Source organism: Pagrus major, chromosome 5 (genome assembly GCF_040436345.1).
Source record: "Pagrus major chromosome 5, Pma_NU_1.0".
Lineage (NCBI taxonomy): Eukaryota > Metazoa > Chordata > Actinopteri > Spariformes > Sparidae > Pagrus > Pagrus major.
In genome coordinates, this window is record NC_133219.1 from 15880526 (window position 1) to 15943079 (window position 62554).

Here is a 62554-nt window from a genome sequence, read left to right on the forward strand (position 1 = left end):
AATTAAATTAAGTGTTGTGAGACACATTACAAATGAAAAAGTTGCAATCAGCTCAGCCAATTAAGCATTTTAGGCTGCAGTTCCCTAATGGCCACTAGATGTTACTATTGAGAGTCTCTCATGTTGCTGAATGAGAATATCTCCAAGTTCTCTGTACAAATACAAAGTCAGAAGACATGACCGTCTAAAAAGCTAATTTTGAGACATAAAAATATATTTTCCCTCCCTGACTTCGTTACAAACAGTGACGAATGAGCAGAGGAAATAACAGTCATCACCGTGGATGAAGCAGCTAAGAGTTAGCAGATGCTCTAGCTGTTCCTCCAGGGAACAGTGAACAGGTTCATTACAGAAGTGTGGAAACAACCTAAAGTATGTGTTCTGTACATTAGGCAACAGGACAACAAGGACAACAAACTGTAAACAAGCTCAGGGTTCAAACGAACTGTCTTTAAGCCCTTTTTGATAAGCTCTTTACATCATTTTGTCTTAGCCTGATCTTGCTCCAGATCAGCACCATTGACACTCCAGGTTTGTTTTCAAGAATTCTTAAATTTGAAACATAATCAGCATCTCAAAGTCTTAACAATGAAGTCCACAGCCATGCTAGCCGCTCTCAGGCTCAGGCAAACTGGTACTTGAGCTGATTGCTAATGTCAAGATGTTAACATCCTCATAATCACAATGCTAACATGCTGTCCACCATCTTCCTTCAGCATGGCAGCATGCTAACATTTGATAGATGATTAGCACAAAACCCAAAGTAGGCTACAGCTGAGGCTGATGGGAATGCCATTAGTTCTGCAGGAACTGAATCATAAACTCTAACTAAAATGCTGACCTCAAAGGATCATCAAAGTCACCAGGGTTCATTCTCTTGGGACCACGAATGTCTCAACAAAAGTCATGGCAACTCAGTTTGTGAAGCACCCACTGATATTACCATCTATACAACCACTGTTGATGTTGCTCATTTTTTATCTGTAAGAAATCTAAAGGAGTAATTTAGAATTTCCTCTCATGTGCTATTTGTAAGAAAAGTTGATTTTTGAGTCTCACTCGCAATTCGTCAAATAATGGCGCTCTGGGATGGCTCCCCACCCGTCCTACGATCCCAAAGTGTCAGTTTTATGACGAGTTTTGAATGAGATTTGAAAATGAAATTTAAAAAAAAGTTTTAATTGCTGTAACTATTTTATAATGACATGTAATTTTTTTATGGTGTATATTGCATTTTGGTCAGTAAAAGACAATTTCTCCCCGGGTTGCCATTAGAGTAACATTATGTAGAAATTAGCATTTTGTGAGATGTGCCCCCCCCCCCCCCAAAACTCATTACGTCATGACAATGTTATGTGTTGACAACTTGTATCTTGCAGTTAAGTATGTAGCTCTGTGATCCTACCCTCTCACTGAAGTTACATAGTGATGCGGGTGGAGTGGCCGAGACAGAGACATCATTACCATCAAAATGATTTTGAAGCTGTTATGTTAAGGTGAAAAAAAGTTGCATAATGTTGCTTTGAAGGTAGATGTTATTATATTCTGTGTTGAAGAAATTGAAACAGTCCACTGATGAAGGTACCTGACTGGCACCATTTTATCTGAGGTTCTGTCAACTCCTTTGAATGAATGAAACTCATTTAAAGCGCCATATTGGCAAAACCCGTGTGAAGTAACTTTGAAATGGATCAGTTTAAAGGGAATGCATTGAAGCTGTGTTTGTGTGTGTGTGTGTGTGTGTGTGTGTGTGTGTGTGTGTGTGTGTGTGTGTGTGTGTGTGTGTGTGTGTGTGTGTGTGTGTGTGTGTGTGCGATGTGCAGCATGTGGGTGGCAGGTTCTGTGTTGTTTTATTTTTACAGTATTCTGAGAGGAGGAAACTTCCCAGTTGGTAAGTGCTTCAATTTCAGCGTTTTTAAAGCATCCTGAGTGCTCAGCGGGGAGAGGGGGCGTCAGTTCTTCAATAAAACTAATAAAAAGCATCTTGAATGGATTCTACAATACTCTCTGAACATGTACAGTAGCTGCAGAGGCCTACAGGTTATAATACCATAAACCTGACAAAACCTCATGAAACAGTAAAATAATTAAAGCCAATAAGAATAATTCATCACAAAGCAGTTAAAATAATGTTAAAAATGCACAAAAGGTCTTTTTTTAACCAGTGTGGACCCTGTCGATGTACTTTTGACTTACAGTTGAGTGTCCTCTGTACTCGGTGTGAAATCAGAGAAAAGCTCTGACCACAGAGATAATTAGCCTGAGACAGTTTTGAGGCCAAAGCATAATTACACGTCATTCTGTGGAGAGAAAACAATAGGTCAGAACTTTTTAAAGATTTTCAAAAGAAAAAAGCTGCCCAAGCTGCACACTTTTACTTTAAGGGACCAAATCACTGTACAGGGTATAAAGCTTTCTTCAAAAAGACAATCCATCACAATCAACACATTGAGTTTATTTTCAATGAAAGTTGCAACATCACTCTGCATTTGCAACACATTCTCACTCCCTTAATGACAACTGAAACGCCTAATGTCATCCTTTTTAAATCTAGGGATCACCTCACAGGACTCAAGTTTAAACTTTCCAAACAGTTGCCTCTTTGGATCAAAGTGGCTAAATGCAGCTGTGACAAGGTGTTCCCAGGCTGTTGCTGCCGTTTGGGTTTGGCTGAACTGTAATTTGTGAGGCTGAAAAATAAAAAATCTCCAGATGGGACAGAAATGATCCCTCTGATCCTAAATTTCATTTTGAGACTGAAAGGGTCAAGGTCACACCCAACTGCAGATTAAGTAACTCTCTCTCTCTCTCTCTCTCTCTCTCTCTCTCTCTCTCTCTGTCTGCCCCCCCCCCCCGTCTCTCTCTCTCTCTCTCTCTCTCTCTCTCTCTCTCCACAGTGGTATCTGCTGAGCTTCAATACTTCAGAGAACCTCTCCAGATCGGCGGCAGTGCGTGTGGGAGGAGGAAGAACTTAGTTTCTTTCTCGCAGATTATTTAAACGTAATAATTTATTTTTCTAATCATGAGGGAACTCTCCTTTGACGCCTTGTTGCTGTCTTTTGCACATTTATGTTTCCTGTGTGGTCTTTTGGAGCGGGCGCACACACAGGAGGCTGCAGGTGATGCGCTCCGGCGGGGGTTGACATGGCAACATAACGGGCAGGTTTTTAGCATCCTGAGCCGCGGCTCTCAATACCGGCCGTCCAGCAGGAGGCAAGCCGCGTCACCCGGCCGCAGTAACCCTGTGGTGGTCGTCAGCAGCGGTAACGACACGGCCCCCGCCGCGTCCCGGGGCTCCCCGCGGGTCCCCGCCGCCAGCAGCGCTGCGCAATTGCGCGCGATGACGCGCCAGCAGCAGCCGCCCGCCGGAGGCGACGGAGACTCTGCCCCGGTCCGACGGGATGACATGATGGTCGGAGACGATCCTTATGACCCATACAAGGCTTCTAACTATTATCCCTATTACAACTACTACAACTCGTACTACAGACCCAGACCCAGGACTCCACCCCGGCACGGATACGGCACCAGCTACCACCAGAACGGTACGAGACTAGCTTTTGCTCCTTTCTGTTGTTTTTGCTTCTTCTGTTTAATTCAATCAAACTTAAGTGTCTTCTATTCCACAACGTTTATAGTTTATCCTCCATTAAACTGTACAATGCCATAAAAGTCTGGTGTTTACATGTCAGTTTTTATAGGTTATTTTTCCTGTAGCTCAGTAATCTCTGTCATGTGGAAGACAGATGTTTTTACATGCCTGTCATTAAATTCAGGCTTCATCTTTTTTTAAAAATAATAATAATATTCATTCATTTTGATCGTTTTAAATGCTAAAGAAACCAACACCAAATAGCCTACACTGTTACAATCTACCGTGAGGTTTTTCCACTGAATTTAATCTTTCAGAAATAAAAACCTGTGCTCCCAGGGTGTCTTAACGAGCACTGAGTGAGCTTAAGTAAAACCAGGAGCCACATTTAAATGGACCACACCCATTCGCCTGTGATGTCATAAGGATGGACAGATGCATGGAGGGGGAAGGATTGTCTCCATTGTGTCACTAACCTCCCATATCTGCCTGCCTGTAGTACATGTAACTGTCGGTCAAGTCAATGTCACAAGCAGTGGATGGAAGACTTGTTTGCAAACATAGCAGATGTCCTAAAAAATGGTGAAACAACAAAACAGTTATAACCAGCACAGCAGTGGTAAACTCCTGCACTTAACTCCTTACTCAGGTAAAAGTAGATAATATCTGCTACAATTACTAATGGTATCAATAGCAAAAGTACTCATTGTGCAGTAAAATGTTCCCTCTCAGTGTTTTCCTATTATATCCGATGTTTTTAGATTAATATTACTGCTTCATCAAAGTGTACACTGCATTTTACTGCAGCTGATGTTTAAGGCTGAGCTCATTTAAACTATTCTATTAACTGTTGGATAGTTTAATCTACAGTAATGCATCATATTCTATTAGATCATCATATGCTCTGTTACTGTCTTGCTGATAATCACAAATCTCAATAAGTCAACTTTTCATGAGCTCAGAAAAACAGCCTGTTTCCAGCTTTGGGACGATAGATTTTCCAACTAACCCAAGATGGTTTTAAATTGTTTATTTGGCTTGAATGTCACACTGGAGCAGAGAAGGTGGCCCAAAATGCAGGAGATGGCAGGCAGGAAGATCAACGGATCACGACAGAAATAGGCAAAGACTGAACTAAAGACTGGACTTAAATAGAGACTAGACTAACGAGGGGATGAGGTGCAGGTGGAGTGAGGCGGAGAGACACAGGTGAGGGGAATGAACAGAAAAACACTAGAAACAGGCCTGGGAGACAAAGGAGATGCAGTGCAGGTGTGGAGGGAAAATCAGGCTGGTGAGGAGCACAAGAAAACAGGAGGGAAACAAACACAAATAAAATGAAACTGAAATGACACTGAGAAGTAGAGGAATTTTCTCAGCCCTTAAAGGAACACAGCAAAACTTGAGATACAGGCTGTGTCCCAATTCAGGGGCTGCATCCTTCGAAGGACGCATTTGAAGGCCAATTATGTCACAATGCCGCGCGAAGGCCGTCCCAATTCGAAGGCTCCTCCAAATGCTCCCCACAAATGCGGCCTTCTTTTCCTTCTTTTTGGAGGATGCACCACTAGTATCCTTCGTGGCCTCCCATATCCCAAGATTCTTTGCACGCCCGAAAACGAAGAAAGAAAGAAAGAAAATGGCGACATCAAGTGGTGTAGATCGTCACTTTCGCGGGCCTGGGTGGCAGAAATCGTGATGTAAGGGTAAGGGCGGGAACATCTGGTGACGCAACCAGGAAATGCTCCGAAAGCTAGACCGTCCCATTAAACAACGGTTGACGCGGCCTTCGAAGGTCTCTCCGAAGGACTCGCCTTCGAAGGCCGCAAAGACCGGGTCCTTCGAAGGATGCAGCCCCTGATTTGGGACACAGCTATGTTGTTGTCTGCTTGCTGCTTGAACAGCCAATCAGAGACCAGAGGTCTCTCTTCACTGATATGACCCTTAATTTCTGTGTATTCTTGTCCTGTGTGCAGGTCTTCCTGATCTGGTTCCTGATCCGTACTACATCCAGATCGCCACCTACATCCAGAGGATGCCCATGTACAACCTCCGCTGTGCTGCTGAGGAGAACTGCCTCGCCAGGTAAGATAACACTAACTTGCTTCGAGACCACTGAAAATGAGAAATCATTCTGATTATCAGGCAAAGATGACAAACACTGGACTACAGACTTTTATCAGAGGCACTTAGATTTTAGAGGGAGAACAGTGAAGAGTTTGCCAAGTGTATAGTACTAACTGTGAAAAAAATGTGGGTCGTCGTAGGTCTGACTTTGATGAAAGAGGCCTGAGTTTGATTCCCACCACAGAACTGCAATTAACATGAGCGTTTTGGCTGCCTAACTTTAACCATACCATAACCACTGCCTGTCCCTAACTCTAACCATACTGTAGCTGCGCAGGTATTGCAGAAGACAAGAATTAAAGAAACACATCTACAACTCTTTAATCTAGTTTTACCTAAAGGATAAACTTTAATATATTTATCAAATAGGCAGCATTAAACACTTAATTGATTTAAATAAGCATAAGCATGAAAAACTTAATCTGTATGGTATAATATAATGCATAAATGTTGATATATTCCTATAATAACTATTCCACCGGCAAATTGTCTCCTCTCCTCCTGCAGTACCTCCGCTTATACTCAGGATTATGACACCAGAGTCTTGTTGAGGTTTCCTCAGAGGGTGAAGAACCAGGGAACAGCTGACTTCCTGCCCAGTAAACCTCGATATGCCTGGGAGTGGCACAGCTGTCATAAGTAGGTATAACTAGTAGGAGCCAGCATTAGCACCTTAACACTTGTATGAGTGTCTTTGTTAAATGAACTTCTGTCTTTTTGTGGTGTTGTTCAGTCACTTCCACAGCATGGACGAGTTCAGCCTGTACGAGCTGCTGGACAGCCAGACTCAGAGGCAGGTGGCTGAGGGTCACAAGGCAAGCTTCTGTCTGGAGGACACTTCCTGTGACCCGGGATACTACCGCCGCTTCGCCTGCACCTCACACACTCAGGTACACGCACACACACTCACACACACTACTTATGTGGAATGAAAACATTTTATTTACCTGAATCATTTTCTGGAGGCTTATATTAACCTAATACTACGTTTTCAAATATCAAATAAATGTCATAAAAAAGCAAGGGAAAATGTAGATGCAGTATTTATATATTTGTGTGTGTGTGTGTGTGTGTGTGTGTGTGTGTGTGTGTGTGTGTGTGTGTGTGTACAGGGCTTGAGTCCAGGTTGTTATGACACCTACAACGCTGACATTGACTGTCAGTGGATCGACATCACTGACGTCTCTCCAGGAAGATACATCCTCAAGGTCAGGAAGCTACAAAAGTCTCCTGGCTTTGAGCAGCTTTGTATTTGTAGAGATAAGTTGTGTTTCCCATGAGTATAAGCTTGGTCTTATTCTATATATTCCTTATTAGTCGCTAGAAGAACTCACTAGAGCTATGTTGTGTATTCCTGGCAGGTGACAGTAAATCCCAGGCAGCAGGTTCCAGAGTCCAACTTTAACAACAACATTGTTCGTTGTGACGTCCAGTACACCGGCACCGCTGCTCACGTCTCTGGCTGCACCATGACAGGGTGAGACACACTTTCTTCTTCTCCAGTTATAAATTTGAGCTTTTACAGAGGGACCACTTTTCACATTTCCACACAACCCTTTCGCCTCAATCCTTCAAAGTAAAATGTAAAATTCGAGGAAGGTTTTTGACATGGCTCCTTCTGAAAGTTCGAGGGAGAGCTGCGTCTTTACTGGTATATAAAAGCAGTGGCTGTTCCACTGTCCACGAGGACCCTTCAAGGCAAACACAACAATTCTACAAGTCAGAAATCCATTTACTGTCTATTATATATTCCACTTATGTAACAACTTCAGGGGTCTGTTCCCTAGGAAACTGCTGTTTATGTATTCATTAATTATCTGGGTAAATAGAGACAGAAGAATATCTGCAACTTCTTCATACCTTCTTGTTCCCCTTCGATACAACATAGAGATTTTCAACCTGTAGACAAGACCTAGCAATATTTGTCATTCTTTAAATCAGTGGTTGATTTTGTTTGTTCTCTTCTTTCTTGCAGCTACTGAGATGAACTCTGCCATATGAGCTTGAAAAGAAGAAGACTGAAGATTAAAAAAAGAGATAGATAAAGATTGTGACTTAAATAATTTAGTTATAACCAGATCAAAACAGAAACGGATTATTGAAACTGTCATAAAACATCTAAACCAGGTTATTTCAAGTCAAAATAAAGCCTGATGCCAGTGGAAGGATATACTAATTAACTGAGCTGGTTCACTAATACATTTTTCAAATTACTGAGACAGGTGTTCGTGTTGGTAAGAATGCACCGGGAGCAAGTACATTTACTCCATTTCTGGTACTTCAGATTTTTGGGATTGGGTTGCAGAAGCTGTTTGTAAATCCATTAGGCCTACTTAGTTGTCCTTTTAGAGTTCTTAATAACTACGGACTAGTTTAAAATTAGTGATTCAGGCCATGAGGTTGCACTAATAAAACAAAGAAAATATCTAGTAACAACTTTGGTGATTTATTAATCACATTGTCTGAAATATCTGTAGCAGCGTCCAACTAGAAGTCATCAGTGCAAACCGCAACATTAGCAGCTGTAACTTAACTTCCAAAGACAACAGTTTTTGGGGACTAAACATATTACCTGCCAATCTGTTGTGAGTGCAGGTATATGTTTGTTTTATTTATATCTGTTTACATGTAGGAGTTTGTGATAGCAAGCTAACATTAGCTATGTCAGATAAGTTAGTTTGCAACACATTTACAGTACATCTGACAGCTGTAGGTTTAAATATATAGCAACAACTAAGTTAGAACTAGTAAGAACAACTAATCAGAGGCTTGTGCGGTGCAATACATGTTGAATTTATTTCCACTTTTTATAACACTTACTTCATAACTAAGCTAAGGCTAGGCAAAGTTTGAACTTACAAACAGGTTGCGCAACCAGATCCTGGTGCTTTACTTGAGTATTTCTTCATCTAGGCCTCGGGAGATTGCACTTTTCCTCCACTTCACTACAGAGAAATGTTCTGCTTTTTACTTTACATTTATCTGACAACTAGAGTTGCTGGTTACTCACTTTGTATTTACTTTGCAGATTTAATCTTTACATTTCATGTAAAATCTCGCTGAAGGAGGGTAATTTTGAGGGTTTTAAATCAGCAGTTTTGTCTTTTCATCAATTACACACATGACAAAAGGTCAGAGAGGGCAGGGATAAAGATGACATTGTTGGTTATAAAGGTTTTGGCCTTTATATTATAGTAGTTATATAGTTTTTTCCCTTTTTGCTACTTTTCTCGTGGTCAGGGGAGAGATTTTTTGTGATGTTGGCATACCAAGCTTGTTTTCTTGATAAAAAATACCTATTTTAAAGACGAAACCACTTTCTCATGATGACAAAATAATCATTTTGTGATCACCGTTATTCACATGCATGTTCTCCCTAGGCTTTTTTAGACTTCTTTTATACAATATGTGATATAACTGACATTTTTAATGTTTTTAATTTGAGATATTGCACAATAACATTTTCTGGGTATTTTCAGGGAAAATTGACCACAGCATTTTCTGCTTTACACTTCCTGTTGTTGGTGTTTTTATGTTCATTATTGGTGCTTTAGAGAAGATCTTAGATTTTTGGTGCTACAGGTGGTTTTCGCTTTGTGCCATTTTTATGTCCCCAAACTGAATTGAACCAAAAATACTCACCGGAGGGACACAGAATGAGCTGCTGGTGGAAATCCTGCTGGAGGTGATTCTGTTGGCGAACGCTGTATGGAGAGTGTATACAGAGTACGGTGTATGTACTTGGACTTGACAACCAGTAACCACGCATACCTGCAGAGCTGTATATAAGCGAGCTCACATCTCATGTTATCAACCTGCATTACTGCTTCTTATCACTTTAATAAATAAAGTTTGCTTGAATGTGAGTAGTCTTGGTCTGTGTTGACTCATTGCAAGCCACAGTGTATCCCAGGTTCAACACAAATATAAAGGATGTTCATCATGTGACTACAAAGACAAAACTTGTTATCTTCTCATGAGATTTATTGATAATAATAATAATAATAATAATAATAATAATAATAATAATACGATTTTTGAAGATGTTATTGTTGTCAAAGAAACCTGCAGACTTTGTGGAGTCCAACTGGATCTGTGTGGGTTGACAGACAGACAGGATGATGTTCAGGACAACCGGCCGCCTTTGATGCTAAAAATTAAAGACAGACATGAAGGAATAACAGTTCATAACTTCAGCAACACGGTGAACACATTGAGGAAGATAATGATGGAGGGTAAAACATTTCATAACTTTGGCAGTGAAATAGAAAATAGAAATACAATATATGTGCATTCATCGTTCTAAATTAAATGTTTGATGTTCCATTGTGTCTCCTTTCTTCTTGAGAGACAGACAGGATGGACTTTTACAGGAGGCCTGTTTGAAACTTGACGCATATTAGAACATGTTGAATGAAACACCACGCATGGCCTGTTCATGTCAAGACGGTATGTCTAGCTTCTTGTCTTGTCTTGTCTGGGTAGGTTTAAGTTATTCAAAACATGGTCAGGTCGGCGCAGTCTCTGATGTGTTTGGGGAGAGAGTTCCAGAGGGAGGGGGCAGCTATGGAGAAGACTTTATCAGGGCCAGTGCTTGGTCCTTAGTGGTGGAGACAAGAGGTTGGCATAAGAGGAGTGGCGGCTGCAGGATGAAGTGTGGAGGTGGAGCAGGGGTGCTGTGGTCACGGGAGCAGGAGACGGTGAAGAGGGGAGCAGCTGAGTTCTTGATGTAGTTGAGTTTATTTATGACGTTGGGTGATGCACCGTATAAGATACAGTAATCAATTCTGAATGTAATGAAGGCATGGATCAGAGTTTCAGCAGTAGAGGAGGAGAGTGATAGGTGGAGATGAGCTATGTTTTTGAGGTGGAAGAATTCTGGTGATTTGATTGACATGTTCGAAAGCAAGGTTGCTGTCGAAACTGACTCTGAGGCTGTGGATGTGTGGAGACGGAGACCAAGTTGAGTTATCGATGGTGAGGCAGAAGTTGTGAGTGGTCTTGGTGAGAGATTTGGGGCCAATGATGATCATGTCAGATTTGTCACAGTTCAGCTGGAGGAAGTTAGCATGCATCCATGATTTGATTTCAGTGAGGCAGCAGGTCAGTGTGGAGCAAGTTGCAGTGGTGATGGATTTGGTGGAGATGTAGATCTGGATGTCATCGGCGTAGCAGTGGAAACGGAGACCATGTCGGTGTTTGTGATGTTTCCAAGGGGGGCATGTAGATGATGAACAGGAGAGGACCAAGCACCAAACCCTGGGGGACACCTTGGGACAGAGGAGCTGTGGAGGAGGTGCAACTGTTGATAGGGATTGAACTGTAGTCTGTATATGAGATATAAGCTTAACCAGGAGAGGGCAGTGCTGGTGATGTTGATGGAGGATTCCCGGCGGGAGGAGAGGATGGTGTGGTTGATTACTACGAACATTTTATGACACTGTGGTGGCATCAACGCTCCTTTATGCAGTGGTCTGCCGGGGAGGTAGCATCAGAGTGAGGTGGTGAGGTGACCACAGTCAGGAAAGGAGGAGGCCGTTGGTGACTTTGAGGGGGGCAGGGGAGATTAGAATGATTAGCTGCAGCTGTAATTCCGTCTTAACTGATGTTAACACATGTACTATAGCAGAAATAAGAAGACACTGACAGCGTGAATCTAATACAAACAGAACCATTATCTGTAACTTGTAATCTGTAATTTCTCACTGCTTCTTATCAAACTTGATCAGTGTGATTCTGTGTTTCACAGAAATGCAGTTCAGAGAAATTAACTCCAGGCCACAGAGTGTCAATATCATCTTTAACTGTCAAAAAACTTCAAAGTGAAAAATGCTGAAAGACAGCATAATTTTTCTAACCCACCAGGAACAACAAACGGTCGGCTACTTCCCTTATCAGCTTTTGGAGGTGTGTCTAATTGAGATTATTATAAAGACTTTTTAAAACAGGCTGAGTGTGACTCAAAAGTAAGTTCATAAGCCTTTAGCACTGCAGATTTTATTTTAGCATAGCTAAAGCTATCTTCAAAGCTCAAAGATGAATATGCTTTTTGTGCTTTCCCCGAGAGGACAACCTGAAGCATAAGGGCACAGTCAGCATCAGGCCACTTTATGGCCTTAGCTAAGCTCTCAAACAACAACAAAAAATGGTATCTGGATCCTTTTCATTAAAGCGTGGCAACAAGCGCAAGTTATACATGTCGAAACGACTCTCAGAAGACCGGGGCACCTGATCTTCACCAGACAACATGCCATCTCTAATCATGGACAAATGGTGACTTTCCAAATCTAGTTTGGCTCTCTCACATTGCTGGCAGATTTTCTCTACTTCAAGCTGCTTTTTAACTTCCAACTCCTGTTTTATTCTGTCATGTTTCATCTGCAACATCAAAATCTCTTTTTGCTGCTCAAAAGTTAGCCCATGTGTGTGAAAAGACAGGGCAGTAGCACTTAAATGAGAAACCCCTTTCACTTCAGCCATTACACCAAGTTCAACCAATTTTGATTTTATTGATGCTTTAATATTTTCTTTGAGACGCTTGTCTCCAACAGCCTCTACTGAATAATGTTCAGCAAGCATGAGCAGCTGCTCTTTTGTGCATGCATCCAGGGCCTCCTGAGACGGAGCAGCAATGAACGCTTCAACATCAGACATTTCAAATATTTACAATGACCTAGCGGGCTAATGCACTTTCTATACACACCTACACAGACAACCCGCATACACTGCGACTTCACCAGTGCGCACAGAATGAGGAATAATCCTCCTGCTGGTTTAGAGAATTTAAAATATTTATTATAACAAAGCAATTAACAGAACGAATGATAACAAATGTGGAGTGTGTAAGTCAGTATTATCAGTAGTGTAAATGTGAATGTGTGAGATTATGAGGTGTTCGGTATTGTAGTGCGAAAACAAAACTAAACAAAGCAAAGCAAAGCAAAAATGGCCACACGCTGGCTGGGCCTGAGAGAGAGAGAGAGTATGACACAGTAACTTGTCCACAACACAGGCAGGGACTGTCACAACACACACACACACACACACACACTCCATACTGCACACTCTCACACAATTACACAGATCATCGTTGTCTGACCATTCATATTTGCACTGATAATATATTTTTATTCATCTTATTGTTCCTTGGGGGGGCGGGGGGGCTCCATGGATCAGACCTGCTCCAGCACGTCTTCCAGATGCTCGATCAGATTGGGATCAGGGGAATTTGGATGCCCGGTCAACACCTTGGGCCCTTTATTGTGTTCCTCGAGCTGTTCCTGAGCAGTGTTTGCAGTGTTGTTGTGATGAGGGGGTGTACATGGTCCACAACAGTGTTTGGATGGGTGGTGCGTGTCAAGTGGCATTCACATGAATGCCAGCACCCAAGGTTTCCCAGCGGAACATCGCATTGTGATGAGATCATCAATGTTATTCCCGTCACCTGTCAGTGGTTTTAATGTTGTGGCTGATTGGTGTATACAGCTACTGTGCAGAGAACAAACATGCCTAAAGTGAGAACTGGTCTCAGACTGGACACCAGTATGAAAACTGTCTGATCCACTGGTAAAACTGTAACATGGCCAACTGAACAACCTGAACATCAGAGACACAGTTAGATGAGGACTTGTCACTCTAAAACTAAAGACGACAAGATAAGATGTTTTCCAGTGAAGCACCACCTCTTCTTGTACGCAGATATACACTGAGGACAGCACATACAATAATCAGAGCAGAGAGTAGACAGGCGGGCAGGGAGACCATTCACCTCGATGGATAGCCTGCTGGTGGTGCTGCTGTTACTGTGGAGCTCAGGTAGGACTCTGCTTTAAATGTTCAGCTTCAGTGCATATTTGTTGGTGTTAAGCCTTTCAAAAAACATTGTCACTGAGGTCACAAACTGTTTCCTCTCTGGATTGTTGCACTCAAGGGTGGGACTCACATTCATTAACAAGGCAGTGTAATGACAAGCTAACTGCCTGAATTACATTTGTTTAAAAAAACTGATTTGATAAAAGATAAGACAAATTCAGTTAATCTGATAGATCATTTATAGAGGTATATTGGAGAACTTGGTTCAAGTTCTGAAATCGTTTTATTAAAGTTCATAATTATTTCCACTTGGTTTTATTAATGACAGACTTAAAATGAAAATGCAAAACAAAATGTATTTATTTATTTATTTTTACTATTTAAGCTTTGAAGTATTTTCTATTGGGCGAACCGACAGCATGAATCTGATAAAAACAGCTTAGCCTAGCGACAGAACCACTTCCTGTTCCTGTTTCAAATACAAGTTGAGTCAGTGTGACAGTGTTCACAGAAATGCAGTCCAGACTGCACCAAACAAAGACAAAACCAGTGCCCAAAACCCATGGAGATGCAAATGACCACAAAGCAACGCAAATAATCCACAAAGAGATGTGACGAACCCTGAGAACTACTAAAAATCTATGTTAAATTTTCCTGAAAATCCTATCTCAGTCTAGCCCAATGTAAATTCAAAGCTGTTATTGAACCATTTGGAGTACATGCATGTATAGGAGTTTGAACACACCGAATTATCTAGTTGTTTTCCTCGCCTACATTTTTTAATGCAAAAACAAGCCTGCAGATGACCTGTAACTGCCCCTTTTAACCGGAAAACACAATGGGTCCACATTATATATAGTCTTGCATGGTCCACATTCAAATTTAATAACAATATTACTGAAAATGAACAGTTAAATATTCAGGGACTTGGCAAAAAAATGCCATTTTGTGACCTCAATATACCCCTGCTGAGAGTAACAGCAGCATAAACACTTCTTGATTTCCTCATTTGCACTATTTTGTGCAAAGTGCTTTGGTGGGAAAACAGCCTAGTCAAAGAACAAAATGCATAAAACTACATGAACTTGTGTGTGGGTCAGTTGTACTTAATCACTCATTGGCTGTTGGAAGCTCTAGGGTGGGCATTGAAGCTCATATCTGCTCAAGTCAGCTGTCAATCAAACGGCTGCCATTTCAGGGTCTCCGGTCGAGAGGTATATTGCCGTCCACAGTGGAATAAGAGTTTGCAGTTTTTTGCAATTTTGCCACCATTTAATCATGGAATCGTGTGTTTTAGACTAAGCATGTTGCTGAAATGGATCTAGTGGAGATTTGGGAATAAGAGAAGACAGTTTTTGTTGGAGTTTGATACTTATTTTGTTGCACGGTGTACTGTGAAGGTACAAGGGAACAAGATGTTAGATAATGAGGGGGTAACAGTCAAGAACTGGACTGGTGATAGTGGGACATACAGGCTGAGTGGACTGTTTATACTGGGACAGACAGGCTGAGTGGACTGGTTATTGGGACATACAGGCTGAGTGGACTGGTTGCACTGGGACATACAGGCTGAGTGGACTGGTTATACTGGGACGGACAGGCTGAGTGGACTGGTTACACTGGGACAGACAGGCTGAGTGGACTGGTTACACAGGGGCAGACACTCCATTTATGATGTTGATTTATAAATGAACTGAAGTTGAATGAGCATATTTCCTAAAATGTTACAACTATTCCCTTAATCCTTTATGAACCAGTCTGCTGACTTGTGTCTTCAAATGTTGAGTGTCTTCACTGAAATGTTTCTGAGATCCAAGAACATTTTCACAGACAAACCTGAGAGTGTTGGTTCTGTCCACAGCTGTCCTCCAATCAAAATGCTGCTTTATGCTGATTTTCATTTTCTGATTTTCTCCTCAGGACTCCAGACTGAAGGAAAACACAGCTCAACAGGTAACTACAGATAGAAAAGAGAAACAAATAACAACAAAAGTAGGATCAGCAGTCAGGTTTTAGTTTCATATTTTTATAATGAAATTATCTATTTAGAATGAAAGTATATTCCATTAACAAGAATTGACATGCCCAAAAAGGTTTAGGAAGAAGTGTACACATATTTAATCCAACCCCTTCTCCACAACTCAGTAATTAATCATAATCAATTTACTTCCATTCTTGAACCTGTATACCTTCGTAAGCTCCCATCTAACTATATACAATTCGATATACTATATGTACAATTAATATATAAATATATTAAACTTTTCCCTCAAATCATAACTCCCCTCTCTATCAAAAAAATACAATACAATACAATACAATTTACTGATGACTCCCTTGTTTCTGTTCAGAACCTGTCAGGTTGGTGGGGGGAGACAGTCGCTGTGCAGGAATACTGGAGGTGAAAGATGAGGGAGAATGGAGAACAGTGAGTGACTCTAACTGGAGCCTGAAGACAGCAGCTGTCGTCTGTAGAGAGCTGGACTGTGGCTCTGCTGTTTCCGTAAAATGGAAAGAGGAGTCCTCAAAAAGACCTGTGTGGTGGATCAGGTCTAACTGTGTTCAGTCCGAATTTTCCGTGAGGGACTGTGTAAGACCAGGTTACTCTAAAAAAATCCTGAATCTCACCTGTTCAGGTAAGCCCATTGGTGACATCACCTATGACAAAGCTTAGACTTTTATGTTCTGACAACTGGCATTTACATTTTCATATTCTTATTTAAAAAGATATTTTCCAGCAACAGCTTGACTTTATCCTGTTGGTTCTTTGCAGGTTCGGGTTAGACAAGTTCAAGTAATAGTCACCAACAATAAATATTTCAGAAAAATACCAGTCTGGTGATTCAACAATAAACAACAAAAGATAGAAATTCAGTTTGTTACAAAGTTCAGTGTCTGTAATCTGTCCAGCATAAACCCTCTTCCCAAGCAAAACAATAAAGGATCTTTGGCAATGTAATCACTTCAGTTCAGTTTTTCCTCCACGAATGAACCCTCTTCTCGGAGAAATCAATTAAGGATCTCTGAAACATCTCCGATGCTGAAGGACTTACCTTCATTATAAAGATGTTTTCTGTTGTTAATGATGAACTGATGTTGGATTTGTTCTGAGTCCAGTTTGAATCACTGAATTGTTGTTTGATGACATCTTTTTATTTTGTGTCTGCTGTCTTTTATTTCTCTCTGTTTTATCTTCTGTTATCTCTGCAGACTCTGTCAGGCTGGTGAATGGAACTAGTCTGTGCTCAGGCAGACTGGAGGTGAAGTCCGACCAGTCTAACCAGTGGTGGTCCTCAGTGTGTGAAGCTGACTTTGACCAGCAGGATGCAGAGGTGGTCTGTAGGCAGCTCGGCTGTGGGGCTCCTTCAGTCCACCAGGGGGCGCTCTATGGAGAAGTGGAGGCTCCAATGTGGACCAAAGAGTTCCAGTGTGGAGGCCGTGAGTCTGCTCTCCTGGACTGTAGGAGCTCAGGCTCAACTAGAAACACCTGCTCACCTGGAAAAGCTGTTGGACTCACCTGCTCAGGTAGAAGAGCTGCAGCTTTGATTTAGTTCATTTCTGTTCTTCTGAAACTCACTTTATTCTTTTACTGATGTCTCTGTTGTTTCTGTTCAGAACCTGTCAGGTTGGTGGGGAGAAACAGACGCTGTGCAGGAACACTGGAGCTGAAACATCAGGGAGAGTGGAGACCAGCGAGTGACTCGGACTGGACCCTGAAGACAGCAGCTGTCGTCTGTAGAGAGCTGGACTGTGGCTCTGCTGTTTCTGTAGGAGAGCGCGTGAAGCTGCCAAATGGACCTGTGTGGAGGATCAGCTCTTACTGCTTTCAGTCTGGATCTGCTCTGAGGGACTGTGTAACACCAGATGTCGCTTTCAACGTGTTGGGTCTCACCTGTTCAGGTAAGACCATCAGTGACATCCTCTACTTAATTACAACAGTAATGTTCCCATGTTGGCATACAGACACACATAGACACCTGTAGAATGACACTTTCCTGCTGCCATATCAGCTGTAGGACCGTTGGAGAGGTTCCAGTTCACCTCCCCTTGAGCAAGGCACCAAACCCATAACTGCTCTCAGCATCAACTATGTAGGAGCTTCATCACTCTGACATCTCTCCACTGATGTATGTGTGTGTATGTGTGTGATGTTTAAATTCTTCTTCTAACCCTTTAGATTTTTTTGAATCAAGGAGTGTTTCGATTCTCCAAATCCACGTTTTGATTTGACTTTTGGTTTTAAGGTCACGATTTGAATCAATCTTCTTTTTAAAAAATATCAGCACTGACAGGTATACTATTGTTACGCTTCGACTTTTATGCCCTGACAACTGTCATTAACACTTTACAACAACAGCTTGAGTGTATCCTGGTGGCTTTTTGTAGGTTAGGGTTAGACAAGTTTAAAAAATATATTTACCAAATATAAATATTCCAGAGTTGAACAAAAAAAGAAAATGCCAGCCTTCAGTGATTCAACAGTTAACAACAAAAGATAGAAATTTAGTTTGTTACAAACTTCAGTTTCTCTAATCTGTCAAGCACAAACACAGTTCAGTTTTACCTCCACGAGTGAACCCGCTTCTCAAAGAAATTAATTCAGGATCTCTGAAACATCTCTGATGCTGTAGGATTTGCCTTCATACCAGTCAGTTGTTGTACACAGGATACGTGTCTGAAAGTGCAGGGGGTTTTTTTAAAAGAAAAAACAACCTTCATTTATTCAGGGAGGGTTCATTAAGAGTAATGCTCTCTTTTTCAGGAAAGCCCTGATCCTATTCACAACTGGAAGCTGCCCAGCACAACAGCAGTCTGATCTGTTTGCCACTGAGCAGCTCCTCTGGAGCAGCCAGGGGTGTAAGGGCCTTGCTCAAGTGCACCTCAGTGGTGGTAACTTTTAGGCCACCATTGTTGCAGGCTAATGTTAAGCTAGCGGTGATCACTGAAGTGTTTTTCTCGATCTCGATGTGAATTTAATCGTCAAAAATTAGAAAAAGAAAAAGATTTAAAATTAAAATTGTTATACCCCTATTTTCTGAACAGAACTGTATTCTGGGTCACAGAACTTCTCAGAAAAATAAGAAAGAATAAAACTTTTTGACATGTTTGTGTGGAGAGCAAAGATTGTGGAGAACATGAGAAGAAGGACCAGAACAGAGAAATCTGATGATGATGTTGTGTTATTGTAAGAAAACCCATTGAAAATATTCATAAATGGATATGAATATTTATAGTGTCTTACATGTAAATGTGATGTAACATTACTGTAGTGTGAGGTGTTATAAAGATGTTTTCTGTTGCTAATGATGAACTGATGTTGGATTTGTTCTGAGTCCAGTTTGAATCACTGAATTGTTGTTTGATGACATCTTTTTATTTTGTGTCTGTTGTCTTTTATTTCTCTCTGTTTTATCTTCTGTTATCTCTGCAGACTCTGTCAGGCTGGTGAATGGAACTAGTCTGTGCTCAGGCAGACTGGAGGTGAAGTCCGACCAGTCTAACCAGTGGTGGTCCTCAGTGTGTGAAGCTGACTTTGACCAGCAGGATGCAGAGGTGGTCTGTAGGGAGCTCGGCTGTGGGGCTCCTTTAGTCCTCCAGGGGGCGCTCTATGGCGAAGTGGAGGCTCCAATGTGGACCAAAGAGTTCCAGTGTGGAGGCCATGAGTCTGCTCTCCGGGACTGTAGGAGCTCAGGCTCAACTAGAAACACCTGCTCACCTGGAAAAGCTGTTGGACTCACCTGCTCAGGTAGAAGAGCTGCAGCTTTGATTTAGTTCATTTCTGTTCTTCTGAAACTCACTTTATTCTTTTACTGATGTGTCTGTTGTTTCTGTTCAGAACCTGTCAGGTTAGTGGGAGGAGACAGTCGCTGTGCAGGAACACTGGAGCTGAAACATCAGGGAGAGTGGAGACCAGCGAGTGACTCGGGCTGGACCCTGAAGACAGCAGCTGTCGTCTGTAGAGAGCTGGACTGTGGCTCTGCTGTTTCTGTAAGAGAGAGAGAGGAGTCCTCAGCCAGACCTGTGTGGAGGATCTGGTCTAACTGTGTTCAGTATGGATCTGCTCTGAGGGACTACGTAAGATACGATTCATCTTCCAAGAGGGTAGATCTCACCTGTTCAGGTAAGACCATCAGTGACATCATCTATGAGTTTATCTACATAATTACAACAGTAATGTACTAAGGTTGGCACACACACACACACACACACACACCTGTAGAGTAACAGTTTCCATCTGCCATATCACCTGTAGGTCAGATGGAGAGGTTCCAGTTCACCTCCCCTTGAGCAAGGCACTAAACTCATAACTGCTCTCGGCATCAGTTATATAGGAGCTTCATCACTTTCTTCTCCAAATCCAAGATTTGATTTGACTTTCGGTGTTAAGGTCACGATTTGATTCGATCTTTTTTTAAAAAAAAAAAATCAGCACTGACAGCTATGCTAGTGTTACGCATACACTGTTATGATCTGACAATTGTCATTTCAATTTTCATATTCTTCTTTAAAAAGATATTTTACAACAACAGCTTGACTTTATCCTGGTGTCTCTTTGGAGGTTAGGGTAGGTCAACTTCAAATAATATTCACCAAAAATAAAGATTCCAGTGTTCAACAAAAAATATCAGCCTTCAGTGATTCAACAAAAAACAACAAAAGATAGAAATTCAGCTTGTTACAAAAGTTCAGTGTCTGTAATCTGTCCAGCATAAACCCTTTTATCATTTTAGTTTGGTTCAGTTTCTCCTCCATGAGTGAACCCTCTTCTCAAAGAAATCAATTAAGGATCTCTGAAACATCTCTGACACTGTTGGACTTACCTCCGTACCAGTCAGTTGTTGTACACAGGATGAGTGTCTGGTAGTGCAGCTTTTTTTTTTTTTAACCTTTATTTATGCAGGGAGGATTTCACTATTTGAATTTGACATGTCGAAGTATCCTTGAGCAAGATACTGAACCCCAAAATTGCTCCTGATGTGCAGATGGCACCTTGTGTGGCAGCCTCTGCCATTAGAAAGGGCCCTGCGATGAGCTGGCGACTCGTCCAGGGATGTACCCTGGCCTTCGCCCAAAGAGAAACTGGGATTGGCTCCAGTAACCCCCGCAACCCCCTGAAAGGGGATAAAGCGGTAACATCCCCGCGACCCTCACGGAAAAAGCGGTAGATAATGAGATGAGATGAGAGAGAATTTGATTGTTGTAATTTAAGACTCATATCAATCAATTTTCCATTTAAAATCGAAATTGTGATTTTCTATTTTCTATTTTCTGAACTGAACTGTATTCTGGGTCACAGAACTTCTCAGAAAAATAAGAAAGAATAAAACTTTTTGACCTGTTTGTGTGGAGAGCAAAGATTGTGGAGAACCTGAGAAGAAGGACCAGAACAGTGAAATCTGATGATGATGTTGTGTCATTGTTTGATATCCATTGATGAACACAATGTTTACAGTGTGATAAATGTAAATGTGATGTAACATTACTGTAGTGTGAGGTGTTATAAAGATGTTTTCTGTTGCTAATGATGAACTGATGTTGGAATTGTTCTGAGTCCAGTTTGAATCACTGAATTGTTGTTTGATGACATCTTTTTATTTTGTGTCTACTGTCTTTTATTTCTCTCTGTTTTATCTTCTGTTATCTCTGCAGACTCTGTCAGGCTGGTGAATGGAACTAGTCTGTGCTCAGGCAGACTGGAGGTGAAGTCCGACCAGTCTAACCAGTGGTGGTCCTCAGTGTGTGAAGCTGACTTTGACCAGCAGGATGCAGAGGTGGTCTGTAGGGAGCTCGGCTGTGGGGCTCCTTTAGTCCTCCAGGGGGCGCTCTATGGCGAAGTGGAGGCTCCAATGTGGACCAAAGAGTTCCAGTGTGGAGGCCATGAGTCTGCTCTCCTGGACTGTAGGAGCTCAGGCTCAACTAGAAACACCTGCTCACCTGGAAAAGCTGTTGGACTCACCTGCTCAGGTAGAAGAGCTGCAGCTTTGATTTAGTTCATTTCTGTTCTTCTGAAACTCACTTTATTCTTTTACTGATGTGTCTGTTGTTTCTGTTCAGAACCTGTCAGGTTGGTGGGAGGAGACAGTCGCTGTGCAGGAACACTGGAGCTGAAACATCAGGGAGAGTGGAGACCAGCGAGTGACTCGGGCTGGACCCTGAAGACAGCAGCTGTCGTCTGTAGAGAGCTGGACTGTGGCTCTGCTGTTTCTGTAAGAGAGAGAGAGGAGTCCTCAGCCAGACCTGTGTGGTGGATCAGGTCTAACTGTGTTCAGTCTGGATCTACTATGAGGGACTGTGGAATACCAGCTGACTTTCCCTTCATCCTGAATCTCACCTGTTTAGGTAACACATCATCTTCATAATTACAACAGTAAAGTACTAAGGTTGGCACACACATGCACACACCTGTAGAATAACAGTTTCTAGCTGCCATATCAGCTGTAGGTCAGTTGAAGAGGTTTCAGTTCACCTCCCCTTGAGCAAGGCACTAAACCCATAACTGCTCTCAGCATCAACTATGTAGGAGCTTCATCACTCTGACATCTCTCCACTGATGTATGTGTGTGTGAGTGTGTCATGTTAAAATTCCTCTTTTTCATCATCTTTTATCACTTTTAGATGTTTGGATTATTTTCTGATAGGGGTGTACATTTTAATTTGACTTTTGAGTTTTAAGGTCACGATTGAATTTGATCTTCTTTTTAAAAAGATATTCAGCACTGACAGCTATGCTATTGTTACGCTTAGACTTTTTATGCCCTGACAACTGTCATTTACATTTTCATATTCTTCTTTTAAACGATATTGTATAGCATCAGCTTGACTTTATCCTGGTGGCTTGTTGCAGGTTAGGGTTAGACAAGTTTAAATAATACCAGCCTTCAGTGATTCAGCAACAAAGCACAAAAGATGGAAATTCAGTTTGTTACAAAGTTCAGTTTCTGTAATTTGTCCAGCATAAACCCTCTTCCTAAGCAAATCAATAAAGGATCTTTGGCAATATTATCACTTTAGTTCAGTTTTTCCTCCACGAGTGAACCCTCTTCTCAAAGAAATGTATTAAGGATCTCTGAAACAGCTGTTGGACGTGTACACAGGATAAGTGTCTAGAAGTGCAGCTTTTCTAAACCTTTATTTATTCAGGTTTCACTGAGGGTGATGCTCTCTTTTTCAGGAAAGCCCTGATCACATTCACACATGGAAGCTGCCCAGTACAACCACAGTCTGATCTGTTTGCTACTGGAGTGGTCAAGGCTAAGATAATTGCTCAAGAGCACCTCAGTGGTGGTAACGATGGACCCTGACCAACAGGATAAATCTGGGTGGAAAGGGAAAGGCAGCACTTGCTCCAACCTCCACTTTCCACCCAGATTTAACCTGTTGGTCAGGAGATTTGAACTGATATCTTGCAGTCACAAGCTTGCTTCTCTAACCCTTAGGCCACCACTGCTGCAGGCTAATGCAGAGCTAGCTGTGACCTCTGAAGTGTTTTTGTAGTGTTTGTTTTTCTTTGGAAGTGTGCTATGTCTTTCCCACCCAGATTTATCCTGCTGGTCAAAGGATCTGAACCGACAGCCGTCCGATCACAAGCTCGCTTCTCCGACCTTTAGGCCACCACTGCTCCAGGCTAATGTTAAGCTAGCTTTGACATTTGAGGGGTTTCTGGAGTGTTTTGTTCTTTGGACACATGCCCCAGGGCATCTATTTGACTTAGATAGTTGAATTTGAAGGCTCATTTCGGTCAAAGGTAAATTCTAAATTGTTACACCCATATTTTCTGAACAGAACTGTATTCTGGGTCACAGAACTTCTCAGAAAAATAAGAAAGAATAAAACTTTTTGACCTGTTTGTGTGGAGAGCAAAGATTGTGGAGAACATGAGAAGAAGGACCAGAACAGAGAAATCTGATGATGATGTTGTGTTATTGTTTGATATCCATTTATGAACACAATGTTTACAGTGTGATAAATGTAAATGTGATGTAACATTACTGTAGTGTGAGGTGTTATAAAGATGTTTTCTGTTGCTAATGATGAACTGATGTTGGATTTGTTCTGAGTCCAGTTTGAATCACTGAATTGTTGTTTGATGACATCTTTTTATTTTGTGTCTGATGTCTTTTATTTCTCTCTGTTTTATCTTCTGTTATCTCTGCAGACTCTGTCAGGCTGGTGAATGGAACTAGTCTGTGCTCAGGCAGACTGGAGGTGAAGTCCGACCAGTCTAACCAGTGGTGGTCCTCAGTGTGTGAAGCTGACTTTGACCAGCAGGATGCAGAGGTGGTCTGTAGGGAGCTCGGCTGTGGGGCTCCTTCAGTCCTCCAGGGGGCGCTCTATGGAGAAGGGGAGGCTCCAATTTGGACTAAAGAGTTCCAGTGTGGAGGCCATGAGTCTGCTCTCCTGGACTGTAGGAGCTCAGGCTCAACTAGAAACACCTGCTCACCTGGAAAAGCTGTTGGACTCACCTGCTCAGGTAGAAGAGCTGCAGCTTTGATTTAGTTCATTTCTGTTCTTCTGAAACTCACTTTATTCTTTTACTGATGTCTCTGTTGTTTCTGTTCAGAACCTGTCAGGTTGGTGGGAGGAGACAGTCGCTGTGCAGGAACACTGGAGCTGAAACATCAGGGAGAGTGGAGACCAGTGAGTGACCTTGAGTGGACCCTGAAGACAGCAGCTGTCGTCTGTAGAGAGCTGGACTGTGGCTCTGCTGTTTCTGTAAGAGAGAGAGCGGAGTCCTCAGCCAGACCTGTGTGGAGGATCTGGTCTAACTGTGTTCAGTATGGATCTGCTCTGAGGGACTGTGTCACATCAGGTTACTCTCCCTTCATCCTGAATTTCACCTGTTCAGGTAAGATCATCAGTGACATCATCTACATAATTACAACAGTAATATAACCAGGTTGGCAAACACACACACACACACACACACACACACACACCTGTAGAGTTACAGTTACTGACATCTCTCCACTAATGTATGTGTTTCTTCTGCTTCTTCTTCTTCTTCTTCCTCTTCTTCTCTAAGTGATTTGACTTTTTTTATAATTCGTATGAATTTTTGAAGTTTTCAGAGAGTGATAACAACAGTGGGCTTTCCAAACAAACTACATATGTATGTATATCTATATCTGTCTAAGAAAATAAAAGTATAAAAATCAGGGCTGTCATTTGTTTCAAAGTTCAGTTTCTCTAATCTGACCAGAGTAGACGCTCTTCCCAAGCAAATCAATAAAGGATCTTTGGCAATGTTATCAGTTTAATTCAGTTTAGTATTCCTCCACAAGTGAAGCCTCTTGTTGAAGAAATTATTATTATCAAATTAAGAAACATCTCTGATGCTGTACAAGTTACCTTTGTACCAGACAGTTGTTTGTCTTTGTGTATACAGGATAAGTGTACACCCCTACAGGCTAACATCAAGCTAGCTGTGTCCACTGGTTTGTTTTTGTAGTGTTTCTTTTTTTTCCATTGGAAAACTGCTGCAGGTGCAATTTTCAACTTCGGAAGTCTGCCACCCCTTTTTTCTGAACAATTTGTATTCTTGATACCACACCACTTAAGTGGACAGAGATCAGGCAGATGGGACAGAAAGCAGGATCTGCATCAGTGCCTGGACCAAACGGCGTACCTGTCGAGTAATATAAGAGCTGCCCCATGGTGCTGAAGCCACTGTGGAAACCAATTAGAGTTTCCTGGGAAACCCAATCTAACCCATTGACTTGGAGCAGAGCCATAACCACCTTCATCCAAAAAGGGGAAAGCTTCCAGAACATCACCCAGTTTCGAGGTATAACCCTACGTAATGTGGAAGGGAAGATTTTCGTTGGTGGTGGTGAGACGCAGGACCAACTACATCGACACCAGCTGCCAGAATGCTATGGAGCCAGAACAGGATCAGTGATTTTTGCCCTTGAAAAATAAAAAGGGCACTGAAACAAATATTTGGTCCAAAGGCCCAAAGAACTTCTCCTCACTGCAGCGACATGAGGTCCTGCTAGTATTCGAGATCAGTTAGCACCAGCAGCCGCGACGCAAAGCTTGGCGGCTAACTCCACAGCCGAGGAACACGAAGTAAGTCAGCACAGAGCTGCTATCCCTGCAAAGGAAAGGAGCGACCAGTTTCCTCCACCTGCTGTCTTTTGTCAGACTTTGCACAGCAGGAACAGCATTGTTCAACATTGGAATTACAACCTTCTCCTGCTTGGCTTATCAGCCAAGGAACCACCAGCACCTTTTCTTCATAGACTGGTAACGTTGAACTGGGCCTAGATAACATACAGCATAGCATAGCACGGCTAGGCACAAGACTTTTAACTCTGGTTGATGTAATGCAAATGTGTTCAATTTATGTATCTTTGTTTACTGTTTTGGTGTTATTGTGATCTCAGGTCAAGTTATTGGTAGTTTGCTTTGCTACACAGCTAATTTGGCGTTAGTTGAATTATGCTTCACACACAAGACTTTTGAACCTTCATGCTGTCCATTTAATATTGTACAAGAGTGAATGTTGCCAACCTCTACTCTGTCAAGGACTCCAAATTCCTTTGACCATTACAGCTGTTATGGTAATTTTGGTTGTAGTTATTAAGTTAATTATTAATCAGAGTTACAAACGGACAGTTTAGTACCTTATTCTGAGACTGATTTGGTGAATTGGCTAGCTTGGTGCCCTGAGGTGATCTAGTATAAATTGGATCTTATTATTTATCATAATTAATGATTATCCCTGATAAATATTATTATTGACAGCCAAATTTAACCTAAAACTCCCTATTTATGTTGCAAGAAGCACTACACTGCTGTTGTTCTTCTGGTCTGGTGGTCTGCTGGAACAACGTCAGATGTTAGCTTACGTCAGGGTTATTGTGAAAAAACAACGGCAGAAACAAACAGACTTTACATACTTGCCGTTATTAGTGTTACTGGGAAAGTCAGGAACAAACTGACAATTTCCTCATGTGAACTCTTCAGGAGATCAAAACAATGTCAGGAGTCTGAACAACAGCACCACAGTACTCAGACACGGCCGCACCAAATTAAATGAGTTTGCTCGACCCTGACATTAGCTATGATAGCTGACATTAGCTAATGTTCCAGCAGATCTCCACCAGAGCAGGATTACGTTACGGTTGTGACGCTCAAAACAAATGATCCACCGTCTCACAGCCACTTCTTTCACAATGTAAGGGCCTTTTTGGGCCCCAGTGCATCATGTGACGATGTAATTACATGGTTTGGCCACTATGAATGTTGCCTTCAAAGGCTTGCGCTCCTCCTGGGGGCTCAGTCAGTCTGTGAAATTTTGGAGTCACATGAGGCAAATCCAGTCACTCTGTTATCACTCTCCTCCACGTTTTCTTGCAGGTGTCAGTCCAGTGACATCACATTCTGTTAAGAGTGGCATTTGGTTGAACAGAGGGAAAATGTGACCTTTCATCATCTCTCTGTGTTGACAGACCTGCTGGTTCTGCCCAAAATCTCTGTTTCATCCTCGATGGATAGGGTCTCTGACTCCCAGCAGCAGGTGTTCAGGGGCTCCGCCTTCACCATCAGCTGCTCCATCCAGCCGCAGTACCCCGGAGGCTCCTTCACGCTTACCTTCACCTCCTCCAACACAGCACACAACTACACCAACCAATCGGCTGTCAATCACTCTGCCCACTTCCTGTTTCCAGCTGCAGAGCCCACCCACCAAGGAAGCTACAGCTGTGTTTATCACGTCTATGTTTTTTCTTATAACTTCTCCTCCGAGAGCCGTCTGCTGTCTCTCACCATCTTAGGTAAGCTGAAGCAGAGAAGCTGTTTACATGCAGCTTTGGAAAAGACAACAGTAGAAACAGAGCATGTTTGGCCAAAGTCCTTTCAGACAAGTCTTGCCACTTGGCAGCCATCTTGGCAATATTGGTTCAATCAAACATCTCCACGTTGAAGTCATTTCTGCAGATTTCAGGTCACTCCAATTTCTGCTTAGTGGGAGTTCTCTGACTCAAGATATTGTGTGTCCATGTGTTTGATCAGATCCATCAGTACTCATCATCAGAGTGGTCGTCATCCTGTTAATGGCTCTACTGTTGGTGACCACTGCCCTTTATTTCCACTGTAAGGTAATGACAGATGTCTGTTGTTCAGCGGACTGACTGAAAGCAGCACTCAGAAGCACTCAGCCTGTATTTACTGAAGTGAAGAGAGGACAGATGCACTAAGTCATATCTGTTTGCTGTCATGTCCCTTCAGGTCAGGAGGGGGCGGAAGCCAAGCAGACAGGAGAATATTGAGCTGGATCGTTTTGACCCATGTGTTTCTGCAGCTGAAGGAGGGCTTAATGAAGAGGAGGAGGCTCTGGAAGCAGAGTCGGACCTCCAAGGAGCTCAATCTGTTGATGCAAAGGCAATGAATGATTAAGTCATGTACCTAACAAACAAAGTACAATATTAATCATTGCTGAATCATTGCTTGTTGTGAGCAAGATTTCCTCCTCTGGTATCTTAAAAAATGTCATATTTGTTCTGTACATGGTTCAGCAGCAGGACTACAATTAGCTGAAATTTAGCTTAAAAATAACCGAATAATACAAACGACAGCAAGAGTTCTAACAACTTATTGTTTATTTGAATAATTAAGGATTTTTCTTCATTTTGTAATTAAGGATATTGCTTATTTCATATGAATTGATTGGATTTTGTAATGAAGAATTTTGCTTATTTTTTGATTAAAGGAGACGTGCTCATTTTCAGGTTAATCCTTATATTTTGTGTTAATACTAGAATAAGTTTACATGCTTTAATGTTCAAAAAACATTAGACAGTGAACACTGTACAGAACGCCTCCTCAAACTGACTGCCCCATTCCTCATGCCCAAACACAGTGATGGTCGCTTATGGCCAAAAGTCACAATCTTGCCCTTTCTACTGTCACCCCCTACAGGAGATGATGGTGGTTATGGAAGAACCATGTCATCCCATAGACCAATTGTCTATATGCTCCCACTTGGTCATATCATCCAGCGTCCCATTCTCTCTTTTCATTGCTGCACAAACGACACACAGATATACCTTCCACTGAGACCTGATGACCCAAAAAACCTAGCTGCTGTTTTTAACTGTCTCAACGATAGGTTAAATGTTGGATAACACAAAATTTTCTTCAACTCAACAACTCAAAATCCAAAGTCATACTTTTAAACTCTGCACACCAAGACATTAGCCTCATTGAAAGTGCCCTTGGTCCCTTATCTGCTAACATAAAGTCCACCGCCAGAAACATAGGCATTATATCAGACTAAACCTTCAAACCACATGTCAAAAATTTGTCCAGTCTTGTTTCATCCAGTTAAGAACCATATACAAATTCAAACCAATACTATCGCACTCTGACCTGGAAAAACATATCCATGCACAGATCTTTTCTCGTCTGGACAACTACAACTCTGTCCTTTCTGGTCTCACCCAAAAGTCTCTCTCCTGTCTCCAACTCGTCCAGAATGCAGCAGCCCGGCTTCTTACTAGTTTAAATAGACTACATCACGTCCCTCTTATCCTGGCTTTCTTCACAGGCTCCCTGTGCGTTTTAGAATTGATTTAAAGATTTTACTGTATACTGTATACTTGAAGCTCATCTGGGTCTTGCCCAATAGTTACAGAGCAGAAATGTTGACCCCATATGAGCCCAGTTGCAGTCTTCGATCCTCGGATGGGGCCCTTCCGGTCTTTCCAAAGTCGAGGCTCAAAAAAAACAGGTGTGAAGTAAGTTCCTTAATTCAGTTCTTAAAACCCACTTTTACAGAGCTGCTTTAATGTGAAGACACCCTTTTTCTGAATTCTTTTAGTCCTTCTATCCTTTTATTCATTTTGCTCTTCTTAATCTTATTGGTTTTTAATCCCCCTCGGTCACGTCTTCCCTTTCTTACCATCCTGTATTGCTTTTATCTCTCTATTTATAGATTGATTTATTTTGTCTTAAAGTGGAAGTAACAGTAAAGAAATTTAACAAAAAGATTACAGCCAATCACCATGGTGCATGCAAAATGCACAACTTTTAGCATCTTTTTAAAAAGTGGCCCAGTCGCCATCTTTGTCCTTTCTCACGGCTGAAACCAGAGGAGGCCCAGTTTTTCCTCTGCTACAGCTGCTTTTTGATGTCACCACTTCAGAGATGTTTTCTGACTTGAAATTCTTCACTTTTGAACAGATGAAGACTTGTTTCACAGGTGAAGAGTTTCACTTGTCCAGAGGTCAGCTCCTGGAGGTGCTCAGGTGCAGAATGAAATTAGAATATGGCCTCATGCTTTTATAGGAGCAGCTCAACACGTCATCACCATCACCATCACCATGACTACTTTTATTGTTACTTTATTATTACTTTATAATAAAATGTTTTTTATTTTATATCAAAGTCTGATTATATTTAAGCTGAAACTATTATAGTCTTTAAATGCTGATAGAGCAATAATAATTCAAAATAGTTCGCATTTTCAAGTATTTTCAAACATTTTATGTTTTCACTCTGTCAAATAGGCCCACTGAATTTGTAGCTTTGTTAGGTTAAGCAAAACCTTTGGGCTTGCAAGAGTTGGAAGATGTCACACTCTGAGATATTTAAGAAAGCCTAAATGTATTTTCTAATTGCCGATTTATTATAACAACATCAACAATAGTGCTATTGTTATTATTATCATATTATTATTATTATTATTATTATTATTATTATTATTATTATCATTTAAGGCTATATTTTGTTCAAAATCCCACAAATTCAGAGGGGCTTTGGGTAAAAAGATATTTCTGCTAGTGTTTATATAATGTGATATGAGGATATGATAATGTTATTTATAAAACAGTTAAGACTTAAAAAAATCCTTAAAATGGTACCTTTCAAGGATTAACATCCCGACATGAGTGCCTGCTTTCACATCTGCTAAAAGTGGAGAGGAGCTTCACCGTCAGATAGCCTATGACTGGAACGAGAAAAAGTTATATAAGAGAGGCTGTGCGTTATCTGTACATCCACACTTGTGCAGTACTATAGATATATACAGGTTGTGGTCACGTCACTCTGGTCTTGGTTCATCCATCTGAAGACAGCACGTATCTGTTCCATCTGCGCGCTCTCACGAGTGGTATTGCGCACTGCAAGCCACATTTACGAACAGCAGATCCTCTGGTTGATTTTTTTTTTAGCAACAAGCATCAGACGGATGTAAAATAACCACAGAAACGTCAAACTTGTTTCACAGTTGCTCCCAGTAGCCTATGACCTGTTATCTACATTTAAAGATGGTTCTCGATGGTTGTTAAGAACCATCATTAGATCTTGCTGAATAACCACGCAGTACGTGACAATCTGCTCGTTCGTGGTCAGTTAATTATAAATCCCGCGTTGTGTCAGAAGACTTTTTGATGGAAATCTGCACCAGCCGACAAAAAAGCGTATATGGGCCAATCAAAGTGAAACAGGGGAGGTGAGAGAGGTGTCAGTGTGCGCCTCAGACAACAAGACATGAAACCTGTGCTTTTAAATGGTCTCAATACAAACAGACATATTTAACATAGAGGACACTTTTGTCTCCACATTGTCACTTAGTTATTTTGTTGTATGTCTCCACGTCTCTCTCTCTCTCTCTCTGTCCCTGTATGAAGGACAATACTGACTTTTTAATCAATATATAAAAAAAGTTAAAGGGGCACCATGTAGTTTTGGAGAATGCGATACTAATACAAACTCAGAAATATTTTTTTTTCCATAATAGAATAAAAAAGCTGCTCTCAGAGGAAAATAGTGTCGCCAGAGCACTGCGTGGAGCTAGGAAGGTGGCAGGCTCCGCCAAAGTAAAACAGTAAAAAACTGTGTTGTACTTTGAGGTCAGTTTGTTTATTCAGTCATGAAAACAAAGAGAGTTTGTTTAGGTATATAGAACGCTGTCAATGAAGATCTTTCTCTTGTGATTAACATGTTTCCAGTCCGCTGTGTTCTTTAAGGACTAACTACTAACGAGGTCACTTGCTGCTAAAAGTTCATCGTGCAATCAACATAAGAGTGTGGAGATGCCGGGGATTGAACCCGGGGCCTCATACATGCAAAGCATGCGCTCTACCACTGAGCTACATCCCCTGTCAGTCACTCGCGAGAACAACAGTTTTCCACAACATGATAATCAGCAAGTCAATAAAATTGTGGAGAGTAACTGTTTCTGTCGTCTGACATAAATGATTCAAAGTGGTTTTCATGCACAAAACTGAAAACATTTACACCTCACTGCTTTCAATTAAAAGTTAATTCTCACTTTTGAAAGACAATTAAGATTTTACGCCGACCTAGATCACATAAAAACAAAAACAGAGTAAATAAAGCTTGAATTAGATAAACAAATATACTGAGACAGTGTTGTATTATCCATTCTTAAACATTATACTAATCAATTATTTTACACTATAACTGGATATCCTGATTATCAGCATCTTAATCAGATCACAATATAACATAAACTGTATCCACTGAACCAAATATGTTGTGTGATTTCGTTAACTTTTATCATCATCAGACATCAGTTTTTGTTTGTCAGATTTCTGGATCTTCTGCAGTGAAAAATAACTTCAATAACAAATGGCTGAGAAAATTGATCTCGTTGAAAGTTACCTGAGTTGCCATGTGTGTTCAGAGACTTCCAGAGATCCTGTGTCTCTGAGCTGCAACCACAGATTCTGTTCAAGCTGCCTGCAAAAATTCTGGGAACAAGCCCTCAAAGGATGATCCACAAGTGGACTTCGCGCTGAAGGAACTGGCTTTGTATTTTTATATTTAGCATGTGTATCATTAGAGTCTACCATTGTGCGCAGTATAAAATCAATAAAAACAACTTAATTGTATAATTTTGCCTGAAAATGTGCTAAGGCAAGTATAATTGGTCCATGAGCTTCCAAAGGTCATCCTGGGAAGGCTGCAAGCCTGCAGTAGCACTGGCAACCCAGAATGGACCCCCTGATAAAGCCTTGCCCACCCTCTGGCCACCCCTTGTATAAAAGTCTAGTTCTGCCCCTGCACTCAGGAGATCATAAAAACACAAACTCAGTTCCCCAGAAACATGGATTGGTGGCTCTGATGGCCAAAAGGATATTTTTATCACTACAAAAGCTCTGATAGATTACTGATAGAATGACACTTTCTCTCTGGAGTGGTTGCACTCTTCTCGTTTCATTCCTGGTGTTCAGAGGAACCTGACAATCAAAGTGGCAACCAGGGTTGTCTACAGAGGAACCATGGAAGTAAATCACAACACATGATTTACCTTGATGTCTACGCTGAGTTAACAATGGCTGTTGTTAAGTATACTTGAGCACTGTGTTTTTCTCTCTGTAATCCAGACATGTAGATCAGATCCTTCTGGGGCCTCCACACGCAATTACAGATGGATATTATTGGTTTAAATGAACAACTGCATCATAATTGGACTAAATCTAACACTCAGATAATATTTTACTGATGATCTTGAATGGTCCTTGGTTGTGGTGCAGGGTAACTTTTTCAAAAATGGAAATCAGATTTCAATTTTTGGAAAACAAGCACCAGTTTTCCTGGTGAAATGTTCAGAGTTTGCCACTAGATGGCGTTGTTGCGAGTGAGCGGCTCAATGTTAAACCACACTGGACCGAAGCAGACTACAGCAGCGGTACCGAGGCTGTTATTATGGAAACGCAGAGAACATTTATAGACTCGTCTGTGGTGCAGCTTCTGTGTTTTTCTCCATGACGGACTATAAGTTATGTAACTGAATGTATGATGTCAAATGTTTTACTTTGGAGCCATGTGACATTGAATCTAATTATATATTATTTAGATAAATAACATACCGTTTACGTCACTCACAACAATTTTATTTTTAAATCAACAATTTCAAGCCATATCTGTGTTGTGAGAGGCTTCTCTATTACTAGGTCCGCTACTACTAATAATAAAAATAGTAACACTAATAACTCTAATCTTGCTTTACAAAGAGGAATGAACGCAATTAAGTTTGATAACAATATATTAACACACCTTAAGAGATGAAAACGGGAAATTATAATCAATGATTTTTATTTTTTATTTTTATAGAATTTCCACATTTTCCTTTCTCCCGTCCAGAAGCATAGGCAAACACAAAACACTATTTAATTTGAAATAAATTACAATGATCTCAGTGAGAAACACACCCTCCTACACAGAGAAGTTTTATTGTAGTTTTTATTCTAAGGATAACGGACCGATGTGACGGCCCCACTTCCTCTGTCTGGGTCGCTGCACTCCTCAAAGATCGTCTATTGAAGCGATGAATCGAAACAAGAAAGGAGAAAAAAAACCCAACTACAATCAGACTGAGACAGTGGTCGTGACACAGCCAGACTACAGCTTTCAAACTTCCACAGAAACTGGAAAAAATATTGTTCAGCAGGGGGGGCACGATATGAAAATACTCAAGTTAAAGACAAGTAGCTCAAAATTGTACATTGTACAGTGCAGTACTTGACCAAACTGAAGTCTATTCCACTACTGCATCTGTCATCCAATAATCTACCACACTCTCACATCCAACAGACAGAAACCATAATGCTTTACCCACATGACCATACACATAACGCATACTTGCAGTGAAAGTTATAAATAATAAAAAATTTTAAAAAAAGTGTGGTTGTTTCCTTCGTTCTAACTACTTTGGTACTCAGAAATGTGCTCAGAGTGAACCCTCGTCACATTTCCTCCTCTCTGTGCTGCCCATATGTCAAAGTCTTTGTGCTTTTCAAGACACCGAGGCGACAGAAGGGAAAAAAACAGCTGGATCCAAGGATCGTTCCAGCTAGCGGCACAGCTAGCTGTATCCTCTCCCCGAGACAGCTATTTCTCCTCGGCTGCCTGACTTCGATAAGGTACGGTACCGTAAAACTGCCCGTTAACCAGAAGAAACAGCCCTGTCTCCCGGGCCGGGGTCGTTTTCACCTGGCCTTTCCATTTTGACCTCATTTTTCCAACTGCCTGGCTAGTCAGTTAGCTAGCTTCCACATTAGCTTCTCTGGATGCTGATTAGCGTGCTAGCTTAACGCTAGCTAATTAGCCTCCTGCTGCTGCACAAGCAGGTATCAGCGGATTAAATCAGCTGTCAGGAGAAAGGAGAGGAAAAAACATCTGAACTCATTCACATTCACTGTTTTAATGCGCAAAACAGAAATCACGCAGCCTTTTCAGCTACTGTCAGCCTGTTCGCCTCTTATTCTTACCTATTAACTAGAAGTATGATGATAGAAAAATGACGCAGGAGTCACACACATGCTGGTTTCAAATGTTATTTTACTTTACGTTCATTAGCCTGTGGGTGTTTTTCTGTCAGTGCTTCCTCACAAGTTTGATCGTTTCTCACATTTTTGTCATTAGATCAGAAGTCATAAGTGGATTTTTCAGCAAAATAACACCTTGAGACAATGACTTGGAGGAAATAGGCTGATATGTAGGCTAATTATGTACAAAAGAAGTTGAAAGTGAATATTCAAAGTTTCACTGTTCACTCAGTGAGTCATCTTAAAGCAATTTGTTTGAATTCAAAGGAAGAGCATGGTTATCTATTTGAAATCAGGACGCCTATCACAATACTAAGAGGAATATTTTTCCTGTATTGATGCAATTTACACTACTCAAAGTTAGTCAGGGATATGGGTGCATATATGCGTCTGCATGGATATGCAGTAAAAGTCAAATGAAATGTGTCGCATTAATTTTGGGGACCATAAATATTCACAAAATACAAATTCAGATATGTTGAATGACAGAATATCTGATACAAATTATAATATATGTAAAATGTGTGGATCCAGGAGACGACTCAGCAGGCCGAGTGGTGCCCGAGCCACACGACCTCCTCTCCACCGTGGTGACCTGGAAGAGGGCAGGCCACACAAGATTATTAGCAGTAAACAGAAAAGATCAGAGTGACGATGCATTACATTTTTACAGAAATACAGATATAAGGAGAAACAGAGGAGAGCAATGATCCAGAGGAGCCCAGGGTGTGCCGACCCAGATCCGTCAATACGTGTGGTAGCAGGAGCCAGGAGAGGTAGATGTTCCCAGGGGCCTGTGGTCCATCAGAAGGGAGCCTGAATGAAAAGAGAGACATATTCTTTCTAATAACACAAATATGGTAGAATTCAATACAGCAGCAACCCTAATCAAGTGTAAAGTAATCAAGCTGATGTTCAACGCACAGTTCGCCAAACATACGGTCTCTCCATGCTGCTGCAAAAGAAACTTGACATTTTGGTCCTCTTCTCAGTCCTTAATGCCAGATTTACTTGGAAATGTTGATTATTTAAAAGAATATCAACTGACAGGGAAATCAGTGAGTGAACCCACAGCACTGTGTAACCACTGAGTGACCAACACTAATGAGATTTAACCTCGCCACCATCCAGTCTGCTGGTCTTAATGCCTGTAACCAGGTCTCCATGCAGTCTGAGTAACAGCGTCTGACTGGCTGATGTTGAAAATGAGTTTATAGAGAAAGGTCAGAATTTGAGTTAGAGAGAATAAACATCTTCAAGTTCGATTCAGGGAGGTTTTTTGTTTTTGTTTTGCATATGATGCCAGTATTTATCTCTCGTGCATCAATTTGATGGTTGTTTTTAACTGTAACAGTGTGAACACACTGTCTTAAAACAGCTTTATTGAGACCTGACTTAGGTTCTTACGAAGCGTCCCACTGTTATTACTCTGGAGCCGGAGAGCGCAATTTACTGTAACTCACTTAGAGGAAGCATCATTATTATAAAAAAGAATGACACGGCTGTTAACCTCTCACATGGGGTTGAGAATGCATTATGGTGCTAACCTATGAATAAGGTGACCAGACCTTTAAGTAAAACACATTCATATTGTTAGCAGATATTTGTCTTTGAGATTCTTGTCTTCCCCAGAGTGCAGTGGAGGTGAATGGAAAGTTTGTGCTGCTCACAGCTTTTTAAAAAAAAATATATATATAAATCAACATCAACATCTCTTTTCCAGAAACATTCCTGTTTACTCCAGATAATCCACAGACTTGAAGTGAGGCGAAGGCTCGTAGTCCACATCACGTTCTGAAGCTCACAGCGATACAGCGTTGCAGCTTTCTCCTTAACAACTGAAGTAGATGGAGAATTATTTTAAATTGTAAAACAACAACAACAAAATAAAAAACAAACATAAAATGGCTCCATACAGGTCATCTGGTGCAATCCAAGTCTCCAGAAACCCAGAGATTCCAGATTCATTTGAAAAGACGTTATTAACCCTGTTTTTTTAAACTGAAAGCTAGAAGCACCACGTCTAAAGTGGGTGCATGAACTTGACCTCGCTTTGAAGGTGTAAATAACGTCTTCTCAAATCAACCTGGGATCTCGGGGCCTCAGGAGATGAGTAGCTGAGCACGAGTAGATAATAATGACTGAATTTGCATTTTTCCTTTAAGGCAACCGACTATTTTGGAGATTAGGTTTGTTTTACACCCGACTCAGGAAGTGATAACAAACCAATATGAGGTTAATTTCTGCGTGTCCAGGGTGTGTCTGATTTGCAGGTTTAATCTTGTTAGCTAACAGGCTAGTCAGTAGTCCATCCTGTCAGCTGGGGTCAGAGCTTAGACAGCAACAAAAACAAAACCTGGTGACCCCGCTGTGAGTTCAGGACTTATGACACTTATGTCACTACACCCAGCTGTTGTTGGTCAACAAGTAGCTCCAGAAAGCTACAACCACAATAATTCCTTTTTTAGGGTTGTAGTTGTACTGTTGATACAACACGTGAGTCAGACAGGTCGAGAGTTGTCGGTAGGTGGATTTTTGGTTTTGTTGACGGGGGTCAACCAGCAGTTTCACCAAAAGAAACATTTATCTGCTTCGACCGTGTAGAAAGAGTAATTGAATCTCCTTCAGATTCCTCCTGAATAAACTCCCGTCCTTGTTTCTTGACTTTGCTCCAAAACAACTTTTCATCTCTCTTCATTGTTTTTGTGTCTCGCTGCCTGGAAGGATTTGGGCTCGTCAGCTGTTCACATAAACAGAGAAAGCAGACGACGTCCTCCTTCTTTTTTGATTCTGTCTTATTTTCGATGTTGGGTTTCAGGCCTAAACTGTTGTTATCAAGGATGTTAGGCTTGACTGTTTCTCAAAGCTGCAATCAGAGGTTTTATTTTGACCAGTTTAGTTCTGCGGTCACTCCCACACAGTCCGAAAACAACTCAGCTCGTACATGAAAGCTCCACAAGTTTGCTGCTTTCTGAACATCATGTGACCTTGAATGGAAGTTTATTTATTTCAAACCATAAAGAAAACCCAGTGAATGTATTTAATGTGCAGGAGGTGTTGGAAAACAACAAAAACATCTTACAATACAGTCTGAAAAACAACCTTCAACACTTCTGGCCAAAACCAAGTGATATTTTAATCACTTCTTGACACTGTTTAAATAACATGATCCTTTTTGATTGATAATTCATAGGAACATTTGTACTTTTAGCAAGGACCTTCAATAACATAGCAGAGTTGCTCTGCAGCTAGTGCAACAGAGAGGACAATTTTACTGTAGATAGTAATGGTGGATTAGAAGAAAATGGCTAGTCGAGCACAATACATGACCAGTAAACAGCACACACACATAGTAACTGTTCATAAAGCTGAGAAGATAGTAAACCTTGCTTTTGCATGTGGATTTGATTGTGACAGATCTCAGGTCAACATGCAGTGTGTTCCAGAGAACAGGACCAAAGTAACCATAAAAAAAGCACCCTCAGCACATCTGGATCTTATTGTAGGTACGCCACCTGATGACGTGAGCGGTCTGACCGGGCTGTAGTCAGCAGAGGCTGCAGTTAGAGCAGGTTCTTGTGATCCTCGTAGGGCTGCCACGAACAATAATTTTCAGAACCCAACATGACGTCTTCAAATCATTTGTTTTGTCTGGCTAATAGTTCAAAACCCAAAGATGATCCGTTTATAATTACATCCAAGGAAAGCAGCAAAACCTTGCATAAGAGAAGAATTTCTGCTTGATTAAAACAACTGAAACAATTATATTAAATTGTTGCAGATTAAAGGGACAGTCTCCACATATTAAGAAATACATATTTTTCCTCTTACCTGGAGTGCTATTTATTCATCTAGATTTTTTATGGTGTGAGTTGCAGAGTTTTGGAGACATTGGCTGCAGAGATCTCTCGAATATGATGGAACGAGATGGCAGCTGGCTTGTGGTGCTCAAAGCGCCAAAAAATACATTTGAAAAACTCAATGTTTCTTTCCAGAAATCATGACACGGTTGTTCAAGATAATCCAGAGGCTAGCAATCTAATATCTAAGAGATCAGCCCAGGAGGAGACCATTAATGTTAACATCCAGTGCTGTCACGAAGCCTCTCGTCCATGAGTAGATGCACAATTCCTTCTGCGTGGCGATACGATTGGTGGATGCAACTTGATGGAAATGAAATAGTTACTTCATGAAACTGCTCACAACAAGGTCTGTGGGTTATCTTGAGTAACCAGGTCATGCTTCTGAGTTTTTGTATTGTACTGATGTATTTATTTGGCACTTTGAGCACCACAAGCCGAGTGCCATCTTGTTTCATTATATTCAAGAGACGGCATACAACTTCACGGTCAACATCTCCATTTGTTTCAGAGTTAAGTGTCCTTCAGCAGGGTGGGTTTTTGCTCTCTTGCTGCGGGTTTTAAATCTTTGTGCGCGCTGCAAGTCACGCTGCTTTCTGATTAGTCCTGATTATCCTGCTGTTTGTTGCCTTTGATCACAACAGCTCGGGCAGTTGGTGCGGTTGACAGTTTGGGCTTAAAACCATTTTAAACCACAGTACTACTGAGCAGAAAAGGATTTGATTTTCTTTAAACGACACATCTTACATGCAGCCTTTGTTAGCTGGTAAGTGCAAATCCTCCTTAAAATAGAAGTCAGATTTGTTATTTCCATGGTTTCCGCTTTATTCACTCGGCAGCAGTTTGTCATCTCACTTAGAAAATGAACGAAAACACAGAACAGAGAAGTTTTCAACGGGACTGTTCTCGGTTTCCTGCAGACATTTCCTGTCTTTTATTCCTGCTGATCATATCACTGCAACATTAAAACTAAAAGTGTTTTTCTTTATCATATTTATGGATATGATGCTGCCACATAGAAGCTGCGAACAAAGGGTGTAATTGTGTGATTTAATTTTAGTGATTCAATGGTCACCGAAGGATCTATGTTGACTGATTTCCTCCTCGGTCCAACAGTTATTCGTCCCCAGCTTTAAAAAGTGGCTACATAATGTTTGATTTGATTGTATTCTCTCTTTAGCTGGTTGGTGGCTGATGATGTGGTGTGAAAATGGAGGCTCCTGAATACCTGGACCTGGACGAGATCGACTTCTCTGATGATTCAGTGGTGAGTATAATTTAAACAAGCCAGCAACTGCTTACTGCTCCACAACTGCTAACTACATCTCCCTAACTGATAATAGAGTCCTGGATGGATGAGTGGGGGGTATCTTAAATCCTTAATTTAGAGTCTCTATAAGGCCTAAGCACAAACTTGCGACAGCCTCACCTCCACCTACAGCCACCGTTTTTCTCATGAACATAGAAATTAATCATAAAAAAGGCCTACGACAACTTTAATCTCTATAAAACAATCAGAATGGGGTGCATCATCCCTGGTGCCACATACAACGCAGATTTCACACAAATATGTTCTCTTATGCACTAAACTAGTGCAGTCCAATACAGTTGTTCTGCAGTAAACCCCATCTGCATGAAGGTAATAATGGTTATAATTCTAATATTCATTCCACCCTATTTAAATCAACAAGGACGGACTTAATGTGAGGAAAACTTCTCTGTATAACACAATATGATTGAGCCTCCAAAAGAGCCATTTTGATCGATGTCTTTCTAAAACAGATTTCACATTATAACCACCTTCATGAAGGATTCACAGAGACTGCAATAGGTTGAGGTCTGTGTATAAAACTGGCAACTGTTGTAGTGTTTAATTGCACAGCTGTGAGCTACAGCTGCCGAACTACTTCATGTCACAATCTGTCTGTACTTACAGCAACATAACTGCTGCTGCAATTAACTAATACCTAAATATAACTGCTTTGCACAGCTGCTGAACTGCTGCGTACACTTCTCTGCCATCTCTCAGTCTTTCCTTTTGTCTTTGTTTCTTATCCTGCAGTATTCCGTGACGTCTCTGAAGAGTATACCAGAGTTGTCCAGGAGGAGTGATGGCCAGGCAGAGGAGAGACCAGGTAACTAAGTGTTATAGACATATAGCTGAGTAGGAATTCTTACTCTCTTCTTCACTAAAACTGTGTAACAGAGACGCCTCTACTGAGTTCACTCTCGGTGCAAATCTTTTAAAGTTGGTATGCAAAGTTATACCAGACCTTCACAAAACAGAATATGAAGTCCTTCTGTACTTTTTATACATGTAAACCTCAACAAGGTCCATTTACCAAATAACTCAACTGATGTCTCATTGTGTCTCCTCCTCCTGCAGCTCCAGCCATCAACTGGAGTCGTGGCGTTTCCTCCCACAGTGGCGGGGGAATCAAACCAACGGGGCTCCCTGAGGTCCACAGTAAATTCCGGCCGGTGAAGAGAGTCTCCCCTCTCAAACACCAACCAGAGACAACCGACTCCGACTCTGATGGTAAAGTCCAGGGTCAGGGGCTGGGGCTGGGGGAGCCGGGGGAGGGCAGTAAGGATGACCCCAGCACCGAAAAACCGACTCAGGCCTCCACATCCTCTGACGGGTCGGGAGGGAAGGGGAAGGGCCTGGGTGGCAGCGTTGGTGTCGTTGGAGGGAACAACCCCCAGGTTCTGTTCGGGGAACTGGAGCACTACGATCTAGACATGGACGAGATTCTGGACGTGCCTTATATCAAGTCCAGTCAGCAGATGTCCACGCTGCCCCGTGTCCCGCATGACAAGCGCTCCGTGACAGGAAGCAACCTGGGTGGAGGCACCCTGGAGAGGAACCGGGGAGGAGGACTGAAGAGCTCCGCTCTACCCCACAACGAGCCTCTGAGCCTGGGCAGCAGCAGCTCCCAGACTCCGGTACACACTGATCAACTTCATAAACAATTCTTCAGTAATATTTTTCAATAATATTTGTGAATCCATCGGTGACCTAGTAGAATAATGATGAGGAAATCATCCCATGTAAATTGTTTAACATGTAGTTTAAAGTGTAAAGGTCATATTTTAGCAAAACTTTTAATATCGTATAAAATGTCTTTTTTCAGAATTTAATCATATTTATTTATCACACTAATGAAATCAAGCACACATTTAACAAATTGCATGTGTTGAACAGTAATAGATATAAGCTGTATTAATGAATAACATAATCAAATATAATGTTGTTGAGTTGGTTTGTTGTAATTCATGTGTCTCCTGCAGTATTGTGTCCTGTCTCCGGTGAAGTGGTCAGACCTGAGGAAGTCCAAGTCCATGGATCCAGACCTCCACCACCTCCACCGCACCCCAGCTGGAGGAGGCTACCAGTCGGAGTTGCTCTCCTCCGGACTCCTCAGCTGCTCCTCCTCTCTCTCCTCTTTCTCTGATGCAGGTACGACTAAATATATTGTCAATTTTCCTCCTAAATGTTTGATCTTTTTCTTGGTGGACTAAATAACTGGCATTGTTTGAATGATGACTTCTAGACAAGCTGCTGTCTGCGCGGGTCTACCCAGACTCCCAGACTCAGAGGCCAGGCGTGGAGCCTCCAGGTGGCCCGGCGCTGATGTTCCCCCTGCCAGGGTGTAGTGTGAGCAGGCAGGATGCCTCCAAGTCCTGGGCTCCTGGATCAGGAGGAGGAGGAGGAGGTGGAGGCAGCAGTGCATCGAGGGGATTTGGAGGTGGAGGAGCAGGAGGAGAGGTGGACGAAGAGACCAAGAAAAACCAGAACATCATCAACATCGTCAGAGAGGGACAGATCTCTTTGCTGGTAAGTGGGAGAAATTCTGAGCATTCAGAGAGAGACATTTGCAAACCACATCTGTTGTTTTATCCACCACTTCTTTCTCCTCCTCTTATTGCTTCTTCTTTTCCTCCTCCTTCTTTTCTACTTTCTCCTTTGTATCTTCCTTCTCCTCACCTCCTTCCTCTGCTCCTCGACCCTTCTCCTCTTCTCTTCTTTCTCTTCCTCCTCCTCCTGCAGCCTCACCTGGCAGCAGATAACCTGGAGCTGATCAGAGATGAGGATGGGAACAACCTGCTGCACATCTCGGCCTGTCAGGGTCATGCTGACTGTCTGCAGCATCTCACCTCTCTGATGGGAGAAGACAGCCTCAACGAACGCAACAACCAACAGCTCACCCCTGCTGGTCTGGGAGTCAAGGTGTGTGTGTGTGTGTGGTGTGTGTGTGTGTGTACTCTGAAAGTAACGTGTACTGTTTGGCGGACATATTTGGCCCGATATTAGCTTTTTTATAGAAAATACTTTCTGCCCTGCTTCTTGGCTTCAGCTCACGTGACAGTGATCGTCTATGCACTTTTCCTGTGTAACAGCACAGCTTAAAATCTTTTAAAAATCTGCTTGATTTCCTCCATTTTGCCCCTGCAGCTGTAAATATTAGTCCTCAAGAAAGAAAAAAAGATCTGTAATCTGTACCAAGGACTCTCAGACGTTTGATTGGCTGTTGGCAGCCGGTCAGTGAGGTCATAAAGTATTCAGATTGAGGCTTTTGATAAAATGATGTAAACTTGTACATCAGCTCTGTTGGCAGAAGCACAGCGTTCAAAATGAGCCCCAGGACTGAAAGTGAGGAAAGTGAACACCATACATACTGAGTAGCTTTTGTTTTGTCTGCCCTGCAGTGGAAACCAGGCTCTTGGTTGTCCGCCAGACAGGAAGCATGTTATCTAGAGACAAGCTGGGCAGCTGAGTACTGACTGGCTTTTTATCAACAGGCGTCTTATTTACTCACTCAGATTAATGCGATGACGGCTTTCCAACCACCTGGTTCTTACTGAAACATGTTTACTCTGTGTGTGTGTGTGTGTGTGTGTGTGTGTGTGTGTGTGTGTGTGTGTGTGTGTGTGTGTGTGTGTGTGTGTGCATGTATTTGTCACAGAATGGTCATCTGGAGTGTGTGAGGTGGATGGTGAGTGAGACGGAGGCCATCGCTGAGCTGAGCTGCACCAGAGAACATCCCAGTCTGATCCATTACGCTGCCCGTTATGGACAGGTAACACACACACATATAAGACTTAAAATGACAGCATCTGAAATGTGGTATTCAATCATTTACTTTATCAACTTCATGTGTCACATCAGGTCATCAAACAGTAAAACACCTCCTGTACCTCTTCCCATCATATTCTCAAACATCTGATATCGAGACTTGTTTCAACCAGAAGATGATGGAAGGATGTTTCCTAGTTTAAAATGCTAGCAAAGCAGACATCTGTTTATCTAAAAGTGGACACAGCTCTGACTCTTAACAGGCCAAATCTGTGGGTGCGTTTCACACCAAACCTGTTTAGTTTGGTCAAAAAATTCTGCTGCATTTGCCTGTTTAGTGCGGGGCAGTTCAGCTGGTGCATCTTTAGCCTGTGCTTATTCAAGATTATGTTGTAACCATGACAATTTGATTTTCCAGATATCAGAACGTTTGAGGGAATTACAAGATATATTGTATTATGGTCCCATTTCTGTCCATTTGGCACTATTTATGATGTAAGTGGTCCTTCGGTTGGAGTCTTGAAGTAATAAAGCTCTTAAGCAGTGATTTCTTGGTGACACCAGAGAAGATGAATAAATAACTAGCTAATGACTTGCTATCCCTCATCAGAAATACTTTTTCCTTTGTGGATCCATGCAACAATGATGTAGGATGACATCACATAAACTGTCCAGTCAAGTCAGTCTTATGACTTCTTCTTTACTCCTCTGGGCTTGTTTGTGAAAAGTCAGTGAACACAAAGTGGCAACAAGGGATCATTTTCTCCCAGCAGGCCAGAAAAAATTAACTCAATTATGGATGTTAAAGCACTCTGAGCTGTCTTACAAGGCCACCAGACAGGGTGTAAATTATTTTAATTCAAGAAACAACAAAGAACCATCCTCAGCACAACCTTTAACCGTATTTGCTAATTTCTACAATTTTATCATTTAGCAACTAAATTGTGTGTAAGGTAAGTGTGAAGGTGAAGTCCAAACAGGAAAAACTACATTAACATAATTAGTATACAGTATTGGCAAAGAGCTTGATTTGTTTTAAAGGCTATGCTGTTTTGATGAGGCTGTCTGCAGTTTAAAGAAGCTCATCTGTCAGTGATAAAGACTTTAATTATATTAAATGTTATCATGTTGTGTTTTCATAGTGTCTAATATGTAAGGGGTGTGTGTGGTTGGTTCGGTAAAACGTCTCCCTCTCTCTGTCCGTCTCTACAGGAGAAGGTCTTGTTGTGGCTGCTTCAGTTCATGCAGGAACAGGCAATCTCTCTGGACGAAGTCGACCAGAACGGAAACACTGCTGTCCACGTAGCAGCTCAGTATGGACACCTGACCTGCATACAGGTGTGTACTGCTGGTGTGTGGTTGGTATTGTGGTCTGTTTCATTTGACATCCCCTCCGTCACTTCCCCTCAGCATTTGCTGATACCTCGGTAGCACTGTACGTCAGCAGATCGGAAGCAGGGCCTCATGGGATAATGAAGCACATTCATTCTTGAGCAGTGTTGTACTTTTAAATTACAATCGATTAAAAGTACTCAAAAAGGTGAAGAATAAAAGTTACTTTAAGTAATCTGTTCTCAACTCCAACCACCTGAGATTTTAAACTATTTGAGCACTAATAGAGCCCCGCAAATGATGCTATATCTGTGATACAAAAAATGATTTAAAAGCCACGCCTAATATTTTTATTATTTTAATATTTAACAATGTAAAAGTCAACATTAAAGCTCAGTTTTTTGGTATTCTAAAACAATGTATTTCTCCAGACTGGTGTGACAATCCAGACGTCTGTTTTTCAGGAACATCCTGTTTCTGTTACACTGCTCCTACTTAGCATGACAAAACACTGATTTGTTATAAAATGTGTTTTACAGTCTGCAGCTCATTTTCCTACAGTGGAGGCTGAGTGTTTTTTTATTCCTGGAAAGTGGCACACCCTGCTGAAGGAGAGGTGGATGTTATCAATCTTGTCTGCTTCCTGTTGGCGAGCCGGGCTGACAATCAAAATGCTGATTAAGTTAATGATCCGTTTTAGATAAAATAGCTGCTTTTTCTCAGCAGGTCCAAGTTGATCTGTACAGTGGGGAGAGTATTTTACTAGACATAAGTACTAATAATATATCCGGAAATAATAATGTACTGACATAGGGACAGACATCAACATATCTGAAAAAAAGAGCCAGACCTCAGAGCAGTAATGGTTTGGGTCTCTGTGTCTCTCCCCCCAGACTCTGGTGGAGTACGGCTCTAACGTGACCGTCCAGAACCAGCAGGGGGAGCGGCCGTCCCAGAGTGCTGAGCGGCAGGGACACACAACCTGCGCTCGATACCTGGTCGTCGTGGAAACCTGCATGTCGTTGGCTTCACAGGTTGTAAAACTCACCAAACAGCTCAATGAGTAAGTTACAGTATTTTAACTTTAAATGCTGAAGTTTGATAGTTTTTTTGTGGTTTCTCAATTGATATTAGTCTTGCAGCTTACATTTTAGGAGCCCATATTGTTTGTCACAACTAAGTTATCCAACAGCTCACTGGTTACAGTTAGAGGCTGTTTACACTGAACATGACATGGAGCATACAGGTTGAGGGGTCTCAGTGTCAATCATGTTGTGTGTGTGTGTGTGTTATTTGTCGAGCAGACAAGCTGCAGAGAGGATCACTCTACAGAAGCAACTGCAGAGACTGATGGACCCCAACATAGCTGAGGGGACACCTTCCAGATCTCCCAGGTAATACACACACACGCACGCACGCACGCACACACACACACACACACACACACACACACACACACACACACACACACACACACATACACACACACACACAGCTCAGGTAAACAGCACAGTCACCGCAGCAATAGTTGAATGATGATGGTAACTTCCACTGAGAAGAAACTGTGCTCAGAGCATCAGATATGAGCAGTGGCTATGGCAGCAGTAGTAAGAGTGAAGTGATCGCAGCATTTATAGAAGATTTCAGGAGAGCAGCACAAAAGAGACAACTTAAATACAACACCTGGACCAGCTGTCAGGTTGTACTCCATTGTGGCCTCGTATCAGGTGGAAAACAAGCAGCCCGAGAAGTATGGTGGGATTTCTTTGTTGTAGTAATAAATAATGATTCAATAATAATTAATTTGGTACAGTTTGAATTGTAGATAAGGCCAGTATTACCAATGTAGTGTAGTAGAAGGATCAATCAGGAGTAGCAGCAGTGACGGTGTTGTTGAAGAATAATTTCTGTCTCTCTGGACTCCAGCTCCCATCAGCCTTCGGTGGAGGCATGGCCTGAGATGATGCTGACAGCGGAGGGGACTCCAGGTGATGGTCAATGGCTGGTTCGTCAGGGAGGGGTGGGCCCAGATTCTGTGCTGCGGCAGCTGCTGGGGAAGGACATGTCAGACACTCTGTGTCCCAGGGAGAGGCTGCCTCCGGCAGGTAGCCTGAGCAGAGAAGGCCCCTGTGGTGCAGGAGCCTCTGGGGCCCGCAGGGCGGGGCTGATGGAGAGGAGAGAGCTCAAACTAGCAAGACTCAAACAGATTATGCAGCGCTCTCTGAGTGAATCGGATTCAGATGGTTATCCACCAGAGGAAGGTAAAAATCAAGTACCCTCAACCTCAAACACACTTCGGCCTGAGAGGCCGTCCCACCTGCCAATCACAGAGGAGGAGCCGGTGTCAAACCACCTTAATGTGATGATGAAGAAGCACCTCCCCTCCTCCTCCTCTTCCTCCACCACTGAGAGGAAGCTGGCATTTTCTCTTAGCGGGTCAAAGTCAGTGGACAGCATCGGTTACAACCCCTCCCCCACCTCCAGCGACCCCGAGGCCGCAGACGGTAAAGCACCAGATGCTTCCACCGACTCCCATGACGCCGCTAACGGCCAGAAAGTTGCCACCAGTCCCAAGAGTGCTCTGAAGTCACCCTCGTCTCGCAGGAAGACATCTCAGAACCTCAAACTGAGGGTCACCTTTGACGAGCAGGTCCACAAGAGCACCAATCAGGAGGCAGAGCAGACCAAGGGGCATCATGGGAAGGAGAGGACTCCAACAGGAGGCTCTGAAAGCAAGAGGCCATTCGGGGCGTTCCGCTCCATCATGGAGACACTGAGTGGAAACACAAACCACAACAACAACAGTGGTGGTCAGTCGGGCTCTGCTGTTAAACTGTCCAACTGTCAGAACTCAACTGGCAGGAAGTCCGAGAGTAAAGGCAGCCCAGGAGGAGGTGCCAGAGGCAAGAGCAAAACCAGTAACGTTTAACCAACCAGTGCCTACTGAAGGGCAGAGAGCACATAATGAACAGACCACTACAAAGAGCAAACAGCAAGAGGCAGAGAACATGAGAAATTTACAGCCACAGATCTGAGAATTTTATGGAACAGTTTTTTGTTTCTTATTGGACAGGGTGTTTATGACCAGGTATCCTGCCAGTGTGTCCCCTTTTAATACAAGAGACTTTGTTTGTGTGTTTAAAGTAAAATAGTGAAAGGGGATTTTTAGACTGCACAGAGACCGAAGTTTTAAAGTTTGACTCTTTTACCGAGAATCCTTACAGCAGATTACAACCACAAACATACCTGTCTATATACTAAATTAGTCAGTAAAATAAATGCCCCAGTGTCTATAGTACACTATTGTGTCTATTGGTCCACTTATTAGCTTTTTCTTGACTTTTAAGCAGTATCTCATGGTTTTCATCAGTGGATGGAGTTTGCTCCTTTGTCGAGTATGTCATTTAAAAGTAAACTTTAGAGTTGGCTTTGATTATTTTGTCAAAATACCACTCCTGTTATTGACCACAGGAGTGGTATAACTTTCACACTCAAAAAACAGATTCTTGTTTATCCAGTAGGTGGATCAAGTTCAATGATAACAACAGTATCACACATCTCTTCTTCTGTTAGTTATACTTGCTAGCATAATGTTTCTCATGTTCTTCGCCTCAAACGTTTGTCTTTTGATGGTTTTTATACAGTTTAAGGACTGAAAGACAAAAACAGAACCTGTCTCATCTCTGTTTCTGTCTGTTTAAATGTATTTGATGCTGTTATTCAGAGAGAATCACTATAAAGTGAATGAGAAGAACCTGTGTTTGACTAAACTGAAGCAAATGTTTTTACTGACAGACTGAAGGAAGTTTGTTTGTGTAGCAATTGGCATCCTGCAGGGACCTCGCATCACCGTAATACCACTTTTCATATATTTTTAGTTTTGTCACATTTAGTTTGATTTTGTTTTACAGAACCGTCCCAGAGTTCATTGATCTGCTAAATGAATCAAAACAAACAAGTGTCAAAACTTAATCTTACTAACTGGAGATTAAGATTTATGTTCCTTTGCCACTCTGTTACTGTACCCTGAACTACACTAAAGATGATTATTAGTATTTATGTTTATGCACACAGTTATATGATTTGAAACTTTTTAAATGTGGTTAAAATCACGCACGTGGTTAACGTGCACCAGCACAAATAGTTTTACAACCACTGTATATATAGTAGTATTTAATTCTCTTTCATCATATTCCACACGTTTTTGTTTTTATTTCCATGGTTATTATCTATGCAGTATTTTTGGCATGAAGTAGACTTTAGTTGTGTGATGTGTTTGAGATGGGGAGGTTCAAGGATGCACCTTCTACAGCGGCTGACGAACAGGCCGATCATATGAACTTTTAAGAAGAAGAAGTTGAAACGGCAGTTGAATCATTTAATTCCAGAGATTTTATACAGCTTTCAGGAGATTGTGAACATCGACGCACTGTCTCAAAGCTTGAAACTAGAAGACCAAGGCTGTTATCTGGTGCGCTTATACAATATTCAGATTTAAGTGTGGCAATAAGTAGTCATCTGAATTGACGTATCCATTGAAATACAGCATAAACAACAACATAAACACATAAACATAAACACATTCTTTATGGCCGTTTGCTGAGCCTCATGATATTTATTACATATGAACTCCCCTTAGCTTAAAGCTAATTTTATATAATAAACCATGTTAAATTTGTCAGAACCATAAATGGTTTCACTAAGGAGGGGAGAGACACTTTATTAATCTGTCTCCACCTACTTTTACCATGGTAAAACTGTAGCACATTGTTGTGGCATGGAAACATCTAAAACATGCAGGGGAGGGGGGCCACCAGGACCAGACTTGAAAAACACTGACTTACATTTTTCATCTTGGGTCTAGAAATTCTGCTATATAGATTTTGATCAATCAACTGATCAGTTTCGACAGTTGCTTCATCTTTGCTCCCCTGTAATTCAAAACCTGTTGGCATCTGTAATTTCATGGATCTTTGGTGGTGAATACAGACATTAAAGCCTCACTAGCACCCCCAAGTGGCTACAGTGTTCATGACACCTCACAATTTACCAGGGTTAGAAAGCCTAGTCAGAAACGTACATCTTATCTAAAATCTCTTAAATCCTCTTATTTATTTGGAAATGAAAATGTAATATTTTGTCCTAAGGGTGGTGCTAGAGAGAAGGTCAAGGGGTTCACCAAATGTACTGGAAATCATCCAGCCTGAATATCCACATATAATTTCATGGAGATCTGGCCAGAAGTTGTCACCATGTGTCCAAATTGTTAGATTGGCCGACTGTCATCCTTAAAAATAAACTTGCAACCCTTTGCTAAATTGGCTGTCTTGTAAAGATAAGATTTCTTTATCTTTGGTCAGTTCTCTCCTCTGTGACAAGTTTAAAGGGTGCAATAAGTGACAAATACTGACACTTAGGGTCAAGCCAGTCACAAACCCTAAGCGTTGGCATTTGATGACCTAGGATTGAGACAAAATAATCTAACTTTTTTACACAATCAACCTTGAATCTGGCTTAGCACTAAGACTAGAGGTAAATCAGACAAAATGTCCTTGTATTCCTTTTAACCTTGCCACGAACAAAGCAAACATCCCTCTGCTTGCCGCGTGTCGGCATTATGAAACACTCCTAACAGAAAAACACAATTTACAGCCTTGGCTCTCTAATTTGTAGTTTTGGAGAAACTGGATCACATCTGTCATGTTTTTGATGCATGTTTACATTAAAACAGATGCTGTGTTTAGTTCTGATGCAGACTTTTCTAATCCAAACTGATCATTGTTGGACATCAGTCTGTAGACATTCCTGTAGTTTGGATGAGTGAGATTCAGCTGTGTAGTTAACTTTATGGTTTACAAAGACCTTTTTTTTTTTTTTTTTGCAGTTTACCTTTTTTAGGTTTACACACTCTTTGGCTGTTGTGGGTCTTGAGTCTGCAGCTGATGATGGTGGATTTTGTTTTTAAAGCAGTGGCATCTGAGTTGTTAAAGGAACAGGCCAACATTTTAATGTCTTCAACAAATTGGTCAGATGAGAAGGTGATTAACTGATTCATCTCTTTGCATCCAGTATACACCATTTGATAAATGCATTCATGTTGGTGATAAAGGTCTGGCTCACAGTCAGTGCTCCAGTTTGATCAGAAGGGTTTCTGGCATAAATAATAGCTGATTCCTATACATGGCTGCTGTCAGCAGATCTGTTATAAACTGTAATGGGCTTTTTTGGATATTAGTAGTATAATAGTATTTCATTGTTGTGGCTACAGAAGTCTTGAGTCTGTGCTCTGATGGAAATGAAACTGGACTTTGTGCAGAAAAGATGGGGATGATCTTCAGCCATTCTATATTTCTGTCCTTCTTTCTTATTGTTCAAAGTAAAACGGCACATAGTAATTCTTCCTTCTTACTTTCAACATTTTGGGAGACAGGTCTGTCTTGTTTATATAAAACTACTGGAATTGCTGATGAACACGAGTGTGTTTGCTTCAGTTCACTGTGATCACCTGTGTTGTAACTGATCGATCAATTCTCACAGTGTGATGATAGAAGTCGTACGGTCAGCCGTGACAAAAAGGTGTCAGAAATACACAGAAGTAGTTGATGGAGATGTCCACACATTTTTGGCCACATAGGTTGTCTCTTAACTGGATGCACAGAGATGAATCTGATATCAGTCCTCACTTCTAAAAAATGGGGAAGCGTATTTCCCAAAATGTTGAACTGTTCCTTTAACCACTTGTGAATAATTCAAAGTGAAAAGAAAACATATTGGCATGGCTGTTTTGTCTTCCGTCTGTATGGCACACCCAGCTAATGTAGGGAGTTGGTATCGCCTGGTATCTACTCAAATCCCCGCTGTTCCAGTAAACACTTTGGAAAATGTGTTATTTCACTGTGTGGGAGCAGCAAACAAGTAGCCAGAGTTGGCCTTACTTTATTTTACAAGTCTGTTTACTTCTCATTTTCCCTCATCAAAAGTTTCCTGGAAATAACTATATAATTTGTTCCTAATATAGGGGAAACTACAGACTCGTAAAATAAAGTTACCAAGGGTTTAGAGTTTTTCCAACTCTGTTTGCTGGAGTTACCGGCCTCCATTGCCTAAAACTGTCGCTCGCTGCCAAAACAGTGTTTGAAATGCAGTTTATTTTATTTGAAGTGTCTTCATCATACCCGCTCCTTCAGGACGAGGTGAAGGAGCTTGGCGTTGTTAACGTGGCGTCGTTCTACGGACGAGACAAACTGAACTGAACCTGTTTGACCTGTTTGTTGTATTTTTAATGAACTCTTCAGATTGACAGTGTTGTTGCATCGACTCCAATGTTTACTCTCAATGCAAAAAAAAATCAAAAGAGACGCAATATTTGTGAATGTTGGAGCAGATGTCTGATCTGAATTTTTTTTTTTTTTTACACTAACCAGCGTGTACAGAGACAGACGGCTGCTCCTCTGTCCTGTTATTGAAGCTGTTGTGAAAACAAACTGAAATAAAATGTTATCTTGAGCAAACATGTTATTCCGGGTTGTTTTTTTAACTGAAGCTTTTGAATAAGAGCCTTGCAATCAAGATTTGTAATCACATACACTTCTCCACTTTACCTTTGTTGTTTAAATTAAATCATAAGAGCAACATCAAGTGCTGTAGCTTTTAAACCTTCTGTGCCATTGTTAAACCATTTAGTAGAAACTTACTTCTGTCTGCTGACTCACTGCACAATAGTTTCGCATGATTGGACCTTTCATATGGAAGTTCAGTGTGTACAGTGCCAGTATAGCGTACCACTCAAATACCAGCCCACTTAAAGTATGGTAACAGACAGAAATGCCATATTTCTATCATGTATTTGACATTTTTTCTTACCATTGGAAGTTTGACTACATTGTCCCGTTGTGTCCTCTTTTTCTGCAGTGATATAACGGAACCTAGCTGGAGCATTAGGTGCTTATCTCGTGAACCGACTCAATGGCGCATTGAAAAGTGCCTGAATTCACCTTGTTTTTCTGAATATCTGCGCTACATTTGGATGGAAGCAAGTTGAGTTGGACACTTAACATTAAGAATTTCTGTGTGTTGCTCTGACAGCTAAACCTTACGTCACTGACAGACTGACGCCATGTTGTAGCAAACTGAGCAGCATCAGACAGGACAAACGGACGACAAAGCAAAACCTAAATGTGTTGGAACATAAAAAACAAGATGTTCTCCTCAGATCAGAGTTAAATTCTAGAACTGATCCATCAACTAAAAAAAATCAGATATGAGATACTTGATTAATGACAAAGTTTAAAGCCAAGTTTTTCAAACTTCAGCCTCTTTCAGTAATGGCTGAAGCTGTCTTTACTTTCACTGAGACCTCCTGCAACACTGAGGCCCTCTGCAGGTCCCTGGACCCCACTTTTGACCACCTCTGATCGAGATGGATGTCGTGTGTGAATTGTGCTCTCTGGTAATTTAATGGACAATACATAACGGAGCGTATATTTATTTCCGTGCGCCTCAGCGGCATCAAAAACAGTCACTTAACGGGGCAGGATTTATGGTGTTTGGGTAGCAAATTGGCCTTTGATGGTTCCCACGCAGGGTCGGCTGCTTCCCCACGGAGCCTAATGGGGTTTACTCTAATAGTGTCCCTCAATCATGGCCGCGAATATGAAACATGAGCTCGCTGGCTCACAATTAGCAAAACAACACAGAGAGATACGAGGACATGAAATGTGAAGAACACAGGATTTATCAGGATTTTCCAAACTCTCCTCTCCAGTTCATGTAACGAAAAACAAGAGCTATTTGTTTTCTTTTTTCCCCCTCTCTCTTCCTCTTTCAGTCTTTTCTTTCAGAGGGGTGGGGGGTGAAGTTAAACTGATAAATTAGACCTCATTTATTGGACAACAGTTTGAGTCGATACCCAGGGGCCTCTGCTCTGCAGCGTGGACGAGGCTCCAGAGCCGCTAATTGGTTCGCTCTGTGTGGATGCAGGGGGTGTTTGGTGTGTGTGTGGGGGGGTTTAAAGGGGCTGGTGAGGCGGGCGGGGCAGGTGGGACGAGCGGTGCGTTTGCCCGGCGCTGATGCTCACACACACACACACTCACACCAACGGTTGTCTTGCGGCGGACGTCCGTGGCACACGCCACGAAAACGGACGAGACAAGCGCTTGATTTGACAGCCAGGGTGGAGGGGTGGTGGTGGGGATGGAGGAGTCATGTATAGATTTTTGTGTCTGTTGTTTTGGCTTATTTGTGTGCTTCTTTTACTCAGTCAATCAAATTTAATTGACACCGCTGGGCTGGGGCCGGGGGCCCCGCGGCATGCTGGGATGACAGGCCTTTAATGCCAAGGAGAGGAGAGGAGGTTCTTCTGCCTGTGAAGGATGGAGGGGGGGCGAGGAGGTGAGGGTGGGGTGGAGCGGGCTGAGGGTGACAATTCCTCAGCCCGTCAACAGCATTAATTGATGTAACAACAGCGATGATGGATACTAATAAATACAACCTTTAAGAAAAAAAGTAATTAGACGGCGTCCCGGTCAACTAGAGCGGCTGATAAACACCATTCGTCTTCCACGGAGGCCTTCAGACCGACACGAGGCATCATTTACATGCAGATCAAACTCAGCATTTGCATTTGGGCCTCAACAAGACGACAACAGTTCGCTCACGTTTTGAGAAACAAGTCTTTCAGCTTGTTTTCCTACAAAGAGCCAAGCTCGGCCTCCGATGTTCTTCATCATGACCCAAAACTTCAAACACCCAAACCTCTCCTCGGCATCCTTCTTTCATCAACTGTCTCCGCTCTGCCAAAGATGCAAACCTGTTGGCATCACACAGTGTGAGTCCTACTGACCTTTCATAAAACATTGTAAGGTCACGGATCAACAGTGGAGTTCTGCATGAGCCAAAAGCTAAGACTGAAGCCCAGTCTTTGCACACATCTTTAAAACTCGATCCAACTGAAATCAACTGGTAGAGCCAAAATTTGAGAGTTCAGATCAGAATACTTTTGCTTTTTTTCATCCTCTACTGACTGATACTTTGCCAGGCTGAGGCTTGAATTATCCTCCTGAGAAGATCCACATTGAAGTCTTCACACGTTCATACAGAGAAGGGTGTAATGGGTTCTCATAGGTGAGAGGAGCTGAGTCGCACAACTATTCAATCTCGACAATGTGTCGTGTGAACCTGAGTTTCAGATTACAGCCAACTGAAGACCCCTCCTGTAACCCCACAAGACGGGCGCCACAGATGCGACAAACATTTTATTAAAATCATATTAAATGTCTGCCCCTAAATCTTACACACTGGACCTTTAAAGAAACAGACATGCTAAAAAGGCCCCTCAGCATTTGCCTGCATGAAGCCTGAAGAAGCATGTTCCAGCTTTAATGTAACACACTTCCACCATGAATTTGTCTCTTTCTCTCCTCTCATTGTGCATTTACTTGCAAAACAATACACACGATGCAGACAAGAAGCAGAGATCACATCTGAAAAAAACCCATTCTGAATCCGACCAGAGATTGAAGCTTCAGCGCAGACCTGACCATGACGACAGCCCTAGAGTGTGAACAGGACGTTCCTGAAAAAGTTAACACAACAATACGTAACAGGTACTTTACACTTCTACTCCTATACAATAATGCGCTATTTACTTCACTTAATTCATTTGACTTACTTACTTTCTTATTGGTTACAGATTCAGATAATTAATATATATGTGTATATATATAAATACAAAACAACTAATAAATTAATATGTATTATATTAGATTAGGTTGCCCAGCAGTGTATGTATATGTTATGTATGTTTTGATATACTTAAAACATTTGTACATTTACCTCAAATGCAGAGCTTTTACTTGTAACAAAGTATTTCTGCATTGTGGAATTACTTCTTTTACCTTTTTATAAACAAGTAAAACATCTGAGTGCTTCTTCCTCCACTGACCAGGGGTGACTTCACTAAAGACAAGTTCAACTGCTCGTGTCGACATCTCTTTAGTGAAACCTCCATGTTTCCTCATCTCTGGTGTTAATTTGATGTCGGTTATGTCATTATGGATAGAAAATGATAATGAAAGCTGCAAAGACAATAAACTTGAATTGACTCAACTCACAGGTCGGGTTGCGATTGAGTCTTCACACCAACATACGACTTAAACAACAAAAACAAAGCTACGCCACATAAAATCAAAGCCTTGCGTAAAATTACATCTAAAGAGTTGAAACAGCTCTTATGTTGCCTGTTTAAACTGCTTTAGATGACCAGCTGTCTTTATCAAAGTTGCTAAAAGGCACAATCAGAGTAATCGCATTCACATATAATTGCAAAGTTGTAAATGTAGATAAAACAGTACTTGTGTGTGTTTTTGAGCTGATTCATAACATTATCTGAAAAAAATAATTAGTTATTGGTCTCACTGTAAGTGAATAACATTTTTGGTTATATTTGGATCACATGTCTTAAAAAGTTCATTCACTTTTTATATTTAGTGGCTTTTATTGTGTTTATGTTTCATATTTCAGAAACCATTTCAACTGATAATTGTGAGAAGAAAGTGACGACACAATAAGTCATCACACTGACAGGTTTTACTATATTTTTGATTACGTGTTGTTCATGTTTCGTCCGGTTCTAATCAGACAGTTCAGCCTGTTAGTAAAGTTCAGTGTTTACGTTATGAACACAGTATTTATAATTCAGCCGTGATATTGGCAGCTGAACAGATAGCATCACTACTCAGAGGACTCAGAGCTGAAAACTAACATCTGTTGCCGTTTGATTACACTGACGCTTAAAACTGATGAAGCTCTGTGAACTCGCAGAAAGAAAAAAACTGTTCATCATCAACATGACAGTCGGAGGGAGAAGCATTACATTTATTTTCTCATCAGTATTTCATCCTCTGCGTTTCTACTTGTGCCATTTCTTTATTTCAACCAACAACACATCTTCCATATAATTAAGATCCACAAGCATTTCTCATGAAACTTCACTGTATACAAATTTGTTTGTTGTCATTTGTTTCCTGGAACAATAAAATAAACCATAACTTTGGTATTTAACAAACAAACAAACAAACTGGTTGAAGTTTAAGATGGTGATGGACGAGAGCAGCTCACTGGTACAGTACCTCATTAAAATGTTAATAAATGTTTCTACTTTTACACTGAGAGCACACACACCGCCAATAACGCGTCGGCTGGGGAAAGGGTTCTTGTGAAAGATTCAGATTGCCACCTCAGAAATACACCTGAGTTCAAAGACGAACTGAGAATATTAGCTGACAATTATTTGATATGCCCCTTGAAAAGGCAAACCCATCTCTGTCATTGTTTTCTTTTTTCCATAGTGTGCTTTCCCACAACAACTGTAACTAATTTGACTGTAAAATCAATACATTGTTGGTTATATATATACGCCTAGTGTGTGTGTGTGTGTGTGTGTGTGTGTGTGTTTGCTTTATAACTACGTTTTAACTACACCACTGACGTTGCACAGCTCCTCTCCATTGCACCACTGTGCTTTATCTTGCCTACTTCAGGGTGGTGCCTGACACTGTCTCGAGTTTCCTATACAACACATCGATCATGATCATGTGATCGATATATCACCATGGATATCATGTATACAAAACTTTACACTTTTTCAGAAATGACTAATTCTACTTTTGGTATATGACCGCGGCTACACATGATGAATGGCCACCGTACTACAGAGTAACCGATGACCGATGCTACCTTAGCTTGGTTAGCCTTGCATCTAGTGGTCCAGACTGGACCTAACTTATTTACGTTTTCAACTAAGATTCTTACATATTGCACCTTTAATATCAAAGATTAACACATAAATACTGATCAAATGGAGAAACATTTCTGTTTTTCACCTTTCGCAAGTTCTTTTTTAATTAAAAGCTGAATGTACATAGACGTAACTATGTATTTCATTTGAGAGCTTTAATATAAACGTTCACAATTTTTTTTGTTCTTTCTGCTACCTTAGCTTGGTTAGCCTTGCATCTAGTGGTCCAGACTGGACCTAACTTATTTACGTTTTCAACTAAGATTCTTACATATTGCACCTTTAATATCAAAGATTAACACATAAATACTGATCAAATGGAGAAACATTTCTGTTTTTCACCTTTCGCAAGTTCTTTTTTAATTAAAAGCTGAATGTACATAGACGTAACTATGTATTTCATTTGAGAGCTTTAATATAAACGTTCACAATTTTTTTTGTTCTTTCTGCTACCTTAGCTTGGTTAGCCTTGCATCTAGTGGTCCAGACTGGACCTAACTTATTTACGTTTTCAACTAAGATTCTTACATATTGCACCTTTAATATCAAAGATTAACACATAAATACTGATCAAATGGAGAAACATTTCTGTTTTTCACCTTTCGCAAGTTCTTTTTTAATTAAAAGCTGAATGTACATAGACGTAACTATGTATTTCATTTGAGAGCTTTAATATAAACGTTCACAATTTTTTTTGTTCTTTCTCAGTGTATGGACCAGCTGCTAAAATCAACTGTAAAATACTTTTAAGAGGTTAACTGGACCAGAAGAGAGTAAATAAAACCAATCCCAGTGATGTAAGATAGAAGACATCAGGAGACAATTCAAGTAAAATCAAGTTTTAAAAAAACTTTATAAATTGATAAAATATTTATAAGATGTATTAATTATATTTGATGAGTTTTGGTCAAATGTTTCCTGATGTAAAGTAATAATCTCAGATGTCTGTAGTTCCCCTGTAGGGGCAGCGGGGGGCAGCAGTGCAGTTTATTAACCTGCTGCTGCAGAAACAACTGGACCTCTATCAGCACCAGCAGCAGCAGCAGCAGCAGCAGCTTTGCTCTTTAGCAGCCGTTTGGCATTTAGCTCCTCTGTCACGCAGTCGATTTTGTTGATTCTGAGCATGAAAACAGCAGCGGTACCTTGTTAAAGTGTTTGTTTGGCCTTCAGACTGTTTGTCCCCGGAGGACAAACACACTGAGAGCACACATCATGAATAACCTGCAGTAAACTGGTGTCTTATTTTAATTTGCCTCTGTAATTGACAGTGGGCTCAGTTTCCTTGTGAGTGCAGAAGCAGTTTGTGACCCCGGAGACGAGGCCGCTTGTTGATGATGTTCTGTAAAATGTCAGAAATACACGAGTGTTAAACTCAAAGAGATGATTGATTTTTTTTCCCAACCTAATTTCTTAAAAGTGGCTGTTTGTGTGGAGGCAGGAGGTTTTCTGAAGACACGTTCTTTAATAAACTGCTGCTTTTCTCTCTTGTACAGACCTGAAATAACAACACACAACTTTTGTTTATTTCTGAGCTTTTACATCAGGGGACACTGACTGAACCGAGACACAGTTTGAGCCAGTCAACCAGAGACTTTTGAGTAGAAATGTCACAACAACATCAGCAAACACACAATAACTATCAGGTATTATTTCAACAATGTCGGTGCACTGATGCTGGTATTCTGACATCATTTAGTTTAAGGTTGACTCAGTTTAAACTAGTCAAATAATAATAATAATAATGATAATTTCTATGCAGAATTCAATCCGAAAGACATAATCTTCTTCAACATCAACGTGTTTTAGACAGAGATCTCCTTTCTAAAAGAATTTCTTTGGGCGTAAGGTGTACCTCAAAACAAGAAAGAATTATGCAGGTTTGCTGTACTAGGATCGAGGAAAACACAACTTGATAAATAAATCTTGAAATAAGTTAAAGCTGTTGTCGTTTTAGTTAACTTCCTGTCCATTTTGCAGTTAGCAACCTTGTCCCTCCTCTATATGTCACCACGTGGAGCAGCAAACAGGAGGTTCCCGCCCTCTGCACATTCACAGGACCGCCTCGTTATGGAGTTCTCTGTCCTGATTGGATAAAGTGGGCAGGGATACCAGGAAATGTCTTTTCTATTTCACTGCATGAGCAGGGGGGAGGAGAGACATGGGTTACTGACCAAACACTCCATAAAAGTGATTTATGTTGGAATATAGAGCTATTTGACACTTATTTTAATGCCAAAATATCACTAATAGCAGCTTTTTGTCATTAATGCACTGAGAAACATTTGTGCTCAAAAAAAACCTGTTAGGAATTAATCAGTTTGCAGTGAACATGGGCCCTGTTTTTTACCAAAATGTAAAGTGTTTTAGGGTGGACTTTTCCTTTAACTAGACACTATGCATCACAGCATGGATCCTCGTGTCATAAAAGTTTGGCAGTCGAGAGGATTTTGTCTGTTAAGTCTCGTTTTGTGACGAGACGACAGCAGAGACTCAAACCTCTGATCGCTCATTCTCCCGTAGTCTGTTATCTCCTCCTGAATGAAATAATAGTCAAATAAAACTCTCTCATTTCGCTGAGGGGTCCCTCGGGAGCCTCTTAGAGGCCCCTGAGGGTCCCCAGACCCCACTTTGGGAGCGCTCGGTCGGGCCCACGTTTACAGGCTGCGGTAATGATGCTTGTTTGTCCAGCGGTCTGTAAATCACACCGACATTAGAGCTGTCACAGGATCCACTGGAGACACAGCAGACCATCACTAATACCCCGAACCCTGGAGACGCTCCCCACCGGATCTATAACAGCAGCCACAAATAATAAAAAAATAAAAACACTACCGTGAGCCTGCAGAGGAGATAAAAGTAGTTTTAAACCGATACAGACCATCTTTAACAGGAACCTCTGGAGGTACAACTGCAAAATGCAGCTACACATCAGATCCTTTAGGACGGACAGTTTAAATGGTGTTAAAGAGCTTTTGAATAGACAGGAAGAAGGAATCTATTTGTCTTATTTTCACTTTTCTAATAATGTCAATACCTCACATTAAAGGTCAGTCAGTTGCAGCGTTGTGGTAAGAGGTAAAAGCAGCTTCCACACCTGTGCGCTCGCTGCACAGTAACGTAATCGACAAACGATTTGGTTCTGTTTAACAAAGTTTTTCTATTCTTTGATGGCAGAATTCAAAATGTCACAGCAACATCAACACAGGAGCTATCAGACAACACTTAAACACTTTTAAAGTGTCTGTATTACATCTTTTCTTTCTGTTTAAAACGGAACTAAAGCAGAGGGAACAGCTGACCTGGCTCTGTCAAAAGTTCAAAAATATATCTAGCCTACCAACATTTCTTAAGGCATGGTCACACCAGAAAGTGGTTCAGCAAAGGGGGAACTAGAAGCTTTATTGGGACACATAGTGACACAGCTGTGGTTAACCACTGTAGCTGGTGTGCTAACTACTAACACCTCAGCCTGCCTGGGAGATGCTAACATTTAAAGTCACAGGCTTTACTTAAAGGTGCAATATGGAAGTAAAATATTCAAAACTTCACTTAAATTATCAACAGAATGTGAAGGAATCACAATTTTGACCTTTTGGCCTTAATGTGTTGTTACAAAGTATGTTTAGCATGTTAAACAGCTAGCCCTGGCCTGTCCCAGTCCAAACCTCCTGTGCTAGCAGTGTAAACACCCAGTGCGGTGTGTACGGAAGATCCATGTATAGCTGGGACATTGAGCCTTTTTGGCTTCATGCACCACTGAGCAGCTTTCGTAACTCTAGTCCTACGTAAGCCCTGAGAGCCATTTTAAAACAAAAATGATAGAACTTAGAAGGACTGTCCTGGCAAAACATTTTTTCACCAGTCCTTAAGTCTTAAAACAGTTCAAATCAGATTAAAAAAAATTGGATCACAAGAATTTGTTTTTCTCTCACTTGCCTCTCAGAGCTTCCTTACAGGACTATTTTTCATTTTAACAATGCGATAGGCGTTTTCTTTTGGCATGTGCGTGGTTCACTATGAAGCGTCAGCTTTGGCCCTTCAAGGGAAAAAGTTTGGGCACTGTGGATGAGAAGGAGCCACAAAGCTAATGTGGGCTGTCGTTCAGAGTCTCATACCGTTATTGTCCACAGGGGCCGCCAGAATCAACAGAATTAAAGTACCTTGTAGCTGCTTTAAGTTTATAGCTAAACACTGGATTGACTGAACACTGACTGAACCCAAATTTGAGACCAGAGGCCATATTTTTGCTTTAATACATCCACTACTAATTTTCGATGACTTACAAAATAGACAAACCCAACTCGACACCAAAGCTTTACACTTTGAGAGAAAACCCCTCCTCCCTCTCTCTGGACTGAATCCTGCTGCAGAGCCTCACGGTCTCTCTGATTCAACAACCCCTCCACCCTCAGCAGCGTTTTGTCTTTATTTTCTGCAGCGCTCTACATTCATTACAGCAGCTTTACTGGGAGACGAGCAGCTTTTATTGGCACTGCTGCCTGTAAAATCGGTCAGAGCTGGCTGAGAGACTAACCTTTAAAACTGAGAGAGAGGGAGAGTTTGTTAGAGGAGAGATGGACGTTCAGGCAGTAAACAGGAAGCAGTCCACAAACACTGTCATTACTTCACACACACACGTACACACTGAACTGTAGATAG

General features: G+C 41.4%; 3 protein-coding genes and 1 non-coding gene across 5 annotated transcripts; 3 read left to right on the top strand and 1 right to left on the bottom strand.

Moving 5' to 3' along the window:
• The first annotated feature begins 3022 nt into the window (after positions 1-3022).
• LOC140996242 (protein-lysine 6-oxidase) lies at positions 3023-8021 on the top strand. Of its 2 annotated transcripts, none has more exons than XM_073466568.1 (7): positions 3023-3545; positions 5569-5677; positions 6227-6358; positions 6453-6609; positions 6832-6927; positions 7081-7196; positions 7695-8021. In XM_073466568.1, exons 1-7 carry the CDS (start codon positions 3023-3025, stop codon positions 7699-7701), a joined length of 1140 nt encoding a protein of 379 aa, XP_073322669.1. In that variant the 3' UTR covers positions 7702-8021. The 2 variants fall into 2 exon arrangements, with proteins under 2 accessions (XP_073322669.1, XP_073322670.1); XM_073466569.1 differs by lacking the exon at positions 3023-3545 and adding an exon at positions 4879-4886.
• A 5470-nt stretch (positions 8022-13491) lies between these two features.
• On the top strand, positions 13492-27990 carry LOC140996474 (scavenger receptor cysteine-rich type 1 protein M130-like). Its single transcript, XM_073466892.1, has 13 exons — positions 13492-13534; positions 15883-16167; positions 16742-17056; positions 17147-17431; positions 18963-19277; positions 19368-19652; positions 21182-21496; positions 21587-21871; positions 23688-24002; positions 24093-24377; positions 26986-27309; positions 27548-27633; positions 27764-27990. The coding sequence occupies exons 1-13, from the start codon at positions 13492-13494 to the stop codon at positions 27929-27931; spliced, it is 3306 nt and encodes a 1101-aa protein (XP_073322993.1). The 3' UTR covers positions 27932-27990.
• A 3574-nt stretch (positions 27991-31564) lies between these two features.
• On the bottom strand, positions 31565-31636 carry trnaa-ugc (transfer RNA alanine (anticodon UGC)). The gene has a single exon. It is a non-coding gene; the product is annotated as a tRNA-Ala (tRNA).
• Positions 31637-34339: 2703 nt separating this feature from the next.
• sncaip (synuclein, alpha interacting protein) lies at positions 34340-52610 on the top strand. The gene is made up of 12 exons (XM_073467026.1): positions 34340-34425; positions 39871-39957; positions 40753-40825; positions 41077-41636; positions 41982-42150; positions 42245-42528; positions 42742-42921; positions 43658-43771; positions 44980-45105; positions 45993-46162; positions 46404-46493; positions 47026-52610. Exons 2-12 carry the CDS (start codon positions 39901-39903, stop codon positions 48026-48028), a joined length of 2826 nt encoding a protein of 941 aa, XP_073323127.1. The 5' UTR covers positions 34340-34425; positions 39871-39900; the 3' UTR covers positions 48029-52610.
• Positions 52611-62554: the final 9944 nt, after the last annotated feature.

Coding starts and splice junctions, on each gene's coding strand:
- LOC140996242 (XM_073466568.1), top strand. CDS start 3,023: ATGAGGGAACTCTCCTTTGACGCCTTGTTGCTGTCTTTTGCACATTTA. Junction 3,546..5,568: donor CACCAGCTACCACCAGAACG/GTACGAGACTAG, acceptor TCCTGTGTGCAG/GTCTTCCTGATCTGGTTCCT. Junction 6,928..7,080: donor CAGGAAGATACATCCTCAAG/GTCAGGAAGCTA, acceptor TATTCCTGGCAG/GTGACAGTAAATCCCAGGCA.
- LOC140996474 (XM_073466892.1), top strand. CDS start 13,492: ATGGATAGCCTGCTGGTGGTGCTGCTGTTACTGTGGAGCTCAG. Junction 17,432..18,962: donor GTTGGGTCTCACCTGTTCAG/GTAAGACCATCA, acceptor TTATCTCTGCAG/ACTCTGTCAGGCTGGTGAAT. Junction 27,634..27,763: donor CCCTTTATTTCCACTGTAAG/GTAATGACAGAT, acceptor ATGTCCCTTCAG/GTCAGGAGGGGGCGGAAGCC.
- sncaip (XM_073467026.1), top strand. CDS start 39,901: ATGGAGGCTCCTGAATACCTGGACCTGGACGAGATCGACTTCTCTGAT. Junction 39,958..40,752: donor ACTTCTCTGATGATTCAGTG/GTGAGTATAATT, acceptor CTTATCCTGCAG/TATTCCGTGACGTCTCTGAA. Junction 40,826..41,076: donor CCAGGCAGAGGAGAGACCAG/GTAACTAAGTGT, acceptor CTCCTCCTGCAG/CTCCAGCCATCAACTGGAGT.